The sequence below is a fragment of the Camellia sinensis genome, chromosome 11 (genome assembly GCF_055761805.1).
Source record: "Camellia sinensis isolate YWXY chromosome 11, ASM5576180v1, whole genome shotgun sequence".
Taxonomy (NCBI): domain Eukaryota; kingdom Viridiplantae; phylum Streptophyta; class Magnoliopsida; order Ericales; family Theaceae; genus Camellia; species Camellia sinensis.
The window spans coordinates 120,232,408-120,304,496 of record NC_138971.1 but is presented as its reverse complement, the minus strand read 5'-3'; the positions used below and the strand labels follow the sequence as shown (position 1 = coordinate 120,304,496).

General features: G+C 34.0%; 2 protein-coding genes and 1 non-coding gene across 3 annotated transcripts; 2 read left to right on the top strand and 1 right to left on the bottom strand.

The window, feature by feature from the left end:
• Positions 1–20,014: 20,014 nt before the first annotated feature.
• On the top strand, positions 20,015–34,631 carry LOC114269981 (putative transporter C405.03c). Its single transcript, XM_082894600.1, has 8 exons — positions 20,015–20,586; positions 22,663–23,034; positions 27,887–28,104; positions 28,720–28,790; positions 28,878–28,979; positions 31,874–31,991; positions 32,117–32,252; positions 34,189–34,631. The coding sequence occupies exons 1-8, from the start codon at positions 20,503–20,505 to the stop codon at positions 34,249–34,251; spliced, it is 1,164 nt and encodes a 387-aa protein (XP_082750726.1). The 5' UTR covers positions 20,015–20,502; the 3' UTR covers positions 34,252–34,631.
• Positions 34,632–37,154: 2,523 nt separating this feature from the next.
• On the top strand, positions 37,155–40,178 carry LOC114269966 (uncharacterized). The gene is made up of 3 exons (XM_028211359.2): positions 37,155–37,347; positions 37,638–37,719; positions 39,304–40,178. Exons 1-3 carry the CDS (start codon positions 37,336–37,338, stop codon positions 39,933–39,935), a joined length of 726 nt encoding a protein of 241 aa, XP_028067160.2. The 5' UTR covers positions 37,155–37,335; the 3' UTR covers positions 39,936–40,178.
• A 10,270-nt stretch (positions 40,179–50,448) lies between these two features.
• Positions 50,449–54,635, bottom strand: LOC114318320 (uncharacterized). The gene is made up of 5 exons (XR_014344412.1): positions 54,485–54,635; positions 54,217–54,354; positions 53,159–53,470; positions 51,013–53,061; positions 50,449–50,713 (listed from the first exon to the last, which is right to left on the bottom strand). It is a non-coding gene; the product is annotated as an uncharacterized LOC114318320 (transcript).
• Between the last annotated feature and the right edge of the window lie 17,454 nt (positions 54,636–72,089).

Sequence of the window (72,089 nt, the reverse complement as noted above, 5' to 3'; positions counted from 1 at the left end):
ATTTACTTTGATATAAGACACTTTTTCATAAATCTCTTTTTACTTACTTACGTTCTATTTAATCTACATTATTTTTTATATTTCAATAAATCTTATGAGTGACATAATTATCAAAATACCTCTCGTAATATTCACATTTACAATGTAAATATTCCGTGATGTGAATGTTCACACCGTCAATGTGAATGTTAACATGTCAATGTGAATGTTAACATGCACTATCAATGTAAACATTTACACATCAATGTGAATATTCACATTGCAAAATATGAATGTTCACATCACCAAATTACTAACCATTCAAAAAATATTTGTAAAGGTAGAAATGTCCATAAAATACTTTAAATTATGATTTAGTAGATCAAATGTTCAAATAATAAGACTTATTGGAATACAATAATACTTTCTAGATTAATTAAAATACAAATACTTGAAAAATGATTTGTTGATAAATCTCCCTATTATTAATAATTTTATCAAAAAAATATTAATAAAATTTAATTTTAACAAATTAATCAACGTAGCTCTGGAAAAAATATTATTGAAGTCCTGAGATGTTCCACGATTTTGGATTATGCTGGGGCTGTTAGGAATTCAATAAGGTAGTGTTTGGATCTTATATTTTATAGAGAGTTTTGTGGATAAAAAATAAGGCAAATTAATAGGGGACAGGCACGATGCACTGTCCCCTCCCCTTACCCTGTCCTTTCCATTTCACATCATCACATGGCACGCCCCCTCTTTTCTGAGCCCCGCGCCGTCCTGGTCGGCACGCCTCACGATCGACCCCTCCCGCTCGGCTACCCTGGCGGTCGGCACGCCTAACGGTCGACCCCTCCCGCTCGGCCACCCTTGCAGTCGGCACGCCTAACGGTCGACCCCTCCCGCTCTGCCACCCTTACGGTCGGCACGCCTAACGGTCGACCCCTCCCGCTCGGCCACCCTCACGGTCAGCTCCCTCCGCTCGGCCACCCTTGCGGTCGGCACGCCTAACGATCGACCCCTCCCAGTCGGCCACCCTTGCGATCGGCACGCCTAACGGTCGACCACTCTCGCTCGGCCACCCTTGAGGTCGGCACGCCTCGCGGTCGGCACGCTTTACGGTCGACATTCTCTTCCTTATTACTATTTCCTTCGTTGGACTAAAGCTGCACTCGGAAATGGGGGACTACTGACATGGATAGGCCCATAAGGCTTACAGCCCACAGCAAACAACCCTAAACCCATCGCTTGGGACCCATAGCATAACCCGGTTGGCAAAGCCCAGGACAGCTGGAGGCCATCTGGGCATGGAGGGCCAATGACATTCGGGCACATGGCAGGTGAAACACAGGCCACATCAGCAGACAAAGATCTGCAGAGTTATTGCCACAACACATCACCATTAATGCAGCCCATCACAGCATTTATTACGACAACACCTCCCCGTCGGAACAGAGCCCCCTCACCCTGAACAAGGTAAGCTATGGCACAGGCTTTCGGCGGAAGGGGGCACGTCGCAAGGGACAGTGAAATTATTACCAAAGGATATAAGCAAGAATCGAAGACAAGAGGAAGGTTAAGCTTTTCTATCTCTCTCTCTCTCTCTCTCTCTCTCTCTCTCTCTCTATACTTTTCCTTTTTCCACGACTGACTTGCTCGTCGGAGGGTTCACTGGGGGACTACCCCGTTCCCCTTTGGATTTGCTTGCAGGTCATCTGGTAGAACCATCCGCCTGGATCGGGACTTGAAGAGCTTAGACCAGCCCGACCCATCCATCTAGGACGAACAGCATCATCATAGATTAAAATCTTTTCAAGTGAAACTTTGATACACATGAAATTGTACCAAGTACAGGAATAGACTTGCACCATCATGAAAATATAATTATATTTTCACTGTTCCATTGAAATACAATTTTTCTTACGAAAAAATATAAATAACAAGAGATGGAGAGGATAGATAAATTTAAAGTTAGTTGGTTGCGTTTACGTTATTTATTTTTTATGTTTTTGTTTTTAGGAAAACACAAATTACTACATTTCTATTTTTTCACCTTTTTTTTTGCCATAAATTCTTATCCGAAAATAGTCTAAATGAATTAAACTAAGTTTTAGGAAAAAATATTTTGGCTAGTGATAATTAGAAGAGAAGACCTAAATATTATTGTTAACAATTATCTTTTTAATTATAGATCCAAATTGTTGGTGTTGACATCTCTACCATATTAGTCCAATATGATAAATAATGTTTGAAAAATGGAAGTGGGAAAGGAAAAACAAATGAGATAAACCAAAGGTCTTTTAATAATTAGGTTCAATGTCTATTTAATTAAGGCCTAACAAAGTTAATTGATTGTTGTCTTTATCTAAGCTCAAACATGTAATGTGATCAACCCACCAACCAATATTGTATGACAAAAAATATTAATGCTTAATTCTAAGATTGATAATCAAGAGAGTTAGTTGGTTTGGTCAGTATTTTAGTATTTTATTGGGAGGTCAACATAGTTAATAGAATTTTGATTCGAATAATAAGATTTTACAATTCTATCATTGTCGTTGGGCCAAACAATTCAGATCGCACTAAAATCTTAAGTTTTGTAAGATTTTAATCACCTTATTTTGTTTCAATCTTTGAACTCAAATTTTTTGAGAATTAAGTTTTTTATTTTTCATGTTGTTTAGTTTTTAGTATTTTTTTAATATTTTAAGTAATTTTTTTTTTTTACTTTTTAGATGCACATATAAATGTACCTAAAAAGTAAAATATTTATAAAAAAAATATTTTAAAAATCAATAAAAACACAAGAATACGAAAATATACTGAATTTTTATATTTTTGTTATTTAGTGAATTTTTTAAAGATTTTTTTCATAAATATTGTATTTTCTAAGTGTATTTATATTAGGTGTATTTAAAAAAAATGCTTAAAATATTAAAAACAATCGTGAAAATAAAAAACTATGCAAAAAAAAAACTCAATTTTCAAAAAAGAGATTCAAACCAAACAAGGTGAATGTAACTATAATCCTAGTTATAATGTAAAATCGCACTATGATCCTAATTCTACCAAAATTTTTTTCTTATCATTTACTTTTTATATATATATGTATATGTGTGTATCTATATGGAAATTTTGATTATAAACTCTCTTTAGGTTTCTCCTATAATTTGTGTTAGTATAGAATGCATTATATTAAATTTATGATTTTTTTTAATAATTTTAAAATTATTTAACATACATTATCATTATTAAGAATTTTTAATTTTGTTTTGCACTAAAAGTAAAATCGTACTAACTTTGATCCAATCTGATAGGGTAATTTGTAAACAAATTGGGCCGAGCTAGGAAGAGTCTTCTTTGGGAGTTGGACCGCGTAATGGGCCGAGATAAGGGCTGGTGTAGCTCGGTCTTAGGCCAAGAAGACATCTCATATTTTGGGTTTGGGCCAAACTATGGACCGAGGTATCGGTAGAAAGAGGACCGAGCTAAACGATAGCTCTACAGGGCGTCATCTTGAAGTCAAGACTGATAGTAGTGCTTAAAGTATCACAGAGCCGAAATAACTTGGCTGACCGCAATATTAGCCGAGGTAAAGATGTCAGCCGAAATAAGTGGGCCTGGTGGTTAGTCGAGGTATTGGTGAGAACGGATGTCGGGCTTGGTATAGCTCGGCCGGTCTTGGTATAACTCAGCCGGGCGTCATCTACATCATTACTTAAGCGTGTGACCGAGGTAACTTAGCTCGGTGTGGTTGCAGCAGCTTATTAAAAGGAGGTAGCATCAATGGCGAGGGTCAAGCTGTGTATAGCTCGGCAGGATGGCATCCGTTAGATCGGCTTTCGATCACACGGTCCGAAGGGCAGGGGACTGAGATAAATCAGTTCGGGTAGGAATGTATAACCGAGGTAAAAAGTTCAACCATCTCACTTGGCTTGCAGTGATGAGACTCCTAGTAGGACTCTGCTAAGGAGAGTTAGAGTCCTACTGGGATTGTATAAACCATCTCACTTGGTTGGTAGTGAGTAGGAGTATGACTCATAGGAGGACTAAGGAGAATATAATCCTACTAGGATTGTGCAAAACCATCTCACTTGGTTGGTAGTGAGTAGGGTGTGTGATTCCTAGGAGGACTCTCATAGGGAGAGTTGGAATCCTACTAGGATTGTGCCAAAGTAAAGTCTATAAAAGCTCATGACCAGACCTATGGACAGGTATCCCAATTCTTACTCTAGAATACACAGAGCATATTGTCTATTGTGTAGTTGCTGACTTAGGCATTGGAGGGGTTTCCGGCACATACCCGCCGGTTAGCTTACGTTTGTGTTTTCAAGGAGTAAAGCGACGACGTACGGAGGATCGCAGACTTGATCAACAAGATTATACGAGAAGGTTTATTTCTTTCCTGTACAATTGGCGCCGTCTGTGGGAAATTCACAAAGAGCAAAACCTCTTGATCAAGTTTTCCTCTCTAGTTGAAAGCAATGGCGCACAATGAAGACTTGCCACAATCTACTATAGATGGGCAAACTCCGGAAGGGGGTGGGAGGTACGAAGGTTTACCTTCTATCCCACCCATGGCGGAATTAGATCCTCAGCGACGGAATCCGCGAAGAGAAGCAAGAAGAAGACAGGGCTCAAGTCCACACCGCTCTCGGAGCCTTGATAGACAGAGGCGGAAGATGGATTATCAGGTTCTCGAAGATCGCGGAAGGGAGCAAGACGAAGTAATAAGAAGAATAGCGGCTGACATAAAGTTTATGAAGAGCGAGATAAAAAGCAAAAGGGTGGCAACAAAAGAGGGGAGCAGAGGCAACACACACTCTTGCCACTCAAAAGATCATGACAGACAAGTCACACTATCACAAACTGAAAGTAGAAGCCTCAGGTCGGGTGATACACAATCAAAGACTTCCAGGACACGCTACTCCAGACCTGAGAGAAAGAAGACTGAAAGGGCTCGAAGGAGAGAAGACACTCAGGCTCGTGACCCCCACAGAGTCTCCGCACTACAACGATTGGCTCCTAGAACACATAAGAGTGTCGAGGTTGGAATTCCAGAACCACGCCTCACCTATGAACCAGCAAACAAATCATTAGCGAGGTTGCAGAGCTCACCGTTCATCCCGACAATTGATGACGCACCATTACCCTTAGGCTTCCATTAGCCTAAATTCATAACTTATGAGGGGGAGTCAGACCCCTACATACACTTAAGCCACTTTCGCCAGGTTATGGCCGTGTATCGACGAAACGAGCCCTTAATGTGTATCATGTTTTCCATCCAGCCTTGGCAACATGGGTTTAGCATAGTTTGAAAGGTTACCAGAAGGTAGTATAGCCTCATGGGCGCAACTAACGGAGGCATTTAGAACAAACACCAAGACGCCAATGGAGATTGACCAGCTTCTCTCCATCAGCATGGGCAAGAAGGAAACATTGAAGTCTTACGACAATCGGTATTGGGAGACCTTCAACCAAGTAACAGATTGTCCTACAAACCTAGCTATTGCACAGTATAAGCAAGGTCTGTTAGTGGGTCATAAATTGAGAGATTCAATAACAATGACGCCACCTCTTTCTATGGAAGCCCTAATGGAGCGAGTGCACCAACACATCTTGGTAAAGGAAGATGGGATGCACACCAAGGTAGAGTTCGATACAAACAGTGATATCGGACAAAACACCTTCGAAAAAAGTTAGCACGGTTGGAAAGAAGGACTGACCAAGCGCAACAAGTCTTTGCCCGACTTGGGGGGCAATCAAGAAGTTTGGCAGGAATAACCAAACGTTTAGCTCTATGTTGGCCGGAATAACCAACATTTAGCTCTCCTAAGCCGAGATAAGGATATCTAGGCTGCAGGAAGTTGGTAGGTTTGACCAACAAGTCTTTGCCCAACTTGGGGGGCAATCAAGAAGTTTGGCAGGAATAACCAAACGCTTAGCTCTATGTTGGCCGGAATAACCAACATTTAGCTCTCATAAGCCCAGGATAAGGATCCAGGCTGCAGGACGTTTGGTCGGAATAACCAAATACTTTACTCTAGGTTGGCCGGAATAACCAACTTAGAGGTTGGCTGGAAAAACCAACACCCCTCCTAAGCCCAGGATAAGGATCCAGGCTGCGGGATGTTTGGTCGGAATAACCAAACACTTTACTCTAGGTTGGCCGGAATAACCAACTTAGAGGTTGGCTGGAAAAACCAACACCCCTCCTAAGCCCAGGATAAGGATCCAGGCTGCAGGACGTTTGGTCGGAATAACCAAACACTTTACTCTAGGTTGGCTGGAATAACCAACTTAGAGGTTGGATGGAAAAACCAACACTTGGTACTCTTTAGCTGAAGTAAGGATATCGGCTAAAGAGTGGTTGGCTGGATTAAACCAACTCTTGGTACTCTTTAGCCGAAGTAAAGATATCGGCTAAAGAGTGGTTGGCTGGATTAAACCAACTCTTGGTACTCTTTAGCCGAAGTAAAGACATCGGCTAAAGAGTGGTTGGCTGGATTAAACCAACTATTGGTACTCTTCAGCTGAAGTAAGGACATCGGCTAAAGAGTGGTTGGCTGGATTAAACCAACACTTGGTACTCTTTAGCCAAAGTAAGGATATCGGCTAAAGAGTGATTGACTGAAAAAACCAACACTTACTTCTCCTAAGCTAAGATAAGGATCTAGGCTGCAGGAAGTTGGCAGGTATGTCCAACAAAATTTCTGAAACTCTTTGGCTGGGATGATGGTTACCTCGGCCAAAACAGGTTGGCAAGGTTCGTATAAACCGAGTTAGTCTGTTCGGCAAGACACAAAAAGAACAACTCGACGTATACAAACTCGAAGGATACATGCGTTAAAGGCAAAAAAAACAGGGCTATTCAAATTTTTGGCATGACGATGGTAACAAGGAGAACAAGGATATTGGGGGCACGCCATGTATCTTGGGAATAACGTCGTACCAGATTAGTGGAAGGACATGCTAAGCAACTGACAAGACTTATTGGGACCGAACAAGCCGTGAAACCGAACAACTTCTTAGCTCGGCTGGAGAAAAAATAATCCCAATCATGCTACGCAGATGGAATTAAGGGGTAATTGAGAGGGTAATTTGTAAACAAATTGGGCCGAGCTAGAAAGAGTCTTCTTTGGGAGTTGGACCGCGTAATGGGCCGAGATAAGGGCTGGTGTAGCTCGGTCTTAGGCCAAGAAGACATCTCATATTTTGGGTTTGGGCCGAACTATGGACCGAGGTATCGGTAGAAAGAGGACTGAGCTAAACGATAGCTCTACAGGGCGTCATCTCGAAGTCAAGATTGATAGTAGTGCTTAAAGTATCACAGAGCCGAAATAACTTGGCTGACCGCAATATTAGCCGAGGTAAAGATGTCAGCCGAAATAAGTGGGCCTGGTGGTTAGCCGAGGTATTGGTGAGAAAGGATGTCGGGCTTGGTATAGCTCGGCCGGTCTTGGTATAACTCGGCCGGGCGTCATCTACATCATTACTTAAGCGTATGACAGAGGTAACTTAGCTCGGTGTGGTTGCAGCAGCTTATTAAAAGGAGGTAACATCAATGGCGAGGGCCGAGCTGTGTATAGCTCGGCAGGATGGCATCCGTTAGATCGGCTTTCGATCACACGGTCCGAAGGGCAGGAGACCGAGATAAATCAGTTCGGGCAGGAATGTATAACCGAGGTAAAAAGTTCAGCCATCTCACTTGGCTTGCAGTGATGAGACTCCTAGTAGGACTCTGTTAAGGAGAGTTAGAGTCCTACTGGGTAGTGAGTAGGAGTATGACTCCTAGGAGGACTAAGGAGAGTATAGTCCTACTAGGATTGTGCAAAACCATCTCACTTGGTTGGTAGTGAGTAGGAGTATGACTCCTAGGAGGACTAAGGAGAGTATAGTCCTACTAGGATTGTGCAAAACTATCTCACTTGGTTGGTAGTGAGTAGGGTATGTGATTCCTAGGAGGACTCTCATAGGGAGAGTTGGAATCCTACTAGGATTGTGCCAAAGTAAAGTCTATAAAAGCTCATGACCAGACCTATGGACAGGTATCCTAATTCTTACTCTAGAATACACAGAGCATATTGTCTATTGTCTAGTTGCTGACTTAGGCATCGGAGGGGTTTCTGGCACACACCCGCCGGTTAGCTCACGTTTGTGTTTTCAGGGAGTAAAGCGACGACGTACGGAGGAGCGCAGACTTGAACAACAGGATCATACGAGAAGGTTTATTTCTTTCCTATACACAATCTATGAATTTTTCCCAACAACCCTACATAGAATCTCAATTTTAATAATTTTTGAGATCTGTGATTTGAGTCTCTTTACATATATATATAAATCTTATTTCTCGTATATATGCTGAAATTTCACTCTTACTTTAAAATTTTATATTAATTATGTGTTGTATTTGATCTCTATTATTATAATTATAATTTAGATTTTATTGTAATATTATATATATATATATGAATGAAATAATTAAGATAGATATAGAAGCTTTACATTTTGGTGAGTTACAGGGTTCCACATTAGTGACATTATTTTAATAGGACACAGGAATATTCCATTCTCATGGTGCCATTTCTTGTATGACTTTTTGTCTTTGTTTTTGAACATTTTCTCTCCAGTCATGACTCTATGGATGGTTTTTTAAACGTTGATAAGAGAGGCGCAGCGGATAATTGTATTATATAAGTAACGCGTTTTCATTATTATTCTTAGGGTTAAATATAACTGCAACTGAGTTAAGCTGAGGTGAAATTTACTGAGATTAAACTCGGCTTGTTTGTTTATTAAACTTGTTTATTGAGTTTAAGTTCAGCTTGATAATTAATTGGGTTTGAGTTCGACTCGACTCAATTAGATTTGATAAGATTTTTTTAATTATTATTTATATTATTTAATGCGTAAATAATGTATTTATGTTATTATTTATGTATAATTTAAATAAAGATAAATGAGTCGAGCTTGATGAGCCAAACTTATTCAAACTCGAGCTCGGCTATTTTATTAAGAGTCGATTCTAGCTGAACCCTTGACAAGCCGAATCGAGCCAACTTGCGAACAACTCGATTCATTTGCAGTCCTACGGTTAAATTTAGTTTACCCTTTGTGGTTGGAGGCTGAAATACTGTACCTCTTTATGGTTCAAATATAGTTAGAAAGTCTCCAGGTAATTTTGGACTAAAATACTACCGTTAGCTTTTTTATCCAAACTAATGGAAGGTGTATTACACATACAATTTTTTTGTGTATGTTTGGTTTTCTGAAAGATTAAAGTGAAAATAATACAACAAAAAGTTAATTTTACCCATATTTTCTCTAAAACTAAAACTAGATTAATATGTTAATTAAAATAAAATAAATTAATATAATTAAGAATTGATTTAAAATATAATTAAATAAAAATATAATTAAATTAAAATTATATTAACTTGCTAGAAATTTAATAGATAATTCAGAATTTAAGATTAATTGTGATTTAAAATATTAAATTAAAATTAGATTAAAAAGATAGTAATTATAATAAATAATTAAATATTTAGGATTAATTGTGATATAAAATATAATTAAATTAAAATTAGAATAAAAAGTTAAGATTACAATAAATAATTTATAATTTATAATTAATTATGATCTAATTAAATTAATATTAGAAATTAGAAATTATATGTCTGAAAGAGGAGACAAAGAAAATAACACAAAAAAAAAATATAGGGTAAGAGGGTATTATAGTCATTTGACATATATAACTAACAATGTTAACAATTGTACTTTGGTCCAAAACTGCGATTTTTTTTTTTAATATTCTTTAAAAAAAAACAATTTAGAGTGTTGACCCACTTTTCAAACTATTTGAAAAATTAACCTGTTTTTTGAAATCACATTTTGAAAATGTGATTTCAAAAAGTGAAGTCCATGTCATTATAAATTGCATTTTCAACATGCAATTTTAAAGTGAAATTGCATGTTGAAAATTCAATTTCAATTTAAAATTATATTTTCAACGTGCGATTTTAAAAAGTATATTCAATGTGTTTGGTTTGAGTTTTCTGGATTAAGTTTTTTGAAAATTGACTTTTTTAGTTTTTGTGTTTTTTTGTTTTTAGTGAATATTTTTTAAATTTTAAACATTTTTTTTTACTTTTTTAGATGGACCTTACTTAGATGTATCTAAAAAGTAAAAAATCTGTGAAAAAATATTTTAAAAAATTAATAAATACATAAAAATACAAAAAATGTACTGAATTCTTGTATTTTTTTTGTATTTCTGGTATTTAGTGAATTTTTAAAAGATTTTTTTTGCAATTTTTTTTATTTTTTAAGTGTATTTATGTTAGGTGCGTCTAAAAAGTAAAAAAATTGGTTAAAATATTAAAAAAATTCAGTAAAAACCAAAAAACACAGAAAATAAGAAAGTAGAATTTTCTGAAAAGTGTTTTCAAAAACTGAAAACCAAGCGAGGTAATTAGTTTTCTAAATAATTTGAAAAGTGGGTCAATTCTCTAAATTATTGTTTTTTTTAAGAATATTTTTTTAAAAAAAAAACTCCCAAAACTACCTAGGGCCTTCTAGCTATATTTGAGGGATAAAGGTTACAATGCTTTAGCCTCAAACTGCAAAAGAGTCAAATGAAGAGATTCAATAAATTTAGGCTAAGTTTGGGGACTTCAAAAAAAGTCAAAAAGTCAAAAAGTTACTCAAAAAGTTAAAAAGTTAACACTATTCATCAAAAGTCAACAATTACGGCTGCACAATTCCCAATTCAAAATTTTCCCTACAAATCAATTTTTACAATTTTTTATTATACATTTTTCAATAAAAAGTCAAAAAGTTAACCCAAACATCCATATTTTCAACCTCAATTTTTTAGTCTAAAAAGACAAAAAGTGCACTTTTTTAGTCTTCCCAAACTTGGCCTTGATAAGCATAAGAAAGATTTGTTGAAGCAATATATGAGTAGGGGTTGTTACAACCAATCAGATTATTCGAGTTTGGTTTAGGTTGGTATTATTAAAAATTCGTTCGAAATTAATTCATCACACAACCAAGTCAAGTTTGAACAATCTATTACTCGCCTTGATAAGTTTACATACAATATAAAAAATTAAGTTTCGAGCTTGACTTGTATTCAGTTTGTTAAAAGTTCATTTAAGATCAATTCGTTACGTAAATAAATCAAGTTTGAATATAATTTTAAACTCATTAAGTTATTAAACCAAACTTAAATAACTTACTACTGCCTTAAATAAGACACATAAAAATTGGAATAAAATTTTACCGCTGGTCTATTTAATTTGAGTGAAGTTTCACTTTGATTTTTCTAATTTTAATTTGAATAATTAAAACCTATATTTTCAATTTTGTTTTAATGTGATCCCCTCCATTACGTGTTATTAACATTTTGAATAGGTAAAATTCACGTGCAAAACAAGAGCCAAAGTTGAATTCAAAAAAAAAATATATATATATATATATATATATAATATGGAACCACCGGTATAATTTATTCAATATACTAGTGATCCCTATAATTTATTTTTAATTTTATTTTAGTCTCTCTAATTTTACACATGACCTTTTTCGTTCACAACTCTAACGATAAATGACAAAAAAATTACATCATAACAAAATTTGAAATGTAAAATTAAAATTGCAACTACAAGAACTGAAATAATATTTCATTTAAAATACAAGGACTAACGGTAAAAATACATTTTAATTAAATAGAGTACGCACTGGAACACTTTCAACTAAAAAAAGGAAAATATACATTTTACTTCTAACTAAAAAAGTTAGTCAGATTTGTTTATTTGTATAACATTTTTTAGTGTAAATTATATTGGCCTCTTTTGAGATTTGAAAAAAATACAAGAAGTCTCATAACTTTAATAGAATTACACTAGTTTTTCTTTTAGTAAGGTTAAATGTACTGAAACTAAATCACATAATGCAATAATAATAATAATAATAACAACAACAACGTAAAGTACACATTTTCATGTAAAAGATATGATAACATCATTTTTCATCTATATAACTAACAAATTATACGTGAAAAGAGTTAAGTATTATATGAATTAAAATCTCAAAAGAGTTTAATGTAATTATATCAAAATTATAGAGATTATTATATTTTTCTTTAAATTTCAAGAAATGACAATTAATTTACCCATTTCTTAACATAATCATTTGATAGATATAGAAGAACCACTCCAAAAATATTAGAGAGTGTTTGGAATGATCTACATAAAAATATTTTTTGAGTTTTTATGAAAAAATGTTCAAAAAAATAGAGGTAATGTGATCCAAAAAAGATAAAGAATAAAAAAATGTACTTTCATAGAGGATGCCAAATAGTGTCTTAATTTAATTAAAAACATATATATGGGCAGTGGGTTCCCTCTAATCCCAAATTAAACTGGAGGGTGCTGTACGGGCCTACTACAAGTTATGTTTCGATAATCTGAACCGTTCAATGTGTAGAATTAGTTGATTAATATATGCTTGTAAAAAATCAAGTTGATCGTATATCGATAGTTATCTCATCGGATCAGTTTTTTTATCAACTGTTTATTTTTTCACTCTTCATTTTTTTTATATACAAAACTAATTTGATCACAAAGCTATTGATGTCCAATTAACGTGATTTTTTACAGACATATAATACTCAACGAATTCTACATATTGAACGATTCGGATTATAGAAAAAGAACACTTGGTGGGCCCCCATTGGCCCAACATCACTGGAAGGAAGCCAAGTCCTATATATATATATATATAATAAAAACTATACATTTTAAATTTTGAAATAAAAAAAAGGAATCACCCTGGCAGCTCAGTGTGCCAACCCACATTCTTCAACTTCAATTAAGGGTAATAAAAATAACCACAAAAATCATAACAATTTAATATGAGATTCTTCAACAGCATATTAAACTAATGCTTTTTTTTTTTTTTTGATGCTGATCTTCTTCCTTTTGCTCAACGGTTATAACTGTACCATTGGAAACTAACAAATTTTATTTTTAATTAACAACCCAAGCTCTGTATAAAAGGTGTTGTGAATAAATTCGTGGTATTGAGAAATTTGATTGATGTGTTTAGCAGTATCAAAAACATGTTAATAGTGATAAAAATAACAATAATGATATTATATGGGGACAATTATATAAACTACTAAGTTAACTGCACTGAAGATCTAATTATAAAATATATATATATATATAAATAGATTATTTGACCGACTGCCTTGTTCATTCTCTTGTGTTGTGTTTGATTAAGAAATTTGAAGAAAGATTTGAAAAGGAAAATAAAAAATGTATGTGAAATGTGAATAAAATATACGTACATTTCACCTAATTTTATATACATTTTTTTTTTCCTTTTTAAATCTCTCCCTAAATCCTCCAACCAAAAACAGCATAGGATTCAATAGTTCCTCATATAAGAATATTGTGTTTGGATAAATTATTAATCCAAACCTATATTTTGTTAGATTATGGGTTATTTGACAACTCTTATATTAGTACATTTTTTTAAAAAAAAAAAAATTGGGTCATATCACCTCATTATTATTTATTTATTTTTTTATAAAAAATTAAAAAATATACTTATTTAACATTTTCCAAATGACCACTATATAATACAAATCTCAAGGCCATATCAATTTAAACAAACACATCCATATAACATTCACACATAAGATAATAAACAACATATTATAAAAAACATGATCATCACATTATTATAATGATAAATACTAAAGTTGTCTGTCCACTAAACCTAAGAAAAAAATCTAATATAAAATATATATTAAGAGGTTATTTTTATTTTTAAAATTATTTAATAAAAATAAGTTAAGAGTGTCTCATTCATAATATCACATGATACCATGTAATTAATGAATAATTAACCCTTTAACCTAGATTGTCTTTGTATCTGGAGGGTTTGTTTGAGGAGTGGGTTGACTTTTTAGTTTTTTAAATTTTTTAGTTATTTTTGCATGGAGTTAAAAAGTTTTAGTTTTTTTTTACTTTTTTGTGAAAGGAACAATATAATTGTTAGTATATTATTGTATATTAATATTGTATATTAGTAGTGTTAGTCATCATTGTAGTCTATCATTATGTTTATGCTTTCATAATTGTTGTTCCCTCTTTCCGTTATGCTTTCGGTGCTAAGGCACCCTATGTCTCTTTTCCTCTCTATAAAAGAGAGGTGTACATCTCCTTGTAATTACACATATATACAACAACTGAACAATTCAGTATTTCTCTCTCTCTCTCTCTATTCTCTATCACTCTCTCAAATTATTGTTTCATGGTATCAGAGCCCAGTGTTGCATTTCTGGCAATTTTCGATTTTGGTGTTTAGTCCCGTGCACAGTGGCATACATCAAACCGCTCGGAATTTCCTCACGATTCCAACGGCACCAAGCCCGTCCTCAGAACACCCTCCACGCGCCCTCACGCGCCACCTTTGTCTTCGGCGCGTCACCACCTCCGCCACCACTCTCACACGCGCCCGCACGCGCCATCTGTTGCACCTTGCTTCCGCCACGCGCCTCCACGCGCCCACACAACCGCGGCTGACGTCAGCCCTACCACTCCCGTACGCCGCGCCTGCTACTGTGCGCTTTTCGTGCGCCGCTTCACTAAAGTGCACCCGCGTGCGCCAAAACAGCTACCGTGCGCCGCGCCTGCGCCTGTCCGCTATCGTGCGCTGCCGCTTCCTGCTAACGTGCTCCTTCTTGCAGCCTGCTAACGTGCGCCGCTGACATCATTGCTGACATCATCTCTGTCCAGCATACCTTTCCTGGCTATTTTCGACCTTCCGGACTCACTGGTACACTCTGTTTTACCTAATTTTGCTTCTACAGGTCTATTCCTCTTGCTTTAATCCTACTCAACTCGTATTATGGATCGTCCTGATGCCTCTCATCCCATTTCCGTTATTTTGAATGGTTCCAACTATGTTCTGTGGGCCCAAGCCATGTCTTCCTTCCTCAAAGGCAAGAAGCTCTGGCGAATTGTCACCGGGGATGTGACTAAACCGGTTAAAGACAGTGTCACTACTGAAACTACTGCTCATACTGCTACATATGAAGACCAACTTGAGGAATGGGACAGTAAAAATTACCAAATCATTACCTGGTTTCGTAATACATCTATTACCTCTATCAGTCTTCAGTTTGGTCGCTTTCAGCTTGACTCTGTAAATACTCCTGCAAAGGACATATGGAATTTTTTGAAAGAACGATACCAGACTACTGGTCTTGCCCATCAATATCAACTTCAGAACCAACTTCATCGCATGCGCCAAGAATCCACTCAGTCCATTAATGACTTCCTTTCTCAAATGTACTCTGTTTGGGATCAGCTTGCTCTTTCAGAACCAACTTGGCATAACCACGAAGATGCTGTTTTATTTACTATCTATCGCAACCAGCAAAGATTGGTGCACTTTCTCATGGCTCTTACTTCCTCCTTTGAGCCCGTACGTGCCTCTCTGCTTCATCGCCATCCATTGCCCACTCTTGAACAAGCAATTTCTGAGTTGCTCTCAGAGGAGACTCGTCTTGGTACACTTCAAACTCATCATGTGGACTCTGTTCTTGCCACTCCTCCGTCCCGGCCATCATTTACCCAGCGGCCCACTGCTTGCCTCTATTGTCAGAATCGGGGCCTTTCTTCAACCCATCTCCTGGTCAACTGCCCCGTCAGATCCTGCCGCTACTGCAACAAACTTGGTCCTGGTCATCTACAACAGGATTGTTTTCGCAATCCTTCCCGATCATCCTCCAATAGCCACTCCTCTCGCGGTGGCTCTTCCCGGGGAAACTTTCATCGTTCCGGGAATCAGTCTCATCACACTGCTGCTGCTGCTTCCGGGAATCAGTCTCATCACACTGATGCTTCTGCCTCTGCGGAGTTCTCTGAGTCACCTGCTCCGTCTACCTCTCGCTTTTCTCCGACAGATGTAGAGGCCATGCTCAAACAACTTCTCTCCTCTTCTGGTACACCTCCTCCTACTGCTTTGTCTGTAATCCCAGGTAACTCTTCTTGGTATTTTGACTCTGCCTGTTGTAATCATATGACCTCCAGTTCTACTATCTTTTCTTCCTCCTCCTCATCTCCTCCTTTTCCCTCCATTCATACTGCTGATGGTTCCCTCATGTCTGTCCGTCATGTTGGTACTGTTTCCACCTCTTCTTTATCTCTACCTCAAGTTTATCATATCCCTGCTCTCACTTTAAATCTTATTTCCATTGGTCAATTATGTGAACTTGGTCTAACTGTCACATTTTCTGCTACTGATTGTTTGGTACAGGACCCTCAGACGGGGCAGACTATTGGGATCGGCCGTAAGCGTGGACGTCTCTATGAACTCATTCACCTTCATGTTCCTACCTCTCCTCAGATCGCTGCTCCTACCTCTACTTCCTCATTATCTCCCTTTCATCTTTGGCATTGTCGCTTAGGGCATATTTCTGTTAATCGCTTAAAGTCTTTGGTTTCTAGTGGACAGTTGGGTCATGTAATTCCCGATCATTTCGATTGTATACCCTGTCAACTTGCTAAACAACCTGCTTTATCATTTAATAAAAGTACTTCTGTTTCCCTTGCACCTTTTGATCTTATACATTCGGATATTTGGGGACCCTCCCCTACTCCTACTATGGGGGGATCTCGTTATTTTGTTGTCTTTATTGATGATTTTTCCCGATTTACTTGGCTTTTTCTCATGAAACATCGGTCTGAACTTAAACACATTTATTATCGCTTTGCCCAAATGGTCCACACCCAATTCTCTAAAGTCATCAAAATTTTTCGCTCTGACAATGCTATGGAATATCGGGATTCAGATTTCCTTTCTTTTCTTCAGCATCATGGTACACTGCCTCATCGTTCTTGTGCTGGCACGTCCCAGCAAAATGGCCGCGCTGAACGGAAACATAGGCATATCCTTGACACTACTCGTGCTCTCCTTCTGTCTTCTTCCTGTCCTGAAAACTTTTGGGGGGAAGCTGCCCTCACTGTTGTTTACACTATCAACTGTGCTCCTACCCCTGTCATCCTTAATCAAACTCCCTTTGAACGTCTGCATGGCACTCCTCCTCCTTACGCCAATCTCCGGGTTTTTGGCTCTGCCTGCTTTGTTCTTCTTCAATCTCATGAACACACCAAACTTGAACCTCGTTCTCGTCTTTGTTGCTTTCTTGGATATGGAATTGAACATAAAGGCTTTCGCTGTTGGGATCCTCTCTCTAAATGTCTTCGTATCTCTCGCCATGTCGTTTTCTGGGAACACCAAATGTTTTCCTCGCTCTCCTCATTTCACCTACCCACACTTTCCACTTCTGTACTGTTTACTAATCCTTCCATCGATCTTTTCTCTGCTGATTTTGATACAGGGTCTTCATTCATCGAGACGCCCTTGCTCACTCCTGATGCTGTCCAGCCTGCTCCCTCTGAAGGTCTACCTCTTATTGCCACACCTCCTTCTCCACCGGTTCTTCCTCCCACCGATCCTCCTACGGGTCGACCACGCCGGGTAACTCAACCTCCTCTCCATCTTCGTGATTATATTGTTGGATCTGCTGCCTTCTCTACTTATGAACCTACCTTCTATCGTGAGGCTTGTACTAATCCTCTTTGGCAGCAAGCTATGACTGATGAACTCCAGGCCTTGGACAAAGCTCATACTTGGGATCTTGTTGATCTTCCTCCTGGCAAGACTGCAATTGGCTGCAAATGGGTTTACAAAATCAAAACACATTCTGATGGCTCTATTGAACGCTACAAAGCTCGTCTTGTTGCCAAGGGTTTCAATCAGGAATATGGTATTGATTATGAGGAGACATTCTCTCCTGTTGCTCGGCTTACCTCTGTTCGCAGTTTACTTGCCGTTGCTGCTGCTCGCCACTGGGGGCTCTTTCAGATGGATGTCAAAAATGCTTTCCTCAATGGTCATCTTCTTGAGGAGGTCTACATGCAACCTCCACCTGGGTCCACTTTTCAACCTCATCAGGTTTGCAAACTACATCGTGCTCTCTATGGCCTCAAGCAGGCGCCTCGTGCTTGGTTTGCTACGTTCAGTTCTACCATTCATGACTTCGGGTTCACCTCTAGCTCCTATGACTCAGCTCTTTTTATACGGTCTACTTCTCATGGTACCACTCTTCTTCTTCTATATGTGGATGATATGATTATCACTGGTAATGATGAAGCTGGTATTCTCCGCCTCAAACAGTTTCTCCACCGACAGTTTGAAATGAAGGACCTTGGTACTCTTAACTACTTCTTAGGCCTTGAAGTCTCTCATGACTCTACTGGTTCCTATTTATCCCAGGCCAAATATACATCCGATCTTCTGGCTCGTGCTGGTCTTACTGATTGCAAAACTACCTCTACTCTAGTTGATCCTCAGATTCGTCTCACTCCTCTCGATGGGACTCTTCTCTCTGATGCTACTCTTTATCGCCAGCTCGTCGGCAGTCTTGTCTACCTTACAGTCACTCGTCCTGACATTGCCTATGCTGTTCACATTGTCAGTCAGTACATGTCGGCTCCCCGCACTCCCCACTATACTGCTCTACTCCGCATCCTTCGCTACCTCAAAGGCACTCTGTTCCATGGCCTTCACTTCTCTGCTTCCTCCTCTCTTGAACTGCGTGCCTTTTCCGATGCTGATTGGGCTGGGGATCCTACGGATCGACGCTCTACCACAGGTTTCTGCTTCTTCTTAGGGGATTCTCTTCTTGCTTGGCGTAGCAAAAAACAATCCCTCACTGCCCGCTCTAGCACCGAAGCTGAATACCGAGCTCTTGCTGATACTACTCAGGAACTTCTCTGGCTTCGCTGGCTCCTTACTGATATGGGTGTTTCTTCTTCTGGTCCTACCCCTCTCTATTGTGACAATCAGAGTGCCATTCAGATTGCTCACAATGATGTTTTTCATGATCGCACCAAACATATTGAGATTGATTGTCACTTCATTCGCCAGCATGTTACCTGTGGTACTGTTCATCTTCTCCCTATTGCTTCAGTCGATCAACCCGCTGATATCTTCACTAAAGCTCATCCTCCTGGCCGCTTCCATGATCTTGTTTCCAAACTCAACTTAGTTGATGCTTTCCCTCCTTGAGTTTGCGGGGGGATGTTAGTATATTATTGTATATTAATATTGTATATTAGTAGTGTTAGTCATCATTGTAGTCTATCATTATGTTTATGCTTTCATAATTGTTGTTCCCTCTTTCCGTTATGCTTTCGGTGCTAAGGCACCCTATGTCTCTTTTCCTCTCTATAAAAGAGAGGTGTACATCTCCTTGTAATTACACATATATACAACAACTGAACAATTCAGTATTTCTCTCTCTCTCTCTATTCTCTATCACTCTCTCAAATTATTGTTTCAATAATGATTATGAGTTGAATGTGATATTTTATTTTATTAGATAAAAAGTCTTTTTTATTTTTTATAGCTAAAATAACCAAAAAAAATAAAAAATAAAAAATTCCCAAACTTAGCTTCTTAAACGAAGCCAGAAGCAATTTAAGGAGAAGTTATTTATTGGTCCTAGGGTATAACTGCGTGATATCCTAAATATGTTTTAATTAGTATAATAGGTGAGATTCATAATTTTATATTAAATAATTAAAAAAAATAATATTATATATATCAATTAATGTATTAACTACTATATTAACAGATAACGTAACATAATTTTAGAGATTTTGAGTATTTATAATTTGTATAATAGATGCGATCAATAATAATCACATAACACTAATTAGTACTAATATGTACATTAACAATACTACTGAATTAAAAAATATATAAAGAGTAATAAAGGCCACAAAAGTTTTATCAAAATTTTTATCAAATGTCTTACGAACCCACATCATTTAGGTCTCATATGAGTTCTACACTCATATTAGATATTTAGTAAAAATTTTAATAAAATTTTTAAAATTTCTAATATTTTTTGATATATAAATACATAAAAATTTATGATTGAGTTGAGCCATCACCACGTGACGTCCAATTTTTCCAATTTAAGAGCATGAGAGTGAAAGAAAAGGACACAAAAAAATTATGAAAGTGAGTGTAGCCAGCCTTTAATAAGACAGATAGGAGAGAGGAACGTTAGAGAATGAGAGTTTTTTTTTTTTTTTTTGGTGCAAGAGAGGAGAAGAGAATGAATCAACGAAATTAACCACCAGATTTTAATTTTAATACATTTTTGCTTCCCATTCCCTCTCCTATTCCTCCTAACTTGTCGGTCTTTCCTACTTCCATTCTCTCTCTCTCTCCTCCGCTCTCTAGCCAGAGCGGCAACAATAGCCCAGATCAACCAATTGGGTTTTCTTTTTCCTATTCTTTCTTGGTTTTTGTGTCGGTGACAAAGTGAAAGATCGTGAATTTACTCAAATATCGGAGAGAAAAACACAGATCTTTGTTAGTTTTGATTAAATTTGCAAATTTAATTTCTGGGTCTTTGGTGGATTCATGACGAGTTGGAGATATAAAGCTGGTTTGTTCCTAATTGCAGCTGTTGTTATCATCTGGGTATCCTCTGCCGAAGTAACCCAGGTCACACAGTTCTTCCTCTAATTGCTTTTGCTACCCTTGGTTTTAATTTTGCATTTTAGCATACAAATTTGTATATAAAAACATGTTTGAATGAATATGTTTTGTGTATTCAGATTTAAATGGGGAATTTTTTATTTGTGTAAATTGATGACTTATTTGTGTTTGATGAATTGTGAATTGTTCTTCTTGTTGATCGATTTTGATTCTACAGAAGTAAAGGATTTGATTGGTAAAAAAATAAAAATAAAAATAAAAATTGATCATACCGGGTTACTGTTTGGTAGCTGGGAAAACTGGACGAAAATTAAGTAAAATAGAAGCAAAACCTTTAATACTACTTTTTAATGTCTTGCTTTCAGGGAAAAGCAAAAAATAAGCCTGGTTATATGACTTGGCTGCAAATTCTTTAGCTCCATTTAGTTTTCTTGGCAACCAAACAGTGGGCTAGTTTGGTCAATGGATTCTTTCTGACAGAAATTTCCCTTTAAACCTTGTTTGGTTGGAGTTAACTAGCATGTTATTTACATTCTGGAGAAGGCTGATGTGTCAAGTGGCTTCAGACACTTGTTAGTTAATGTTTTGAAAATTTAATTGTTAAAAATTTTGTTTATGCTGTCAATTTCCTTTTTGCTGCGTTTGGCAGCACTTAGAGGCTAAGTTGCCTGAAAAAGATCAGATTGAGTATGTGACTGATCAGTGACTTCTCCAGATTGTGTCATTCTGATCTTTAAGGTAGTAGGCAATCGGCTTACAACCTGAGCTTCCTGCTTTTTCAGGAACTTTAAAGCTATATTTGGATCATGGATTTTGATAGGGATTTGTAAAGGGAAAGGAAAATGTGAGAAAAATGTGAATGCAATAGAAGCTAAATCCTACCCAAATCCGTGATCCACACGTTTTCCTCACCTTTTTATTTCCCTATCCAAAATTCTACTCACATACATGATCCGAACACATCCTAAGTGTGTTTTATGCCTTTGTTTGTGTTTTATAAACAGACAACTATCAAATTTAATGGTACCGTCCTTGCAGAAGGGGGCAAACAAATCATGTGATGTGTAGTCTGTAAAATTAGTCTGTAGAATTGCATCATACATAAGAGAATTTATTGGTTTCTCTGTTTTGGTCCTTTTGGAGATCTTCTCTGACCAGTGAGCATGAGCAGTTTATATAAAATTGAAGAGAATTTTGTCAAGGTTGCAAAATTTGAAGTGTTTTTTGTCACTTTGTGGTGGTATCTATTTACTTTCCAGGATGTTTGGGAACGTCAAAATATGCCTCTTTTTTTTGAACATTTTTGTCTTTAATGATCTTTTTTCAAAATTAAGTCAATTTTTTTACTTTTTCAGTCAATCTTGTATAGGGTGAATCTACAAAGTAGAATATTTTTTTAAATTATAAAAAAAAAAAAAACAAAAAGACTAATTATTTTTAGCTTCTTTTTTTTTTGTCTTTTATGGAATTTTTTTTCAGATTTTTTATACTTTTTTTCTTTTTTAAAATTTTTTCCAGTCCATCTAGTTGAGCAAAACCCAAAAGCCTAAAGTTTTTTGAATTTTTTTAGACGTTCACAAGACGGAAAAAAAACCAATAGAAAACCACCAAAAAAGAAAATCCCAGACATTGCGATGTCTAGATGACATGTTTTCATAGCAAAAGCAATCCTCATTTCACTACTCTCTGTTCCAAGAATATTTCCTGATTGTTTGTTAGTTTGTTCGAAGCATCAACGAGAGATTGGAAAATATATCCATATATTGGCCAAGGCGTGTGCAGTTTTAAGAACTTAGATATTCTTTACTTTAGTTTTTTTAGAGCTGGTGTTATTTGGGATCAGGGTTCAGGACCTCAAAAAATTCTAAAAGTCTTGTGCAAATCTGTGTTTCTTGTGTTATCAATTGATTGTAGGATTTGTCTTTTTTCCTTGTGAAGTATTTGTTTAGCTAATGTTTTGCTAATCTTTTCTCATGATTAACTTTTGCTCTTACTCATACTTGCAATCATTGTATCGTACTATTACTATGCATAATTTGTATCCACTAGCCTGATCTTAACTCGTATATGTCCTTTTAACAGGGAATTTATACGGACTACAAGCAGCCATTTGCAGTGACCTATCTTGGAGCTTCTCTGATGGTGGTTTATCTCCCAATAGCATTCATTAAGGATTGGATATATAATATGATAAGAAAACGCTCTTGTGAAAATGGTAAAGGTGCAGCAATTAGTAATGAGTCCTCTGCTGAAAGCAATATGTTTGAAATGGAACTTCAAGGGACTTTGAATAGAAAAGACAGTGAAGCTGACCTTCCTGCTCAGGAAGAAGGAAGGCCATTAGTTCCTAAACACAAAGATGACGTCGACACATTAAAACAACACAAACAGCTTACAGCCAGGGAGATTGCTGCTTATGGATTTTGTATTGCCCCTCTTTGGTTTATTACAGAAGTAAGTGACTGCTCTGTCTAGTTTCTTCACGATCTTTGTTTATTCAAGTTAGGTTTTCGGAGTGTTTGAATTGATCTTGTGCATAAAAACCACTAATTGTAAGAAATGAAACACTGATGCCAAACAGCTGTCAAGAAATCCGTTCAACTATCTAATTGATTCAAAACTAAAAGATCTGGACAAATGATCCAAAGGATATATCGAAAGTTTCAAGAAGAATAATAATAATATTTGAAGAAACACAAGGGCCACAACTTCTGTTATCAGAATCTTACGATTTGTAATTTGATTCGCGCTTCGATTTGTAATTTTTGCAAAATCGATATGAATTTATGCGTGAATCTATTTTGGAAGTGAATTTCTAGTGAATCGCACGATATCGATTCATGATTCGATTCACTTTTTACGATTCATGCAAATTTTGAAATTATTGTGTCCAACATATTTTCGATTCAGTCAGACCCAACATATTTTTAACCTTTCTTCTCATTTTTTTTCCCTTTAAAAAATCATAATATATCTTCTGAAGATGTTTAAGATTAAAGTTATACTATAAATTATCTATTGCTATTTTATTAAATTGAATATAATTGAATATTACATGTGTGGGGTCAGTTATATCTTTTAAAATACTTTAGGCTTTGAAATAAAAGATTCTAAATAATCCTTTCTTATTATTTGTTCACTGTTACTTAGAAAAATATGTATGCTTATTGTCCAAATATCAATATCGTTGTTAATTATTGTTATTTTAGAAATTGATAGTTTGTCTATTTGGTTATTATATTTATTAAGAATGCTAGATAAGAAATATCTCAAAAAGAAAAAAGATAAGATGGTGATCTTACACAATAACCTTTGTTAACTTATTACCTATTAAATTACGTGATTATCATTCAAAATAACATTTTCATTGATTTAAGTCTAAATATTTCATATTCATCAGATATATTTAGCATCTAAATGTGTAAATATATGTTTTTAAGTAATTTAGAAAAAGTGGCCGAATCTTTACGATTCACGATTCGATTTGTGATTCGGTATGAAACCATTTCAATTCACGATACAAATACCGATTTGACAACTATGGCCACAACCCTAAACAAAAGGACACTGCCTTAAACTCACAATTATGTTAATCAACTCTCCATAAACATATTACATAATAGTCTATTTATTAACATTCAAGAAACCCTAACTAAAAAGTTACCAAAAATAAAGTAAATCCCCAAACATAAAATATTATCAAAACTAAACCCTATTTCTTCAACCAATTCCTTTCTATTCCCCATCAAAGGTAAAAAATCTAAAAACCCCCGATATATTGATTTGTGATTATGATTCAATTTTAAATAATGAATAGCAATCCCAATCAAACTATCAACAACAAATCAGCACAACGATTTAACGTGGAAAAAATCACAATTGAACTCCTCCAACTGTGATAAAAAATCACAAGTCAAAGCCACAAAACAATCCACTAAGAAAACAAAAAAAAAATTACACACGAGAACCCTCAATTACCTAGCGAATCTACGCCCGAATTGAATTAAACCTGATGTGCCTCTTCCACCATTGTCTTCACCTTAAAATTGCTTTGCCCAATGTCGAATCCATGACGCCAATGTCGAATCCACGCTGATAAGCTATTCTAGAATCCACCAAAACTTCAGGCCTAAGTTTCCTGGAATCCCCCGATGAACACCTCTCTTTTTGTGAATAAAAGTACAAAATAAACCTTGATGATAGTCAATATGAAGCTCGTTGATCAATCGATCACCCTCAAATCATCAAGGCAAACAATACATAAACATCCTCCGATATAGAACACTTTGTTTTTTACTCCTCACTAAGAATCTAGACGAGTTGAATCCTAAAAATAGCAAACAACGCACTTTATACTAAACAGGGTCGTGAAAACCGATTGAGTGTTCACTTTACTACTCGAGCGGTGTGACTAAAACAGTGCTTACATATAGGCCAACCGCTCGAGCAATAAAACATGTTTCCCAGAAGTTTAGAATGCAGGCAGAGATACTAGATAAACCACTTCACCGCTTGAGTGCACGAAAGACCGCTCGAACGGTTAATCAACTTTGACTTGTTGGCTTTAGGGGCACTGCCCCGCAATCCCTTAGTTGGCGAAGTGGGAAACAAGGAATGCTTAAGTCAAGATATGGAATGTCAGTACAAACTCCTCTACATAAGCACAACTCGGGTTGGATTCACATCTAAACTCTCATAACTCACAGATACAATAGAGCGAATAAAAATACTAATGAATGGAGTTTTGTCCAATGGGATTACCAATAACTAAAAGCCCTTACTCTAAATTTTCTTCCCTCCTAGCTTTATGGATGCCCTTCTTTTGATATCATAGTTTGTCGCAAAAATGTCGGTCGCTCTAAAATGTCATGCTCACATAATTACATGTATTAATCTTGTCATGTGCACCTACCACCAGAGTTCTCAGCATAAAACCTGCCAATCTTTTGAACATAGTTCATTTTTTGAAGTTAGTTAGGATAGTTCACTGTATTTGTGTGCATTCATGTAAGGAATGGCTTGCCATGTAGGGCTAATTTCCTGTGCTTGATCACTTTGGTTCCAGATGACAGTTGTATAGCCAAAGTTTTTAAAGGCGAATGCGTAATGTGAGGCATTTTACCTCTCATGAGACGAAGCGTAAGCCTTAAGGCTTTGAGGCGTAAGCATTTCAAATTCTAAATATTTATATTTAGTAAATGTTTTAAAACAATAAACAAATACATCAAAATTAAATATAAAGGTGTAAATATTTTTATGCTCAAGGTTCAGTGCAAGAAGGAAGTTTTGCTTTATTGAAAGTGAAAAAGGTTCAGTGCAAGAAGGAAGTTTTGCTTTATTGAAAGTGAAATTGGTATTCTTAGTTTTAGTGATTGAACTTCTCACTGAGCATTAATTTTGTGTTTTTTCTTGATTGGTCATTTACTTAATTTTTCCTATATAATATAGTTGTAAAAAGGGGTTCTTTTTTCTTTTTTCTTTTTAAACCATCTACTAGAGTAAATTTAACAAGACCCTAAGACAAACTCTTTATATGCGTACTCCTCATATGCTTATGCATAAAAGGCGTACAAGACGCACCTAAGGCGCATGTGACTATGTGTGCAAGCCTCTGGGAAGTAAAGCCTAAAAATCAAAGCCTTGAGGCGTTTTGCCTTAGCCTTGCCTTGAGGTGAGCCTCAGTAAAGTCTTTTAAAACTTTGTGTATAGCGTATGCTTGGATGTCAGGATAGCAATGCTGTAGGGTTTAGGTGTTCAGTACATTATCTGATCGATTCCTTAAGAGCATCTCCAATGGGCTCTTAATAGATCCCATTAGTGTCATATATGGCAGTTAATTTAACACAAACATTGAACCTCCTCCAATGGTACTGTTATATGTTCATACGCACTTAAGTGGACCCCGCACTTACATAACACACTTTAACTACACCATTGGAGCATCCACACCAGGGCCGGCCCTGGCCTAAGGCCAGTAAGGCCTGTGCCTTGCACCTTAGGCCCCAAAATTTTGGCCCAAAAATAGGGCCCCAAATTTAGTAAAATGTTATAGGCCCTTTTTTTTTTTAGGATCAATTTAAAGGGCTCCAAACTATTTTATTGAGTCATGTATGGTTTAGACCATATTTATTTATAAGTGTAGTTTGGCCCATATTTATTGAAATGAAAATATATATTAAAAAAAAAGTGTTTGGGTCCAAGAAAAACAATACATACCATATATGGGCCCTAATTTTTTTTTTACCTTCTTTATCTATTAGATTTTATTAGAATAAATAATTTTGCCCTAATTTTTTTACCTAGGTCTTTATCAGTTTTAATTGAATAATTTTTTCCTAATTTGCCCTAATTTTGTTTCATTGAATTGTTTTGTTTATAATTTTAATGATTATATGTGCAAGTAAATTTTTTTTTATGGCTACAAACAAATAAAAAAATAACTTATCGTTTTATCCATAATTTTTTTCTTTTTTAATGTAAGAGAGGCCCCCATTTCCGAAATTCGCCTTAGGCCCCCTAAATCTCAAGGCTGGCCTTGATCCACACACTCTTTTAACTAACAAACTCTTAACATACAAAATTGGGCCCCACTTTTATCACTTTTTGTCATGTAACACATTGAGTAATGCTAGAGTCCCACATTTAAGACCCCCAAATACACCTCTAATGATGTGGCAAGAAAGTAGAGACCCACATAATTGAGTATGTGATAAATCAAAAGTTGACACCTTACATTCTACATCATTGTGGGTGAAAACGCGGGGGTTTTATTGGGGGTCTCAAACATTTTCCTAACACATTTTTAGCCATTCCATTGGAGATGCTCTAATGTCATGACTTGGAAATCCATGTCTAACTGATTTTGCATTGGTTCCTAGAGGCGGAGGGGAGCTAGGTAATAAGTCAACTGGGTTTGTACAGTCAGCTGGTAGTTTGAAGTGGTATCTCCTCCCAATCCAAAAAGAGGAGGTGAAGGGGTCAAGTCTCAATTAGCAAGAGGGTCTGTAACGTGGACATTTAAGGCATTCAAGTTTTACCTATGACTCACCGACATGAAGCTGGTCCTATCCATATACATGCAACCATGATACATTATAAATGTAAAAAAATCATCTTGTTATTTAATGACTTTTTTTTCAGCATTGTTGATATTTTATCTTTTGACACATGCGGTGTCTTAATGCTTCTTTGCTGTTTTGCAGTATTTATCAAATGCTGCACTTGCACGTACAAGTGTTGCGAGTACAACAGTATTATCCTCAACTTGACACATGCGGTGTCTTAATGCTTCTTTGCTGTTTTGCAGTATTTATCAAATGCTGCACTTGCACGTACAAGTGTTGCGAGTACAACAGTATTATCCTCAACTTCAGGACTATTTACACTTTTCATTGGTGTATTTCTTGGCCAAGATTCCTTAAACATAGCAAAGGTGGTTGCTGTATTTGTCAGCATGGCTGGTGTTGCCATGACAACTCTAGGGAAAACTTGGGCCGCAGATGAGTCACCAGTAAATGCCTCTTTGTAAGTCCTTCCATTTATTTTGATTTTGATTTAGGTTTTGTTTATAGTGTCATTCTGTTCTTATTTAAGTCTGTTCATTTATCCAAGTTATTGGACGTGGAATGTGCATTATTGAATTGATTGTAGAGATGTGCTCAACTCAACTCAACAAGCCTTAGTTCCATTGAATTCTTTGGAGAGATGCGATGCCTAGATATAGAGAATTCGTGTAAAGCTTCATCTATGGAAAAGTAATCTGTCTTGTAGTATTATATGATCTATAATCATCATGTACAGAGCTATTTGTGTTTGCCAGTACTTTTGTAGCAAGATGTTTTCAGAAAGTTTTTCCACATATTCTTTTCATTAGTATTGGACACAGCTTCAGTACTGTTTTTTTTCAGAGGACTAAATTGTTAATGATGGTGATGTTTTATCATCTATGATGTGTTGCTGACATAAATTTTAACTTCTGGTCACAGTGAAAAAATAATACTTGCATTGCACAAAATACTTGCTATGTTTTCATAACTGAACACTGCATTGTTAGTTATTTTGGCACATCTTCTTCATCAATTTGTGTATTGCATGTTTCAGGGCATTGACTGACAGTTGAACTTTTTGTTTCTTTTAAAGAAATGGAAACCGCTCTCTTGTTGGAGATCTTTTTGGTCTTCTCTCAGCTGTGACATACGGGCTATTTACTGGTCAGGCATCATTTTTTTTTCTTTACCAAGTAATGAGGTATGGTTGATGATATTATGCTAATATTCATTTTTCAAATAATTGTGCAGTACTACTCAAAAAGTTTTCTGGTGAGGAAGGAGAAAGAGTTGACGTGCAAAAGTTGTTTGGTTATATTGGATTGTTTACACTTGTAGCACTGTGGTGGCTTGGTGAGAATTGTTTTATTACTTATGATTTTTACCTAATTCATCAAAGTTAATTATATGATTCATATAAACAATTATAATTCTATGTTATGCTTTCCGGTTTCTGTGGCTTCATTTTGCTTGGTTCTGTTGCTTTATTTTGAACTAATCTCTTTCTTACCATAGTACAGATACACTTTTAGAAGAAACTTATTATCAATTTTTTGATAGGTTGGTTATTGTCATTTTTTGGGGCTCCTGTAGGGATTTTGTAGTGTTGCTGGGGATAAGGGAGAAGAAATAACGGATCTTCTCTTTTCATGCACTCACTGATTAGCCATATTCTTCTGAATTAGACTGTCATGTGTCTTTATCTTCTCAATAATGAGTCTAGAAGTAATTTTTTTCAAAAGCAATTATCATACTAGGATAAAAATGAAGGCAGCATACTTGAGTTTTGCAAAAACCCCATGCCTATTCATGATCAGTTTGTTGATCAACTTTAAAAGGTACTTTTGGGCTTGGCTTGATGTTTGTTTCACCACAACATAAAAGATTTCTTTTGGCACCATTATACACCTCAACTTCTTAGGTGGAGGCTCACGCCATAATTCATTTTCCTCGTATAATTTGATTATATTAAAGGCATTTAACCATGTTTTTAATTTCATTTTGTTATATTAATCATACTATTTTTACTGAATGGTGCCTGTATTACTCTCATGCTTATGTCTTACTATGATTGTGTATGATAGATATCGTGATAATGAGTGGAGATTACTTTCCTACAAGAAGGATCTATGTAGCTTCCCTAAGTAGTTAGAACTCAGGGAACTCAGGAAGCAGGCCTTGTTAATGATTGTACAGTAAAATTGAAGAAATATGGTGATGTAGGATGAGTGGAGATTACTTTCCTACAAGTAGTGAGCTTGGGTTAAGTATACTGGCTGCAGCAACAAAAGACTTATAGGGTTAGATTTGGTGGGAGTTTGTGGCTGCAAAAGTATTTAAAAAATAGGAGTTTAAGGGTATGTAAAAGGGTAAGATTTTGAGAATAAAAACACATGTGTTCAGGGCTGTTGGATGGCTGTTATAAGCACTGTGAACAATGATATAAACAGTAACCTTGCCACAGAGAGAGAGAGAGAGAGGCGCTTCACCCTCACCACGGATAGGCCAATCATAAACACAATCTCAGATTTTCATAATATTAACTGTTTTCCTCAATCATTGAGATTACACGTATATTTATAGGCTAAAGACTCTCCTAATTCTGTAAGGACTATAACTCAAATTTAGAAACTATAAATATTTAGCAACTACTAATATTCTAGACCAACCATGACTTCCAATTCTACTTCAATCATAATAAGAAACTTTAATGATTTCTAATTCTACTTCAATATCAAAATAAGAAACTTGGACTTTTGACCATTAAAATTATTTTAGACATAATTAAACCCATATATAATGACCCATTTAATAACTTGACCCAAAATAAAACCCATGGGTGACCCCAACAATCCATATCCAACAATTATTGAAATTACCATTATACCCTTAATTACTAAAACATAGTATAATGACATGAAGACTTAAAAGCATTCCAAATATTTAATTTTTGATGCCCTAAATGTGTTTCTTGTGAAATTCCAAATGGATACACTATGTAAGAATCAAATTTGAAGAAAGAGAAAATGAGAGGTTAAAATCTGACTCAACTCAACAAAGTCTTGTCCCAAATTATTTTGGGGTAATAACTTCATAATAACAAAGTTCCAAAAACCTTTGAAGTTTGTTGAAGAACTTAGATGTGAAGAAAACAAAGAAAAATTACAAATACCATTTTGGCTTATGCCTTATTCTATTGAGAGAAAATGATTACCTTAAGGAAATTTTAACAATGGAAAATTTGTGCTTCTTAATTGACACAAACTTGAATGTTGATCATATGTGTTTTAATCACACGTGGTGTTGTTGTGTCTCAAAAATTATGTGGGTGAAGGGAAAAAACTATGAAGCACGGACACGGTGATTTCAAAAAAATAGGGACACAAACACGACTGGGGACATGGCATTTTTTTTTAAATTTTATATATTTGCTATGTAGATTAATATTATGTTACTACACAATCAGAATTAATAAAAACTAACATTAATTCTTTATATATATATAAACCACTATATTTAAACAAAATAATAGATCATCCATCCACAAAAAAGACATAATAAATGATAAGAGCTAAGATGGTGAGGGAAAAACATTCAACATCCAACAATATTCTTTTTTTACTTTTTTAATTTTGCACTTTTGACTCCAAATGACATTTACAAAACTTAATAAAAAATACCCCCGTTGTGTCCCCTGATGTGTCTATATTTGGACATCCCCTGCAAAAAAATAAAAAAAAATAACGGCCCATTCGTGTCCCAGGCGTGCCCCCATGTCGGCGTGTCTAACACCGCTATGGCGCCTATTTTGAAGTGTCCCTGCTTCAAAAAAAATGTCTAGATCATGGGCCTCTTTGCGGAAGTTAATCACCGTTGCTGTTTTCTTGGTTAACCTGTGGTAGGGATTCTGATTTGTAATTATTGCATTGTCCAACTAAGAAGTATTAAAAAAGGGTCTTTTAGAGATTCACAAATTTGTTTTTGTGTTTTTTTTCCCCCTTTCTATATATATATATTTGTTTTCCATTTTGCATCCCTTCACTAAGAATTAATGATGGAAATCCTTTCATTGATTCATATTGTTGCTGTGTATGTTGTGTTTTTTTTCTCCTAGTTTTTTCTGTTCCAAATTCATACAATGTCTGTTATATCTATAAATTTTTAATATCATTTGTTTGACAGTAATATTAGTATCTTCTCTTATTGCATTGAATTCACTTCTAATTTATCTTTATTTTGCCTTTCAGTCTGGCCATTAACAGCCTTAGGGATTGAACCCAAGTTTATGATTCCTCATTCTGCTAAAATGGATGAAGTTGTTATTGCCAATGGATTTATTGGGAGTGTTCTTTCTGACTACTTCTGGTATGAAGCAGCAGCTATTTCCGACCTAAATTCTATACATTAAATTGTTCTTCCCTTATCTTTTTTTCATTTTTCCAGAAAATAAATTGTTCGTTCCTTATCTAAATCTGCTCTTTTTCACGTAGGGCATTATGTGTTGTTTGGACAACTCCACTTGTGGCCACCTTGGGCATGTCTCTCACCATCCCACTTGCTATGGTGGCTGATATGATAATTCATGGCCGTCATTATTCAGCCATATATATTCTTGGTTCAGTTCAGGTAATGAGTTTGTTTTAAATGAAATCCAGATTACAATGCACTAAGTTTTAAACCTAAAAGTTGAGTCGTCAAGCACCAGAGTTAGTTGTGTGGTGTGTTAATGGGATGTTATTAACATAAAAAATCATACTGATCTGATCATTTTGGTTCATCTAGATCTAAGACTCAAAGAACAAAAAATAAAAACCTTCTAGAATCTAATATCTTGGTTAAATCATATTATCCTAAAGCAAATGATAATCCTAATTTTTATTTGGCTTGTTGAAATTAGTTATTGGTTTGTAGTTTTACACTCTACTAACCCCAAGGGTTTGGCCTGGTGGATGAGGCTTAGGACTTGGGGGGTTTACTCCCTCCACTCCACAGTCTCAGATTCGACTCCCCTCACCCCCAAAAACTCTTGGGGCCACAGACCACAAGGCAGAAACCCTGTTTCGGAAGTTAGGGCCACGGACCGCAAGGCATAAACCCTGTTTTGGAAGTCTTGTTTGGATTGTAGGGACTTAGTCTGATGCGAGCAAGTTGACCCAGGATACCCTACATATCAAAAAGAGGAAAGAGAAAAAAATGTTTTACAGTCTACTGAAGATGAAAAAAACAGCACTTTTATATGAACTTGGATAAATCTTTCTTTTTTCCTCCATTTTTCTTTAAAAGAGACTATTTAGATATTGGGGGTTGTATATGTGTCTCCTATGCCTGTTCTTTTGCTGGGCTGCTCTCCACTGCATCAAATTGTAGTGCATAATATTTTTGTCTCTACTAATGTTGTGGTGGCTTGACACCTGTGATGTTTGAGATCCTTCTTTGGGCTTTATTTAATTGAAAAAGTCTGGGAACCCAGACAAAACCACCTAGATTTTTTTGGGTGGGTGATTGTGTGGTAGAGATTAATTTGCGTAGTGTGGGGTCCATTAATCATAACCACAAAATGATAATTCTAGGTAGTCGAGTCTGAGTTCATAGTATTGTTGTATTTAATTTAAGAAATTCTTTTTGATGATTGGAAATTTTTAACTATATGTTTGCCTTGGAAGGCAACCAGCTTTCCACAATTACAATTGAAACTTTCCTTAATAAGTTCAGTTGTCAAGAATTTCAAGAAAAAGTATGAATTCTTCTTAAAAATATTTAGAAAGCAAGTTGTTCAAAATGACAAGCATTATATTTTCTGAGTTGGGTAAATAAATAAATAAATATATAAAAGAGACTTCTCACCCCTTCATTTTATCATAAATCACTAGGTACCTGTGCACATCAAAATGTGAAAGCTCTATGTTGTGACTTTGCCCCAAAAAGAACAATTAAATGTTTAGATGCCTTCACCTGTTAAAGTGTGTTTGGCAGGGAGAATTTTGGCCAGAAAGGAAAGGAAAGGAAAGGAAAGGAAAAGAAATGATTAAAAAAAATAATTATAAGGAAAGGAAAAGGATTAAAAATCATCTCCTTTCCGTTCGTTTGGCAGTGACTTGTTTAATAAAATCTTGTGTGTTTGACTCAATACAAGAATGGAAAAGGGAATAATTACTTCTCATAACTAACTTTGTTAATTGTTAACTACAGCTCTCTCTTTTTTTTCTTAAATTTTTTGAATTATTTGAATTTTGACGCACATAGAAAGCTGTTGCTTTCTTCTCATTTGGATATAAGGGGAATTTAACTGCCCCTTTATTGAGTGATATTCCAATCACATTGTATACAAAAATCAATGCCATTTAGCATTTTTTGAGTAACCAACTTCTTTTTTACCTAGAAATTGTATTGATTATTGACATTCTGTTAAATTCCTCTTTTATGAATTCAGTAAAAAGATAGTTGATTTGAAAGCAATTGTTTTTTGTTGTTTGTTTGATATGCTTATCTTTGAATGCATTATTATTACAAAAAAATTTGAAAAAAATTCCCTCCTATGTTTCTTTGATGGTGTACATGACAGGTATTTGCGGGATTTGTAATAGCTAACCTTGCCGATTGGTTCTCAAAAATGTTGGGATTGTAGCATTTCATGAAACCTTCTTGCTTTTTGACAATCATAATTTTTTGGGGGGGGCCATCGTCCGCTTTGGTGATTTGGAAGTCCAACAGTGTGAAGTGAAGTAATGTGAAGAAGCTCTTAGAGCATCTACAACGAGAGAAGGTAACGAATGCTTACTTGTACAACTAATTGTTCAAATGGGATTTACAGTGACACTTTCTCATCATGGTCTTGTGTATTGTGCCCAAAATGTAATAAATATATTTTTCTCAAACTGTTCTCATTTTTTATTTTTTTTTTATTTTTTTTATTTTGGTGCTTCTTGTTCCATGTCTTTGGAACTGTGACTTCCATGGATGTTTGTACAAATATTTTCAATGGATCAATATCAACATTTGTGCTAATGGTCCTTGTTGATGGGAGGGTAGGTCTAAAGTGTTTTTTTGGGGGTATCCAAATGAATTTTGTTCTATGAGTAATTTTACTCAAGGGTACATTTGTAATAAATAAAAAAAGGTCATAATTTGATGGGTGTGCATTAAAATAAAAATGTGGTATGCATAGAAATAAGGGGAAATTGCATTTGAGTTTAAGACTGGGAAAATAGTCTCATTTTTATGATGGTACAAGTCTTTTGTGTGTGAGATTTGCACAAAAAAAGATTTTACATGTAGTGTAATTATTTTAAGATTGTTTCACTTATTTACAATTTCCTCTAGAAAATTGCCTATTCATCATGTTTTGCAATTAGGGGTGGACATTGTGTCGTATTAATCTTGTTTGCGTTGTGTCATTTCAGATTTGTGTCAAAATTATTTCAATACTAATTCAACTCATTTATTTTTAAGTATTATTATGTCATGTCATTTTCGGTTCGTATTTAATTTATGTTATGTTAGCATATCATAGTTTAAAATACCAAGAATATTGTAGATTTTTTTATTTTTTTTTCACAAATTAAATTTGGGGTATCCAAAGACATCCTTTTCTAATTAGATTTATGTAAGAATTTTTGAACTACTGAATACTTTGTTAAGAATTTTGGCTCTCATAGTAGATTTCGATCTTGAATTAGTGGTTACTTGTCTCAGTCGAGATGGTTTATTTATGGATTCCAGTTCTTAAGACTCCGTTTGGAATGTAAGCTTTTTGGTTAAAATAGTTAAAAAATCAGAACACATAATTATATTGCACTTTTTTTTTATTCTTTTTTTTTTTTTTTTTGTATATTTTTTCATAAAAAATCAAAAATCAATTAAAATAGTTACTTTCCAAACACCTCCTAAAATTTTGGGAATTGATTTTTTTTAGTTTATTAACTTTTTACAAAATATATATATATAAAGGGTAAATTATACTGACACCTCCTGAGATTTATGTTTATTACAATTCCTCCCCTCACATTTTTGAAATTATATCTCCCCCTGAGATTTAAAGTTTCATTACAGATTCCCCCTTCAACAATTTAATTTTTTTAAATACCAATTTTACCTTTATTGGGTAAATTATATTGACACCCCTCATAGGTTTAAAGTAGCATTACCAATTGCCCCCTCGGTTAGTATTAGTTGGAAAAAAAAATCATTGAAAAAAAATTTAATTGAAAAAAATTTTGTTAGTAAAGTTTTTAAATATCTGTTTAAAAACCAACGCAAGCTCATTTTTTGAATTTACATTTTTCCCTCAAATTTACAAACTGAGACAACCATTTATAAACCAAAAAAATTATTAAACAAGTTTTTATGACAGTTTTTTAAATTTTTGTAAATATAAATTAAAAACTGAAAACGAAATGGTTACCAAACAGGCTTGATGGTAAAAATGTCGTAAAATTAACAAATAATTAAATAAGTTACCAACGTAAGAAATGACTTATCAAAAGATTCTTAAGCTTTGTATGGTTTGATTTTTTGAAATTTTTTAAAAAAATTAAAAATTAATTTGGTTAAGAAATAAAAAATAAAAAATAATTATCATTTTTATATAATTTTTATCTTTCGAGCGGTTAGAAATAATTTTTTACAAATTAAATTGAAACAGCCATACGTATGTATATAATCTGCCTAAAAGTTAAAATGATAATTATTTTTTACCCTTAAATGATAATTATTTTTTATTTTTTATTTTTTAACCAAATTAATTTTTAATTTTTTTAAAAAAAAATTCTAAAAATCAAATCATACATAGCCTAAGAATCTTTTGATAAGTCATTTCTTACGTTGGTAACTTATTTAATTATTTGTTAATTTTACGACCTTTTTACCATCAAACCTGTTTGATAACCATTTCATTTTCAGTTTTCAATTTATATTTACAAAAATTTAACAAACTGTCATAAAAACTTGTTTGATAATTTTTTTGGTTTATAAATAGCTGTCTCAATTTGTAAATTTAAGGAAAAAAGGTAAATTCAAAAAATGAGCTTACGTTGGTTTTTAAACAGAAATTTTAAAACTTTACTAACAAAATTTTTTTTTAATTAATTTTTTTTTCAAATAATTTTTTTTCTAATTAATTTTTTTTTCAACGAATTTTTTTCCAACTAATACTAACCGAGGGGGTAATTGGTAATGCTACTTTAAACCTTAGGAAGGGGATTGTAATTTCTAAAATGTGAGGGGTGTCAATGTAATTTACCTAATGAGGGCAAAATTGGTATTTAAAAAAATTAAATTGTTAAAAGAGGAATCTGTAATGAAACTTTAAATCTCAAGACGGATATGTAATTTTCAAAAAAAAAAAAAAAAAAACTGTAATAAATATAAATCTTAAGAAGTGCCAGTGTAATTTACCCATTGATATATATATGGACTTAAAAATTGAGAGGATCAAATGATTAGAAGCTATAGTCATTTTCAAAATAATAAAACAAATAAATACTTGATGAATGCGTATAACTAAACAGACCCACCATGCGTCACCCACCTCATAGTTTAGACTTCTCAATCACAACCCATTTCGATTAACATACACAAGTAAGGCCTTTTACTCTCTTTCTCTTTCTTTGCCTCTCTCTCTCTTTCGGTCTCTCTCAATATAGTTGTCAATACATCACAACAATTCATTCATCGCTGAGTTCAGATCTGATCAATCCCAAGTCTCTCCACTATGGCTGAGAAGGTTTGTGAATTATGATCATCTTCCACTATCTCAAAAAACCCATTTAATTTTTATCCATTTTTTGTGATATTGTGGTTTGAGATTTGTTTTCTTTAACATTGATATCTTGTGGATTTGGATTTATTTTCTTCATCATCTACTCCGCCAAATCTTGCATGGCAGGACCCAATTCTACTTCTTTCTTTGTCCCTCTCTAATTCAACAGCAAATTTTCTCATCTCCCAAACAGGGTTGTTCTTGTACTTTCTTGATTCCTTAACAATTGTAGTCTTCCGTCATCATGTAAACAGGTCACAACAATGGTGTTGAAGGTTGACCTTCAGTGCTCTAGCTGCTACAAGAAGATCAAGAAAATTCTTTGCAAATTTCCTCGTGAGTCCCCCCCAACCTTTTTGTATTCATTATTAAACATTTTCACCTGTACATAATACATACATATTTCATGTACGTACGGATTATATATATATATACAAGAGAGACTTTTTTTTTTTTTTTTTTTTTTTTTTTTTTTTTTGGACCCCACGACTTTTTGGATCTCAATCATTAGTAATGTGAATTATCTTCAATACTATTATAAAGTGAGCATCTCTTATGGTGTCTTGAAACTTTACTCTCTTCATGCTATGTGGCAGTATTTTTTATTTTTTAAAAAAAAGTTAAACAAAGAGATGGGCAAAGCTTTAACCCATGACCATGGGTTTAAGTACGAAGACTCATACCACTTAAGTTAAGTACACATTATAATATTAATTTCATTATTATTTTTTTTTATTCCTACTTATTTAAATTGCACACACATCATGTGTGCCACCCACTAGTATATATATATATATATATGGAGTCCAAAAAAAAAAAAAATCCCAAGCATTTTATATATATATATATATATATATATATGAATTTGTCATTTCTCTAGTGGATTGGATAATCGAACAGAGAATCACGACCTTATGTATAATATAACAATTGCAATAGAGACTCATATATATATATATATATATATATGACCCCTATAACTACCACTCTCATCTCAATCACTCATAACATGGGGTCTATACATACATAAGTGGACCTTACACACATCAAAGGTCAAGATCAAATTGGGGGTCATGAAACCCCCAAAAAATGGTCCCAAACATTTCTCATAATATAAATAGGGTATTGGATTCTCTCGAGCAGACAATTCAATCAACCTATTGGGCTTTTTAATATATTTTGTTCATAAAAATATCCAATTGATCTCATAAATGTTGCAATATATATAAAGGAAACACTATCAAAATGCTGTTTTATAATTAGGGAATAAATTGTTATAATTTAATATTTTCTAAGTCATAATTAAAAAAAATTGTTATAACTAAACTACATAATTAAAAAACTCATGAATTATAACTAAAATAATATCATAACTAAAGAAGAAAATTAATCATAATTAAAGAAAGAGTATATATGATACATCTTTTTAAGAGTGTGTATATTAGAATTTCTCCATATATAATTTATCATTTTTATCTTTGAAAAAATAAACAGTAAATATGTTTTTAAAAAATAAACTATTCATTTTTTTATTTTTATTTTTTGCTACTGAAATAATAAAATCATGAATTTATGGTTCTCGAGTCGATCTAATTTTTTTAAGAATAATTTACATACTAAGACGTTATAAATAAACAAGATGAATCATTAAACAAAGCCATAATGGACCGAATGGGCTAAATTAGATCATCCAATGGAGTCCACAAACAGGAGAAAATTCATTTCCTCTATATATAACAAAAAATAACTTCGTGAATGAATTTTTGCTAAAGCGGAATTTAAAAAGGATAAGATGCTCGCATCGTGGATTACTTTATTTTTAAAATACCATTTTCATTACTATGAATTTATTATATATATATATACACATAATATTGTTTAATTTTGATATTTTATGTGTGAACATTTGGGGATAATTAGAAATACGAGATCAGATTTATGATGAAAAGCAAAATACGGTGACGATCGTCGTAGTATGCTGCAGCCCTGAGAAGGTTCGTGACAAATTGTATTATAAGGGTGGGAAGACAATCAAGTGCATTAAGATGAAAGAGCCCTCGAAGCCCCCCAAGGAGCCCGTGAAGCCCCCTAAGGAGCCCGTGAAGCCCCCCAAAGAGCCCGAAAAGCCTCCCAAGGAGCCTGCAAAGCCCCCTAAGGAGCCCGTGAAGCCCCCCAAAGAGCCCGAAAAGCCTCCTAAGGAGCCCACAAAGCCGCCTAAGGAGCCCGTGAAGCCCCCCAAAGAGCCCGAAAAGCCTCCCAAGGAGCCCGTGAAGCCCCCCAAAGAGCCCGAAAAGCCCCCACCATGCCCCCCTGCTTTTGTACCAGCTTTTGTACCAGTTTGCTACCCACCAATGTATCCGGTTGGGATATGTTGTGGGCAATGTTATGAGGGCCGTACTGATGGGCCATGTTATCATGGGCATGGAAGGCCAGTGCCACCCTATGATAATTATGGATATGGGCCTTCTGGTTATGTTGGGCATAGGGATTATTATACTAGTCGGTGTGATTACTTTAGTGAAGAAAACACCTCAGGATGCACAATAATGTAATGCTAGTGCTTTGTCATGTCCAGGATTTTTTATTCCCTTGCTTAAAAAATGTTCAATTAGTTTTGGGTGTATGTGGTTTTTTATATAAAGGTTTTTACATATATATAGGTACAAAAAAGGATCAACAATGAGGTTGGTAGTCTAATGTTTGTGGCCAAATGGTTGTTGACATTGAGGTCACATACGATGTATGATTTGTCATTATAATAAAAAAAAAAAGGGTCCTCATTAATCATTTCCCACAATAAGTTTACTGTGTTTGTTTTGCTTTTGCTTTTAATATTTTTTCAGTTAGGTGTTGTGGCACTTCTTCTTCTTTTTTTTTTTTTTTTTTCATTCACCTTCTAGACAAAGGTGAAAAGCTGTACCACACAAATTATTTGGGAGGGTGCAAGGAACTTGAGAAAGTAGGGCACTTGGGATTTGCTTAACATAAAGGGAAACATATTATTAGCAGCCTCTGGCAACCAATGGAGACCGGATCAACATGATCACAATAATTTTGATACTTTCTCTTTTCATTTTCTTTAGCTCTGCAATTTTTTTTTTTTTTTTTTTTAATTTAAGATTTAAACATAACTCTAGAGCCTTTTATGTTCTATCAAAATATAAGTCAACACATACAACTAGAAATAGATAAGGTCAAACTAACAAATATTGGGAGATACAGTCTGAATCATGTATGGAGTATTGCAAGTAGGACCTGGATATTGAACGTTTAAGGTCTCGTTTGATAACGTTTGTATTTTATTTTTGTTTAAAAAAAATACTTGATTATACAATTTTAAAATTTTTTGGGAAAAAAAGTATTTTTACTTATTTTCGAAACAAAGTTTCCCTTTCCTCTCCCTTCTCTACCACCCACAGTCAACGACCCTCCAATCATCTCCAATCATCTTCTAGTCCATGCTACTCTTACTGTCGACCGTTACATTTTTCTACCCTCTACTGCTAACCGTCATTTTCGATAACAATTCACCAAACATGTTCTTTTATATTAATTTTTTGGGTAAATTATAAACACACTTCTTGAGATTTACTTAAATCACAAATTACTCTCTGTGGTTCTATAAATTATATTATTCCCCCTAAAGTTTCTAATTTCATAACAAATAGGTTGTTTTATTAATAAATGATCAAGTTAGTTAACAGTTTTTAATAATTTTAAAATTTTATTTCAATTAATAATTCAGATAATTTTATTATTATATAGATGAATAGTTAGAAATTTCACTTTTTCAATTAATTTTATTAAATAAAAAATTCTGACAGAGAGGTATTTATAATTTTCCAAACTAGAAGGGACAATTCGTATTTTAAGCAAAACTCAGAGGGTGTGTTTGTAATTTATCATAATTTTTTATTTCTCAAAACTTTTATGTAAATCAAATAAGTTTTTTTTTAATTTTTTTTTTTTTTTTTTGGTTAATTTCTTCAATTAAGGTCTTCAACTTCAATTATGTAGCACTATTTTGTGATGTGAGAATATAGGTTCAACTTCTATAAAAATGAATTTAATATTATTTGTAATATTTATTTTATGAGTTTAATATTATTTGTGATATTTATTAGTGGGATATCTATCCGCCAGTCCCATTAAATGAAATTAATTACTCATAAGTCCTGTTGACATTTTAAATACATCATTAAGTCCTCAACTGTTCATATTACCCTCACTACACCTACCAACACCATTAAGTCCTTCTCTGTTGTCATCAATGGTGCTCGCATCAACCACCATCCTTGTCATCCTCCCTCGCTGCCATCATTGCTTACCCCATACCACTATCATCCTCCTCCGTTGATTGCCATCGACATCACCTCTGTTGCCACAATCCTCCATTACCAATCTATTGTCTTTGATGACGAACTTCGTCGATGGCTTCAGATCTAGGTATTTTCAATGTAGATCTATTATATTCAGCTTCCAATCTGGTACTGTACATGGTTTCCAGTGAGATCAAGACTTTTTAAAGACCACCATCGCCTCCACTGTTGTCATTGCCGGTGATTCAACCGGCATTTTCTTCCACTTTCACCATTGCTTCCATTGCTCTTTGCTGCTGGGTCTTCTCTCTCTCTCTCTCTCTCTCTGTATATTGGGAAAGATTCTAGTGATAAATTTGTTTAAACCAATGATAAATTTGTTTAAACTAGAGATAAATCAGTGATAAATTTGTTTAAACCAGTGATAAATTTGTAGTGTTGAGTTTAGGGGTAAATATGAAAAATACTGTTTAATTTTTTTTTAATAAGACTTGTTAGGTAATAAGAACAGTTAATAGGACTAGCTTGTAACTCCCCTTTTATTTTTCCACCTCTATTGAAATTGTTAAAGTTGTTGGGTTTCTTATTAGTTTTAGTGTCGGTTGGACTTTAATTATTCAATTTGATATGTAATATTTTTTTTTTTTTTAATTATTTTCATAGGATCACTGTCAGCTTTTGGGCCTAGCAACCTTAGTTGTCTCATTTTTTTTTCATAGGATCCCTTTCACTTTCAGCTTTTGGGCTTAGCAACCTTAGTTGCCGCCCAGGACTTCTTCTACAATGCAATAAGGCTACATTTATTTGATGAATTAGGTTAGATGTAATTATAAATTTGATAAGATTTAGTGAGAAAATTAATAATGTAATAATATTAAGTTAAAAATATAAAATAAAGTATGTTTGTTTGTTTGTGTAGTAGTCTGAAAATATTAATTAATTAGAATTAAACTTGTGAAATTACAGTAGAATTATTGAAACTAAGGGACAAAATAGTCCTTTACCATCAATCTCATAATCCACCTATAGTGGTGGACCACTATTCCAATCGAAATGTTAATCCCCTTACAATTTTTTTAACCAAACATGCCATGAGTGGAATCTATTTCCCTCGTAATCCAATCCTCATGTTCATATAGGCAAATAAGAGAGCGGGGTCACTGCTGTGTCCCCTCCCTGCTGTGTTCTGCTGTGCCGGGAAACGGCACCGTTTCATCCCCTTTTTTTTTTTTTTTTTTTTTTTTTTTTTTTTTTTTTTTTTTTTTTCATGCTCTCACACAGTTTCATCTTTTTCTTTTTTTTAATTTTTTTTTTATTTTAGAGTTTAGAGTTCAGAATTTAGGGTTTAATTTTAATTTTTTTTTTATTTTAGAGTTTAGGGATATTTTTTTATTTTTATTTTAGGGTTTAGGGTTTAATTCTTAAATTTTTTTTATAATTTTTTTTATTTTAGGGTTTAAGGTTTAGCATTTAATTCTTAAAATTTGTTTTTTTTATTTTAGGATTTAGGATTTAGGATTTAATTTTTAAAATTTAATTTTTTTATTTTAGGGTTTAGGGTTTAGGGTTTAGGTTTAATTCTTAAATTTTTTTATTTTTTTATTTTACGGTTTAGGGTTTAATTCTTAAATTTTGTTTTTTATTTTATTTTAGGGTGTAAGGTTTAGGGTTTAATTCTTAAAATTTATTTATTTTTATTTTAGGATTTAGGGTTTAATTTTTTAATTTTTTATTTTATTTTAGGGTTTGGGGTTTAGATTTAATTCATAGTGAGAACATGAAGAAAAAAAAAAAAAAAGTGAAATTAAACTCTAAATTCTAAACTCTAAACTCTAAAATAAAATTTAAAAATTTTTTTTTAAAAAAAAAAGAAGATGAAACTGTGTGAGAGCATGACAAAAAAAAAAAAAAAAAAAAAAAAAAAAAAAAAAAGGGAGGGGCCACAACAGTTAAAATAAAAATAAAAATTTAAGAATTAAACCCTAAACCCTAAAATAAAATAAAAAACAAAATTTAAGAATTAAACCCTAAACCCTAAACCGTAAAATAAAAAAAAAATAAGGATTAAACCTAAATCCTAAATCATAAACCCTAAAATAAAAAAAATAAAAAAAAATTATCCCTAAACTCTAAAATAAAAAAATAAATTTTAAAAATTAAAACCTAAATCCTAAATTCTAAACTCTAAAATAAAAAAATAAAAAAAAATAAAAAGAAGAAGATGAAACTGTGTGGGAAAAAAAAAAAAAAGGGATGAAACAGTGCCGTTTCACGGCACAGCAGAATACAGCAGGGAGGGGGCACAGTAGTGACCGGCTACATGCTCTTAAAAAATAGGAAAGTAATGCTTGTCTCTTATGTATTTTTGTTTTCAACTTGTGCATTGATTCAAATGATAAATTATAAGAGGTGAACAAGTTTTTTGAAATATATTTCAAGATATTAATTAATATATAAGAAATTTTGAATGGAAATTTTTTTTTTCCCCTTAAAAAAGGCTTTGTTGACTGGCCATGTTCTTATTGTGTAATAAGCTGGCGGTTTCTATTTATAACCAAAAAAATCATTCAGTATTCTCAATTTCTAAATACATCTTATTTAATTATTTAAAATTTTATTTTACTCTCATTACATCCTATTATTTTTTTCAAATTACTCTCAAGGTAAACCCAAATAATAAATAATAAACAAACTAAAAAAACTAAATTATTTCAAAGACTTTTCAATACATAAAATAATTCTCAAATACAAAAAAAATAAAAAAATAAAAAATAAATAAAAAAACCCCAAACTTATAAGCACATAAGCATTATAAATACAGAAAAAAACAAATCTTTACATAAGCATTATAAAACTTTTCAATACAAAAAAATAATAATAATAATCTTTTACGCTATAAATTATCCACAAGAATGCTCGTGGAAATGTAAAAACTAAACTTATAAGCACATAAGCATCATATATTAACAAGAAAGAGTAATTCTCAGATAATATACTATTTAAATGACAAAATAAGAACAACTCCAATAATATGTTATTGTTAATCTAACTACTGGGCCCTTTAATTTTTGTCAAAAAAAATGATATAAAAAATAATTGATGATACTCTACAAAAATTGTAAAATCCCTTTATGTGAATACTTACCTCTTTTTTGATGGGTTGCTTCAAAAAATTATTTTGATTATTATTCTCATCTATTATGTAATTTTGTTCAAACTTTTTTCTAAGGTTTAGGGTTTTAAAATAATAAAAAATGACGATTTTGATGATGAGGGTGAATTTTGGTAAAGTGAATTGGAGTTTTGGAGGGAGGAAGGAGAAGAAGAAGAAGAAATAATTTTGATCTCTTAAAGAAGAAGATACAAAGATTTACATAGGAATAACTGATTAGGGTATATTATGAGAAAAAAAATTATTTTAAAATTTAATATGTATTATTTTTATTAATAAATTCATAGGACGATATAATAAGAATTAAAATTTATGAATTTTAATTGAGCGTATTGAATTATATTTCAGATTCAAATAGGATCCCCTGAACTTGGGGCTTTTAAGTGAAAAGTGGGCCCATAAAATACTTTCTGAAGGCCCAAGCTGATTAGAATTTTTGTTTGATATATACCAGGAGGAATCCGAGGCTTGGGAAGACCCGGACAATCTGAGCATAATATCACCGAACTTTATTATGCTTTCCGTAAATTATGATTCTTCTTTCGATAATGATGAAGCTTGTAAGAACTGTTTATACTAATTTTTATTTGGGTGAAGTATCTATAAATTTTAAATTGTAATTTTGTGAATTGTTTGACATATATATATATTTTTTTCTTATGAATCTAAAGGTCTTATTTTAGTGTGAATTATATAAGGGCTAATAAATGCTTGTGTTATGTGCTGAGAGATACATATGGATTTTTTTATAATGTTAAAATTACTAAACGTAACACTTTAAAAAAACTATTTAGTGTACTTTTTTTAAATATAATACTCCAATATAATACTAAAAAAACGTAACACTCTAATGTAATATCAAAAAAAAAACTATATTTTTTTCAAATGTAATAACGTAACATTTCAAAAAAAAAAAAAACTCCTTAATTTACTTTTATCACATGTAACATTCCAATCAGTGTAACACACAAAAACTCATTATATATTTTTCAAACGTAGCACTCTAATGAAACATATTAAAAAACTCTTTAGTATAATTTTCTCAAATTTAATAATGTAACATTTAAAAAAAAAAAATCCTTAATGCACTTTTTCCAAACGTAACATTTCAATATAACACACCAGAAAACTTTTTAGTATATTTTTCTCAAATATAACAATGTAATATTCTAAAAGAACTCCTTAGTGTATATATATATATATATATATATATTTTCCAAATGTAATATTCGTATTAATGTAACACGCAAAAACTCTTTAATATGTTTTTTTTTTTCAAACACAGTATTGTAATGTAATACTCCAGTGTAACACCAAAAAATCATACTAACAAAAATGTAAATTTCAATATTCGACAACTAACACTTCAACTATCAATCCCCCCAAAAAAGAATCTTTTAGCCTCACCTTTTCCTTCCCATCCCAAAAACGCATCAAAAATTAAAAAAATAAATCACAAAAAAGCATTTACTCAAACTCAAATAATACCAAATCAAATAAATATAACTTTTTAAAATAAAAAGAACTAGTTGATTTATAAAAAAAAACTCTTAAAACTAAATGTATCAATATTCTCTCCTATAGAATTTATGGATAAATTTTCTTTTTTATTTTAGAAGTTTGTATTATAGTATTTGGTGTAATTTCATGATGATAATAATTTGGGGGAAAAAAAAGGGTTAATTATTGACAAGTAGGCAGGATAGTACTTTTAACCTTTATTAGTTTTATTATAAACTTTTATAAATAGCAATTGACCGATGGACAGACGGATTAATTTTTTTAAAATAATATTTTATAAAATTAAGTTAAATTATTTCTATATGTCTATATAAAAATTATTTTTAGAAATATTTTACAATCTATACATTACAAAAGAATAATATTAATTTTATCATAATATAAAATATAACAATAATAAATATAAAATAATTTTAGTACAATTATTTATGTATATCTATGTGTACATATGTAAATTATTTTTAAAATAAAAAAAATTACCCAAAAATTTCATTTGGGAAAATGTTGCTCTATTTAGTCCTGAAAGTTTTCTTTCAAATCAATTAGTCCTTTTATTTATGGTATATTCTGGAGTTTACTTGTTTACCCTTGAGTATGATTTTGGTTGTGATTTTTGGATGGGTTGGTTATGGTATAGTGTTAATTTTTGAAATTTTTGTGGAGGATTATGTGAAGTGATTTGTGGGGTTAGTGATGTTTAGCTATTTGATGTGGGGAGACTGATGTGGAATCGTGGTGTTGTTGTTGGTTGTTATTTTATTTTATTTTTTGTTTGATTTCAACACTACCACCCACACAAGACCCACTACATGCACTTTCAGTAAGTAACATGTACATGATTCTGGGTTGGTGTGTTTAACGGGGGTTGGATAGTGTTGCCCACTTGATTTTTTTTCCTAATGTGGAATCTTTTTGTTATATATAGATTTGAATGTGTGTCAATTGTTTGTGTTGCTGATTCTAGGTTGGTGTGTTTAACGGGATTTGCGACTTGTTCGAGGTTGTTGTTTATTGAGTTTATTTTTTGATGTTTTCATTCTACTGTAGATATTTGGATTTTTGATTTCGTGGGGTCATCATAATAGGAAAATATGCAAGAAACCAATGTAGCGCCATCAACACTTACGGTCATTCGCTTCATCACCGATTTACCGCAAAATGTCACCTATTTACAATAAGCCATCCTCATGCACACTCCTATTTATGGTTGTCTGATTGCAGTTTAATGGAAGTTTATGACAATTTACATGTTTCATGATGTTTTCCATCAATTCATGAATTGCATGTTACCGCAGAAATAATATTTATTTTCAAATTTTCAATGTATTCTATGAATTTATGATGTTTTCAGCATGTCAGTATGTCATTCGTTGCGCCGTTTATCTGAACCAACAGGAAGAAAAATATAGCGATCCCGATTTTCCCTTTCTGTATCTGTTGTATTCCGGACTTTGGTTCCGTGGAGCTGGTAGTTGTATCTACCTTGTTATCGTCCTTTGATTCCATTTGTTTGAGTTATAGGTTGTGTTGGGCTTGGTCGTTTCAGGTTGGTAGAACTTTGGCTCCCATTGTTGTTGCCCAGTTTTTGTATGGTCCGCTCGAGCGGGTCATTCTACGCTCGAGCGTGGTTTACACCCTTCCAGTATTTCGTGTCCCTGCAAAACTTCTGCAGGTGTGTTTTCTACACTTGAGCGGATTTACTGCGCTCTAGCGGGTTGCGCTCGAGCGGGCTTGTTGGAGCTCGAGCGGGTAGTTCTTTTTCTGAAAAGTTCTGGGAGATAAAAATCTACGCTCGAGCGGACTGGTTTTCGCGCTCAAGCGGATGTACTTTATTCTTGTGTCTTGGCGCTCGAGCGGGCCTTCTTGCGCTAGAGTAGACCTAGTTTTTGTTCTTGACGCTCAAGCGCTATGTTTTTCGCTCGAGCGGAAATGTCGTATAACAGAGGGCAGCTGGGCATTTTTGAATCATTTTTCTACACTTCCTTTCTCTCTTTTACTTTTCCAAAACGCCATTTGAGAGCTTCTCTCTTTAGAACCTTGCCTTCTCTCTAGGGTTTGATCTAGCTAGGGTGTTCTCCTTTCCTTTGGCCTTTACAAAAAGGTTGTTGATCGTCGAGGGCTATCTTTTGATCCAAGAATCTCGGGATTTGGAGCATTTCCGTTTCCTTCATCTTCTTCGTTGGGTTCCATCATTTGAGGTAGGGATTCCTACTCACTACTATGGGTTTTAACCTAGATTTTTGGGCATTTTGTTAAATGGTTGATTTTGGAAAGTTAGGGTTTGAAAATGTTGAAAGGGGATTTTGCTATTTTGATTCTAAAATGTGTGTTTTGAGTTTCAAAATAACGAAATTGTTGTTGGTTGTTGATATATAGACCATTGGGTCAATATTGGGAAATGGGGTAGAAAACCCTAATTGGTTGTATAAATTAATTGGTATAATTAATTTGGAAAAATTGTGGCTATATGGAATTGAGTCGGAAATAATGAAATTGGCTCATTATATAATAGAATGGTGGATTTGGATTTATTAATCGCTCACTTTTGAAAACATTGATATTTTATCTGTTGGAACTTTTATTATCCGTTTAGAAATAATTGCTTGGGCTACCGGTGGAAGGTAGTTTTGATTGTTGTAGACAATGCATGGTGATTAGGCAAATTAAAACTAATCGATTGGATATGTCATAGAATATGACGGTTAATAGAATACATTAATGTTATGTATTGATTGATTGTGTATATGACCTAAGTGTATATACGTTGTGTGTGTGGGAGGAGATAGGGGATGTACTCCACGGTTTAGGGGAAGATAGGGGATGGACCTCTAAACTGGATGTTGTTTGGGAGGAGATAGGGGATGGACTCCGCTGATACAGCTCATATGCTTATCAGTTAATGTGTTGATATAGCTCATATGCTTATCTATGGAAGTGTTGATATAGCTCATATGCTTATCTGTTGAAATGTTGTTATAGCTGGTGTGCTCATCTAATGTGAAATGGCAGAAGTTTATTATGAGTCTCTATCTCATGTAAATGGTTAGCCAGGTTCTGAGCCGTTGATGTAAATTGTGAAATTGATAAGAAATGGAAAATGAAATGAAACATGGACATAGTGGTCACGTAATGGAAATGGGTTATGAATTGATTTATGGAAATAGAACATTTATCAATTGCTAATGTCTTAGTTACTGCTCATACTGTGTTTAGCATATCTCTATTGGGTGTTGGCTCACCCTATATGGGACATTATTCTCAGGTACAGGTAACATGCCACCTCCAAGGACATAGCTTGGATGATGATGAGAGTTGAAGACTCTTTTTGTCTATTTTGTTTGTATTACATGTATATCAAGCCAAGGGCTTATTTTGTATAGAGTTAGTACTCTTCTTTTGTGTAACCAGGTGTTGACTTGGAAAGCTGTAAGCCCATAGCGAATTTATTTTTGTTGTTAACATGTAATACTGTTGTAAGAACTACTCTGATGAATAGAAATGGTTGGTTTCTTTTATATCAATGCATGTCTAAAGTGATGGGTTTTATATATTATTTTGAGGGCGTTACAAAAAAAAAAATTTAATTCGATCTTCAATGTATTTTGACAACTCACTATTTTTTTGGGACACTATATGGTGAATGTGTAGGTATGATGTGAGTGTATGTCGCATTGTGGGTTCCACTAGGTGTTTATTACAAACCATACATGTGATTACACACACTACTAAAAAAATCACTTTTTGCGACCGCTATAAACCGTCGCAAATAATAAAAAACAGTCGCAAAAGACTTTTTGCGACGACCCATGCGACAGCAAATGGGGGTTGCGAATATGGGGGTGGCAAATACTTTTTGTGACGGCAAAACAACGGTCGCAAATTATTTGCGACCACCTAAACTACTTATGGCGACCGCTATTTTGCCGTCGCAAAAAACAAAGAAAAGCACTAACATGATCTTTGGCGACCATTTTGTTACCGTCGCAAAAAATTAAAAATAAAAACAAAAATAAATAAATGAAAGTGTAGCGTTAAGCACTCTAGGAATAACAATGACAAGAATTCAGACAGTATAGCATTATAGTTTTATTGAACATTCTATTTGAGTCTCAAAATTTGAGCTACATGTAAAAGTTATTACAACTAAAAACTTGAAAAAACTTCTTTTATGAAAAAAATACAATCCAGAACTGGCCAATCTTCTCATCAATTTTCTTGCTCGGGTGTTTCTCCACTCTATCAATGAACTGGCATAACACCTTGCACCCATATTCATCAAGATCTTTTCAGCAAACACTTCCACTAATGCTTTGGCAACCTATAATTGATGCCAACCAAAATGTCACAAGCAACAAAGATGAATTATTTCACTATAAAGGTGAGAGCAGAAGTCCTTCCAGATTCATGGGGTTAATTTTTGGAGCGCATGTGCATGTGCATGTGTAAGCAAGCACACACATAATTATTCTATGTCAGATGAACATAAGAAAGACTAGAAAATATAACCAAAATTCTGGTTATCAGAACAAAAACAAGTGAAACAAGAGGAATTGCGGGAACTATAATATGTATAATAGAACTACTAGTGTAATCTAGTGCCAAATTAAAAAAACCAACCTTTATTGGGTTGATCCTCATTTCCCTCAGAAATTCCAAGTTATCAACCTGAAAGCTAAGGAACTTCCTGTCAATATAGCACGTAAGAGTAGAATCTCAAATGCATACTATAACTAAAATTACATAAGCTAATGTGCAGCTGTCAAGGTATGTATATAGCTTCGCTAGAATGTATAAATATCTAGCTAATCTAAAATTTGTCTATAGAATTTTACTAGCACGTGACAGGTACTAGTGGAGTTGTCAAAAAATAAAAATAAATAAACAAAAGGGAAAAAAAAATTAAATAACTACTGGTATGACCATCATCAAGACAATCATTCTTGAATTTGACCCGCTTCTAGTAATTGATCAATAAGGGAATTTGAATTTTGCTACTTAGATGGATCGAAAAAATTTAATGTTAAATTTGATAATAGCTAAGCTGTAAAATCTATGAAGTCCAAATGTGGAACAAGTGTTAGTATAGTAAATGATGGTCATGAATCACCACAGCTGAACTCAATCTGCAAGTGGCAATTAAACAAAGACTTATAGATGCAACCAAGTTTAAAAAGCAACAAATTCAAAAGGCTTTGATTTCATGTTAGGCAAGAAGTCTGTGTTACCATTGATGGGGATAAAGGCAGCTGCACTAAAATATTGTATAGACTAACAATAGTGCCTATTGCTATCACTTTTGGAATCAAATTTTCAGTAAACATGGCCACTATTTTTTGGGTCAATCAGCATACAGAACTTGGCTCTCTCTTGGTATTCGGTTCATAGGCCTGCAGCCCAATCAAATTTTCAAGGCCTCTTGAGGTGTCATTTAGATGAGCCAAGCCCCTAAAAAATGAAGGATTATAACTCCAGTCTTATCTCATTCGTATTTTGAATAAGATTCTAGCATAACAAAGAAAAAAATTGTGATATAAATTAAAATTCCATTGTGTGACAACCTATACTCAGATAATTATAACTACTCATTAAAATGTATGGATCAAGACAATGATTGTCTGAACTCATTCCACAGCAAATGATATACCCTTTATGCATATGCATGTTACTTGCTTTCTAGGTAAATGATGTCCCTGAAGAAAACCCATTTGCAATTGAATCAGATTACAGTCTGAAGAAAGCCCATTTGCAGTACCAGATTTGGTCCATATGATATGCTCTAGGGATAAATTTCAGACCTAATACGACATAATACATGGGGAAATATAGTGATATCCTTCAAGAACTTCATACACAGCAAATATCATAAATACATGCAGAAATATAGTAGAGTGGCATACCTATTCATTTTCTTTTGAAGCTTGCTACCCACTAGATGCATCTGACACCTACAATATGTTAGTATAATGTGTTAATAATTTCCATATGTATATATGCAAATTGATAAAACGTAAAATTCGTCAATTTGTAAGTATTGCACCTCTCTCAAGCTCATACTCCCAGCCATACCCTATGACTCTAAGAACAAAACACGTGCCGTTAGGTTCTTGATCATCGTAGTGAACCTAGACTCAACGTCTTGTGTCACACGCTGTGTGATCTCATCAATAAATCACATTTGTCAAATACATACTATCAACTGACTATGTTGCAATATTCTTTTGACAAAGCAATTGGGAATTTCCAAAGTAAAACATTTTATTGTTCGCCACATCATTTTGGGTTTTGGGTTGGGGGGGGGGGATGGGTATGGAGCATTTTTCTATTTTCAAACACATAATATCACCTGAATATGTTCTTGTGCATAGTAATTAATATTTCCAAAATAAAATAGTGCAAAATCACTTTTCTTGACACACATTTCCTATGCACTGAACATTCCCGTGTTCGTAACTGATATTTCAAAAGTAAAAGAATGCAAAAATCACATTGTTTGAACAGTATCATATTATATTTAAAGTTCCAGATTTATTTTTTTAATAAAGCTACCAAAAACTAATCCTTAAGAACCTGGAATATAAGACCATCTGCTGCATGTGAAAGTCTTGGAATAAATTCCTTTAAAAGCTTAGTAACTGTAGACAGCAAATAAAAATCCTTCCTCCTCACCTGACAAAGCAAAATAAATAATCAATAAAAGAAAAGAATGCAATGATTGAAAATAGAATTGAGGGCAGTTAATGATCTCTTGTTCCCCCTTTCATACCCTGAATGACTCCAAGTCGTATCTGTAGTATGGATTTATGCTCTTGTACAAAAAGTCACGCTCACTGTTTCGAGGTTTGATCATGATAAGATTCCATCTGTAACTGCCTCTGTAACTGACTCTGCATTTCCACAGTTCCCTCAGTCCAAGCTTCATCAGTTCACTTAGTCCAAGCCTCATCAGTCACAGCAGTAGCTCAACTGCATCTCAATAGTTTACTCATCAGTCACAGCAGCTCCCTACTGCATCAGAATCAGCATTGATATGTTGTCTATCACAGTCCTGTATTGATAGCAGTCCTCATTATAATATCTGTAACAGTTGTAAAGTTTGTTAATTAGTTAGAAGTGTTTGTTAGTGAATTAGTTAGTTAGTGTGTGTTAGTTATAAATATCATCTCTACTGTAATGTAATCATTGAGTGCAGAAAGTAATGAAATAAATCTTCATCTTCCACAGATCACTTCATTTTCAAGTATAATCCACCGTTCACTGAATGGTCGCTGTAATGATGTTCAAAGACCAAATTATTCACCACCAGACAATTTAGAACCAAATAAGAAAAGAAGGGGGAAAAAAGAAGAAAAAAGAAAACAGGAACATACAACCACACATTAACCTACTATGAGATTCTGCGGAGTTTAGAGAGAAGTTATCAAGGAAATAATACTAAAGGACCAACTGTTAAGTCTTTATAGCCTATAGACACCTGACATTGTTTAAAAACTTCAATGCGTACTTTTACATTTCAGAGAAGGCTAACTATTCTAAGATAAGCAGCAGTGAGGTGAAAACTGCTCTTACGAAAAGACTTATGGAAAAAAACAAACAAAACAAAAAAAAAAAAAGTCAAAAAGACTAACTGAACTACTCTTTGAGAAGGAATGATGGATCCACCTGTTGCAGACCACATGCCTATGTTCTAGCATGGAGTAGAACTCCACATCAACATGTAATCAACAGATACTTGCAATTTAATAATATATGGGAGTAAAACTACATTATACAAGTAGAATAGCCTTTTCAATTGGTATAGCCACCATATATGATATGTCTAACCTCCATAATAAACACTTGGTTAATTGCTATCAGATCATAAATAAGGTATCTTCTCTCCTGCTTTTGCGTCTTTGGCTCAATGTCAATTACCATCTCTCCATCAAGTAATGTATAGTGATGCGTCTTCTCAAATATACCCTGACAACAAACAACATACATGAAAAAGGCCATCTAATAATTTTTTTAATTTAATGAATTAATTGATTTATTTGGAAACCAAAAACATTCTTAGGATAGAGAATATGAATATGGTATATTGCATGATTACCTTATTTGTGCTTTTGCAAGGAAACCGCAACTCAACCTTTTGGAAACAAAAATTTCTATCAATCACGTAACACCCATCCCAAGTAATTAGCATCATATATCGTGTTCCATCAGCTTTCCATGTGGCATAGTAATATCGATGCCTTAAAAGTTGTAAATTGTCCCTGAAAATTGAAAAACTAGTATGCAAACTTAAAAGTTGTAAATTGTCCCGGGACAAGAATAATGTGATTCCAAAAGCAAACTTATGTTAAGTTTTCAACCCTCTGGGCAACCAAACATAATTTATTATTTCAAAATCCTCATTAATTACTAAATTCATAAAGCATCAATTACACATTTTGTTCCTCCTTTTTCACTCTAACTGACTAATAAAGCAAATCTTCTTTCACGAATTAATACAGCATCAATCAGTCCTAAGTTGTCAACTGCACATTTCTCTTTTTTCTTTTACATTTCTACTATTATTTAGCATAACTTTCTTGTGAGCAACTTCTAACCATTTACTAATAATCATGGAGTCTAATGCCATAAAGTGAGAACTTGTTCATTTACTTAGAGAGTATGAGGCATAACTGCGATTTTTCTTTGTATGAATTTGAAAATGGTGAAATGAATTTTGAGATCATGCAGCTTACTTCATTTATTTTTTGGGGTTGGGGGTCTGAGAGATGTTGGAGGAGTTGTGCAAAACTTGTATCTAGGAACATCAACAAATCATAGGACTGGATGAGGAATAACCTCATGAGAGGAATAACCTCTCATCATCTTTATTAGCAGGTCTATTCTATCTTAGTGTCCACACGTCCCAACATCTATACAATGGATTGCATAGGGGCAATATTGAAAAAGTTCTTTCTAGTATATTGTTGCTGCCTTTCTTGCAACTTTCATTCTTTTAGAACTATGTGGTATGGTTCAGCTACCTACCCGATTGAATTATTTGGCCCACTCATTATCAATGAGATCAGGGTACTTTCAGCAAGAAACATATCGAATAGTCGGAGCTCGGTTAGCTGAAAATCAAAATTTAGAACTACCAGCAATCATAAAGGACCTACATCTTAAGGAGTAGATGAAGTGAAGAAGTGCCAAAGTACAGCCAATCAAATTCATCAAGCCAAAATTCAAATTGTTTGCATAAACTTTTATTAGTAATCTTAACAACCATCCATTAGAAAACATGAAGAAAAAAGATAGATGCATATATATAAAACTATTGTCACATAAATTTTATCCCGATTGAAGTCACTTATAATGAGAAGAAGCTCTATTTCATACACAGTCTAAGTACAATCTAAGTGCCTCCAAGCCATGTAACATTTTAAAATCATCAAAGGGAGGGGGGAAAAAAAACAAACAAACAAAAAATAGCCTTTCAAATTACCTAATTCAGAGAATTCTTGATTCCATCCTATTTACTATTTTTTATTTTTGACAAGTAACTCAAATTACCAGACCAATTTTCTTCAATGCACAATTAAGTCAAGACTTGAGAGTTCAATCACAAAGACAATTCACATTGTAGTCGAAGAATTTACAAAACATGATGATTGAATCGTGGAAGAATGGACGATAACAAGTAAAATCACAAAACTCATGTTAATCACGTGATTCAAAAAATTCACAATCATCGAGATTGCTTAGTCAAGCATACAAAGAGAGATTTCTCGCAGTTAAAAAAAGCTTGCTCGATACCGATTGTACAGTAGATAATACTGTACTCGTCGTCTCAGAGTAATCTGATTCGTTTGATGGACATAGAAATGGAATGTATGTATGTATATAGTTATACATTACATGGATATATATATATATATATATAGAGAGAGAGAGAGAGAGAGAGAGAAAGAGAGAGTACCGAAGAGCAGAGAAAAGAGCTGGATTACAGAGACATCAGATGGATTATAGATATCAGTGAGTCTAAAAGTTTGATAACATCAAATGGATTTAATAGTGAGATTGAATTTGCAATCACCTGCAAGAAAAACCATAGATAACTTCATTTGACTAACGCTAGATAAAATTACAAAGAACTGCAATCGTAAGATTGTCATATCAATTTGATGAGCAAAAGATAACTAAATTAATCACAATAAACCAAAGAAATCTGATCTACAAAACCAGATCAAACACAATTTCAAACTCAAATGAGAACAAACCAACAAAAAAATGTATTATTATAGTGCAAAAAATAAAAACAAAGGAACTCTCAGATACAAAACCAGATCAAGTACAAATATGAAACAAATCAAAACAAAAAACAGAGGAAATTTGAAGAGAGTTGGTACCTAATTTGTACACAATGCGTGATAGGTGAGCTTACTCTGCTGCATTTGAGAACTCCAAGAGACCTTTTCAATGCGGTCTACTAGTAGAGATAGGGTTTCTCTGCGATGAATCAAGCAAATTGCAGCGAGATATGTACACAGATACAGAGAGAGCAAGATTGTGCGAAAGAGAGATTGAGAGTTCAAGAGAGAAAGAGAGATCGAGACAGAAATAGAGAGATTGAGAGATCGAGGGAGAGATTCATACTGATGGAGTCCTTCAGACAACGATGGGTACGTGAGCGAGAGAGAGAGCGAGAGCAAGAGCGAGATAGAAAGCAAGAACGAGAGAGAGAGTCGAGTGAGCCTGCAAGGGCAAAACCAAAGGGCGCAAATAAATGAAAAATAGGGACCTTTTACTACCTACTTGCGTTTCATCATGCTGTCGCGTTTTTTTTTTTTTTTTTTTTTTTTGCCACGGCTAATCAAACAGTCGCAAAAAACTAGACACAAAAAGTCAATTTTCTAGTAGTGACAACAGTTGTTAATAATACTACAACATTGCTTCAACATCCACGTTAGATGTGGTGGAACCATGTCTTACCGTCTATTTCGAAATAAGTTCTTGTGATGTAACTACGACCGACAAACTCGTATTGGAGGGACTACACGTAGGTCGTTGCCGTTACTCTATGTTTCATGTTCCAATTTGGTTGCTCACATTACACCACGGAATCAATTCCTGTCATTCGAAAACCAGTATGAGGAAGCATTACAATTCCATAACAAGGACGATGTTTGCGAGATAATCATTACCACAAGGCGTTGAAAATGGTAAGCACGTGACTGTTATTCAACATTTTGAAATTGTATTAATTTTTCTTGCTCAGGTGACAAAAGGTGGCTACTATCGCCGGACTTTTGTGTCACAACGTCCACTTTATGTGCATGTCATTCTCAGTGCACATTCGTGTAGTTCAATTACAATAACATCACAAAACCAGCTACAACATCATCGTCTGATAATGGACAAAAAAATATTGACCTAACTAAATTTCAGACATACTGAAATTAGAGGACAATACATCATACCAACATCAGGACAATACAGCATACCACATGACTAGCAATGTTCTTTTCCCACGTAAACATATCGACTGCATCATTATTTGGACACCCTGTTTACATAAGTCCACTGGTAGACTACTACTACTACTACAAAAAAAAAAAAAAAAAAAAAAAAAAATCCCTTCCTCGCATGCAATAACAACATATGCAACAATCAGTAGAATTCCGGCATCAGACACATTCTTAAAAAACCAAACACATAACGTAGCCAACAACAACGTGATGGGCTTTGCTTCCCATGGCTCATGCTTACGTGAATTCATTAACACACATAACAACCGTAACATCATTCGTCAACCGCAATAACAATGTAGGTGACAATAAATGCTCCGGCCATTTCACGGGCTAAGGCGCCCATGGCCTACTGGCCTGCTGGTTCGGCCACATTGGCCTGACCAACCCTTCCTCTTGCGCCGGAATCTCATCCGGTATAGGCACCTCGTGCCTCCTAGGCCTACCACGCCTACCTCCACGACCATGTCCTAACATCCTAATAAAGGTAACATAAGAAATTAGCACATTCACAAATGTACCGAAGCTAATTCACTCTCGTCCTAATACATTGGACAATAGTAATTCACTCCGCATAAGCATGTAATCACGTAAATACATACAAATTTCATCTTCGGATAATGATCGTCCCGCGGCGTTGCTAGAGTTCCAATTAGAAATCGCAGTGATCAAGTGCCTTTCTAACAGGACTCCTAGAAACCCCGTAGACCCAATTGACATCCAAGAAATTTAATCACATATCCAAATAATCACATAAGCATGTTGTCATATAAGCACATATCGTTCACACTTGAGTCTTTAGCAAGCGAGACAAATCCATTGTGGTACTAACCACTTCCCACATACCCATAGTATTCAAACCCGATACGCTCTGATACCAAGTTGTAACGCCCTCAAAATAAGGCAAATAACCCAACTCATAAGAGGAATGAATATAACATAATTGGTAGATTTTCTCATAACAGAATTCGTATTACAAAAGGCGTCACATGCATTATACATTCATAAACGTTCATTCAGAATCTACAGCAAATTAACGTTTATGAATGCAAATTAATACCAACAATTTAAATGCCCTATGGGCTTGCATCTTTCCAAGACATATCTTAGTTGCAATCAAAAGTGAGCTTCACTCATTACGTCTTAAGTCCTTGGCTTTACAAAAAATATACAATCAAAATGAGAAACCCTTGCTTCCAAAAGTTTCTCCAACGCTATTGCCTTGGTGGAGGCATGCCATAATTACCTGAAAATGTTATTCCCAAGTAGGGTGAGCCACAGCCCAGTAGAGACCATCTAACACAGTATATGAAATTTAGCAAAGGTATAAGTACACTATGCATATACAACGTCAAAGATAACGGCATCCACATTAGGTATAGTCTTAAATTACCAAACTCAATCATTAAGCCATTTCCCTTCGTTTCATTTAATTACATAAGCCAATTTCATCATTTCTCAACAACCCAAATGAGATTACAACTCATTAGTTCTAGAACCACATTATCAAAATGTAAGCACTTCAAACTTTTCTTTCACGGATATTTCGTCCGCAGGCAACCGCCAAACGGGACCCATATATTCTTTCATGGATATTTCGTCCGCGGGCAGCCGTCAAACGGGACCCATGTAAACATAGGCTATACAAGTATTACAATTGCTATTTTATGGATATTTCGTCCGCGGGCTAGGCACCCATGTATAATTTCGGGACTTTCACCCAGGACACTCCGGCCAACTTAATTATAATGGAGTTCATCCCCTTTCTCCTTCCAAACAATCATTCATACATATGCAATGTATTTAATCACAAACTCAAACAATGAAGTATATCCTCTTTCCACTCCCAAATAACTATACATATACAATGTATACAAATATAGTCATATTTAATGACAAACACTAGTGATTAGTTTAGTTCACCTAATCCGCATAGAATTTCTACAACAATCATAGCTATCCTCCACCGATAGCCCCATACAGTTATTTCTAAACAGATATAAAATCTCATAACAGATAGTCTATCCGAAACTACCAAAGAATGGAATAACACATAACCAATCCCACCATTCCTATTAATACCCTTTCAATTTCTCATTTTTAATGTCAATTTCCATTATTTATACAAAATAATAATTTGATTCAATTTGGGCAAATCCCCCTTTTCCCCAAATACTAGCCAAGTCCCAAAATCATCAAATCATACACAATACAACATCATTTTCAAACCCCTCAAACATTTATTTCACCTTCACCCAAAAACTCCTCTTTTCATTTTGTGCCCAAACTCTAGGTTTGCCTTAAACACCCCCAAATTGCATCATTGTTACACAAGATACAAATAACTAAGCTAAATATCATATGGAAGTGTAAAAAAGATCCCTACCTCAAGCTTAGATGAGAGAGAAGAGAGAAAAGCTCAAAAATCGACGGTGACAAAACAACGATTTGCCCAGATCAAAACGTAGCCCTTGACAATCTCTACACTTAATCTCAACGGAGCAAGGTGAAAAGATCACTCTAGGTGAGTAGATCTAGAGATTTAAGTGAAAAAGTTTGAGTTTTAGAGAGAGAGAAGAGAACTCACGGTTTGAAAGGAAAGAGGGGAGGAAAATAATGAAAGAAAAGTGATTTGGGCCTATTTATATAGTAGCAAATAGCCCTAAAGTCAAACAAAATAATAGGCCGAAAAACCCCCCAAAGGTAGGGCCTATTCAAACTCCAAAATTCTGAAAAAAAACACGCAAGGGTCGACCCTTTGGGCAGAGGGGTCGACCCTTTAGGTAGAAAAGACAATCTGAAAACAATCAAGGGGGTTGACCCTTAAACAGGAGGGGGTCGACCCTAATTTCTAGCAACTAATACACAGATTCTGCAATATAAGAGGGTCGACCCTATATTCCAGCAACACTTCTAGAAACTTCACCAACAGGTAAGGGTCGACCCTTAGGAAGGCTGGTGTCGACCCTAGAATAGAATTTCTAAGTCTCCAAGGAACTTTTGACAAGAACAAGTGCGAACAAACAAACCCAGCGAGTTTAAATTAAATTATACTCCTCCAAAATCAACATACAACAACACCAAAGATTTCTAAAATAAAATAAAGGATTCAAATACACTTCCCGAAAGCTTCGAAGGATACAGGTGCTACAATGTGCATGTCATTCTCAGTGCACATTCGCATAGTTCAATTACAATAACATCACAAAACCAGCTACAATACCATCGTCTGATAATGCACAAAAAAATATTGACCCAACTAAATTTCAGACATACTGAAATTAGAGGACAATACATCATACCAACATCAGGACAATACAGCATACCACATGAGTAGCAATGCTCTTTTCCCACGTAAACATATCGACTACATCATTATTTGGACACCCTGTTTACGTAAGTCCACTAGCAGAAGAGAAAAAAAAAAAAGGTTCCTCACATGCAATAACAACATATGCAACAATCAATAGAATTTCGGCATCAGACACATTCTTAAAAAACCAAACACATAACGTAGCCAACAACAACGTGATGGGCTCCGCTTCCCATGGCTCATGCTTACGTGAATTCATTAACACACATAACAACCGTAACATCATTCGTCAACCGCAATAACAACGTAGGTGACAACAAATGTAATACCACCATCAGACACATTCAAAAAAAAGACTTCAACTTGCCAAACTATCAAAAACATTCCAAAAAATCCCACCACAATTTGTGCAATATTATAATACTATCCCTAACACAAGATTGATTGATGTTCGACATTCACCCATAATCAAAACCAAAAAATAATAATAATAATAATAATAATAATAATATTATCCTGCAAGAACCAGGCACCCATATTGGAAATCAAGGGGGATTTGGTGAGACAAAGATTTAACACCGTCCTTGCACAGAGTCCTCTTACCAGGTCGTTGAGGAATATTTTAACCATCGTCAGGGGTAGAACTATTGGTGTCAGACCGTCCATTGTATTGTCAATTTCGATTTCGTGCACGTATTGGCTGATGATGAAACATACCAAAACACATAATCCGACCTTAATATAGGGGATTACAGCCAACATAATGTCAAATTACATTACATATTACAAACTAGTACCAGCACATATCACATATTACACATTACACACAAATTACCCACCAAACCCCATTACACATTACACACTAGTACTAGTATCTTCAACATCAACAATAAAAAAAAAAAATTAAAAATCCAAACATTCACACACACAAAAAACAGGGGACACCCTCTCTCCACAGTGACACCACCATACCAACCAACAAAAACAAAAGTACTCGATACCATTATTAGATCAACACAGTTACAAACCCTCAATGCCTTTAACATTCAACACCATGCAATCTAGTATACACCATTACAAAAATCGAAGTTGAAACCAAATATGTAGGTAAATTTGACTTCTAACAACCCAATGTTCATACAGTAAACAAAAAAACACAAACACATCATAAACCACATACGTGTTGCCATGAAACCACAAAACTAACACCAACGCAGACTACAGAACAATGAGAACTCACCAACAACACGACGTCACCGTAAACCACGGTTCATAATGTTCCAATGTCCGCACCCGCATGACGACGGCAATGTTTCTGCAAAATGGGGGTTTCAAATTTCTAGGGTTTGGGAGGGGGGCTCGAATGTTAATTTTGGGAATGTTATTCGAGTGATTAATGTTGCCAACAACTGATTTCAAAGGAATGAAATGATTATCATCCCCCTAACATCAGATGGTAGTCTAGAACTGTCCATTTTCCTCTTTTATGTTCTGATCGAGCAAGAAAGAAGCCAAAAAAAACACTATAGTACACTCTATGGACAATTTGGTAACTTTAACATCAACACAAACCCACAATTACCCCCCCCCAACTTGCAAGACACGGGTTAATACCATGGGCTCCAACGTCTTTACCATTTTAATAGGACCTATCAGTTTATAAAATAAACTGCAGGACTAAATCGTGTAACAAACATTGATTTGAGATTTAATGGTGCTTTATCCAAAAAAATATATTACGAAATATGCAGTGTAATTTTCTCACAGTTGAATTATGAAACCGTATTTTAAATATATATATATATATATATATATGATAATAAAATAAGTATTAATTTTAATATTAAAAATAGTAATTAATTAGAGAAACAAAGTCATTTAAAATTAAAAAATGATTTTAATTATTTATTTTGATAATTTAAACCATGTCGTTCTATAAAATTGTTACTTAAATATATATAATTTTATTTAATTATTTATATGTATGTTAATAATTTTAATCCTATCGTGCTATACAATTGCAATAAATATATATAATGAGTTTATTTGATATTAAATTATAACATAATGAAATAAGCACTCATTTTAAAATTATTAATAATAGTTAAATTGGAAGAAAAATTAATAGCATAAAATGAAAAGTGATTCTAATTTTTTAATTTTTTTTGTTCATTTGGAAATAAAAATATGTCAAAATAGAAATGATATCAAATTTATTTTAAAAAATTAAATATAAGTACATTGTGGTTGAATTAAAATTAAATAATTAATTAATTAACTAATTATGTTGTGCATCGATTTTTCTTTAATATTATTTTTGTACTGTTTCTACATATTGTATAAAATTTAAATTAAATATAGATCTTTAAATACAAATATTTCCTAATAAACAACGTCATGTTAAATATGAAACTCAATATAAATTAATAATAAAATATGAAAAAGCTAGACAAAAGAAATAAGAAATATATTTAATTTTAATACAAAATTTGAATAATTGAATAAAAGTGAGAAAAATAGAAGAAAATTAATTCATAAAATATTTTTTTTGTGCATATAATTCTATTAACTTTTATCTATGGGTAATTTAGATAAATTAGAAGTCTTTTAAATATTAGATTTTAGAAATAATTAGTATATGTGTACGTTACATGGCATTTTTTTAAAAAAGAAGATGAAAAGAGAGATGCGCCACATGGGAGATAGAGAAAAAATTTAAAAGTAAACACTACTTTTATATATATAATAGTAGTTGACCGGGGTTAAGTTTTTCAATAATATTTTATAAAATTAAATTAAATTATCTATATATGTATGCAAAAACTATCTTTAGAAATATGTTGCAATGTATTCATTAATATTAAAAATAATGATTAAATTAGAGAGAAAAAAAGTCATTTAAAATTAAATAATGATTCTAATTATTTATTTTGATAATCTTAACCTTATCGTTCTATAAAAGTGTTATTTACACAAATATACATAATAATTTTATTTTAATTATTTATGTGCATTTTGATAATCTTAGTCCTATCGTGCTATAAAAGTGTAACTGAAATAAATATATAATTATTTTATATTATATTAAATTATAACATAGTAAAATAAACACTCAATTTGACATTAATAATAATAGTTAAATTAGAAAGAAAAATAGTAACATACAATTAAAAGTGATTCTAATTATTTAATTTTTTTTATTCATTTGAAAATAAAAATAAGTAGGAATGGAGGTTATAAAAAAAATTATGTTAAAAAATTAAATATAAGTATGTAATGATTAAAAATGTTGAGCATTAATTTTTCTTTAATATCTATTTTAAAAATATTTATACATATTATATATATATATATATGTATATAAAGTTTAAATTAAATATAAATTTTTCCTAATAAACAACTTCATATTAAATACGAAACTCAATATAAATTAATAATAAAATATAAATAAGATAGACAAAAAAATAAGAAATATATTTAATTTTAATATAAAAATTGAATATTTGAATAAAAGTGAAAAACAATAGAAGAAAATTAATTCGCAAAGTATTTTTTAGTACATATAATTATATTAAATTTTATTTATGGATAGTTGAGATTAAGTAGAAAATTTTAAATATTAGATTTTAAAAATAATTAGGTATATGGGTATGTTACATGGCACTTTTGAAAAGAAAAAAGAAAAGAACAGAGATATGCCATAGAAGAGAGAAAAATTTTGAGAGTAAATAAAAAAAATAGAAATAAGAATTTCACAAATAATACTGAATAATTACGTTAAATTTGTGAAAGTTATTATATATATTTTTAAATCTCAAGAAAAGTAATATAATTTATGCTAAGATACTGAATAATTTTTGCATGATCACATAAAGATCTAAACATCTACATGCGGGCGTGGCAGTTGATAGAATTTGCAAGTTCAAGAGGACTCGGATCCAACAAAGTGAACTCAAGTAGCTCTAGATCACTCTCAAACACATCCATTTCTTCCTCACTCAGGCTAACCCATGCTTCAATTCCATCACCCGACCCAGTATCCATAAAAAAAAATGAGATTCATTACCAGTGGATCCTCTGCACCACCTAGGCTCACCCAAACGGGCCTTCCCCACCCGAAATTAGCTTCATATATGCCCTCATTGCACACACTTGTACATGAAAAGTAATCAACTCCTTCATTTGCGTACACTTCACCCAACTCCTTGAGGCATTTTGTAACCTTGTGAAACTCTGTTAAAATTAATTTAGAGTTTAGTAAATAAACTAGATACATCCAAAGGTTCAAATCATGTATCAAAGTAACTCCCAAGACTCATGAAACACTGATATTTTTAAAACAAAATTGTATTCTTATGGTATTTGTATTAGATATTCATATATACTTGTTCATATAAATCGATATTTCTTACGCATTTGATTTTTTATTTTAATTTTGAAAAGAAAAATGCTACATATAATCTTATTTCTTATCTAGAGGTGACTCAACCATTAGGTCACTCCGCTCGTCGCTAAGGCCTATCAGGAAAATCCGAAAAATATCCTTATTGCTAAAGGCCTCATTGCTTGAAAAGACCGATATAAGTAAGCCTCATTTTAATGTTTAAATTATTTCTTTAGCCTGAGATCTCAAAAATCGTTGAGCGGTTACGTTTCTTATCTTATTTTATCACTCCAAGATACAAGTGAATGTACATCAGCATTTATGAATGTGGGTCACGTTACTTTGTATCTAAAAGTAAGAAAATAATATAAGAAATAAGATTGTATATAGCATTGTTCTTTTGAAAAATATAACATTCAAAGTCACGCATCTAAATTATTATGAAATTAAAATTGTGATGTATTTCACAAATGACAAGCTAGTTGCTTTGGCCTTGATCCTAGCTAAAGCCGAGGCATCGAATACAAACTTTTTTGTGATGTATTTGATTTGATTGAACATTTTGGGCCATGGAATCAATGTTGAATTTTTTTTGAGGGAAGAGTGAAGAGGCAATGAAACTGGGATGTGCCAGTGAAGATCCTTGGGCAGTTCTTGCCCAAGCTTTCATGAATGTGGTGCACGTGTGGCCATCAATGATCTTGTGTGAACTGCAGATGCTCAGGGCAATTCCACCACATTCAAAGAAATTAACTTGAATCATTACCTCTCAGAATATTTTTTTTAAAAAAGTAAAATTATTATTTTGTTCTTTTAATTTCTTCAAAGATAAAAATAAGTAAAAATTGCCACTTTCCTCTAGATGAGGTAAATAAATTGAGTTTTATCTTATTGCACTCTATTGTTTATAGAGTTAGATAATTGTAGCAAGTTCGCCAATGCAATTCCATTGATTTGAATTTATTGATTGATAGAGTTAAATAACTAATGCAAGCCGATACTAATCCATTGACTCGAGCTAGTGACCTCACTTCACAAGTACTTAAGTATCCCTCACCATCACTTAGGCTTGGGTCCCATTAAGAACTTCATTAAAAATGGGTAAAATCAATTTTTATATAATAACAATGTGACTTTCAGATTTTGACAAATTATTATTCTAAATTCTAATTTAAATTATGTTTATATGATAATATTGGGTAAATTACAAATACGCTCTCTGAGGTTTGCTTAAAATACAGATTGCCCATGTGGTTTGAAAAATTACAAATACCCCCTTATTAGAACTTTTCATTTAACAGAATTAACTAAAAAAATAAAATTTATAATTTTTCTCCTATACAATAATAACATTACGTAAATTATTAATTGAAACATATTTTAACATCATTAAAAATTGCTAATTGGCTTGATGATTTATTAATAAAATGGGCGATTTGTTATGAAATTAGAAATCTCAGGGGGTAGAATGTAATTTTCAAAATCACAGGGGATGATTCGTATTTTAATCAAATCTCAAGAGATGTATTTGAAATTTACCTGATAATATTTATACTTAATATTTTATTTTGTAACAACCATCGATTTTGTTTCCTCACTTTTGTCACTAGGATGGTAAGATGTTAATAAGTTAATAAAGTTGAATTACTATAATAAGCCGACACCATTATTTTGACTCGAACTTAAAACCTCATTTCACTAGCACGTAAGTGTCCCTCGTGACTACTTGGATCTAATTAACAACTTTACAAGAGGAGTAAAAACAATTTTAAAATAGTAATAACGTAACTTCCAAATTCTAATGAGCTACTGATTATTATTTTGCAATGTCAACACTACCACGTTCATTCTTGCAGTTGCGAAAGTTGGATCTTGAGGAAGAAGCCGATGCGTCGACCGTGTATCGGGTTGACTTAGAATTTTCAACAAATGACAATTCACCCGAGCTTCAACATAATAGATCCCGTTGTCATTACAGTCGACGTAAAGATCATGTTTGATCTTTCCAGCAAATCAATCACATGAATTTCATCAATCACCCCTAATAAGGCTAAGATTCAATCAGAATATAGCTCGAACTTTCTTTCAAAGACAACCTTAATGACCACATGAATTTCAACACCCTCTTCTCGTGTTCTCACTTCATTGGATCCATTGTGTACTAGATTAAAATTCTTTTTCTTATTTAAGTTAAAGTTGTCCCATGATACCATAATAATAATACCATAATACCAAGTGAAACAATAATGTTAGGTATTATGAAAGGGATAACATAATTTTTTTTTTTTATAAAGATTCTTTATTTTGAATTAATTTATAGTATTTTATTATATATTATCCAATCACTCTTAAATTAATTTTATAAATTCTTTTATAATATTTTTTTTCATAATGTGTCATAAAAAAAAGTTTATATTTTATAATGAGCAAAGTTTTTGGTCACAAAGATGGATTGAACTATTTAGCCTTCATTTGACATGTTAGATTTTTTGACTTTTTGGCTATTAGTCACAAAAAGACAAAATAGATTTTTTAACCCAATAATACAAAACATCATATTCAAATCATAATCATTTCATTTTTTTCTCTTACAAAAGTCAAAAAAACTAAAAAGCCTATCCCAAATGAAACTTTTTAACCACAGGCTAAAATAATCAAAAAATCAACTCACATCCCAAATGAACCCTTAGTTGGCCTGCAACGTCATCACATGCCTCATTTTACTAATTCAATTTACTCTATGAATTGATTGTCTATGAAAAAAATTTAGATAAATTTGATAATTGTAATTAAGAATAATTTTTAAAATAAATCATTATTTTTTAAAAAATAAATGTTATAAAATAACATACCTATAATTGTTACATGTACAGGATTAAAAATTGAGAGGATCAAATTATTAGTATAGCGACCCCGGTCTTTTCCCATATGATTATTGTATCCGGACTTAGGTTCCGTAGCTCCTGCCATTGTAATATGATTGTTACCGTCCTTTAATTTCCTATTTCTGAGTTGGAGGATGCAATGGGCATGTTTGTAGCAGGTTGGTTGAGCTTGGGAGAAATGGGTTGCTGCCCAGAATTTTGACTCTTCGCTCGAGCGAGCATTTATTCGCTCGAGCGAGCTCTTTGTTTTGGTCCGTCGCTCGAGCCAGGGTTTCCTCGATCGAGCGAGGATTGCGTTTTGTAGTTAGACCTGAGAGTAGAGGGTTTTGGCTCGAGCGAGATTTTCTTCGCTCGAGCGAGTTAGTTCGTTCTTCGCTCGAGCGATAGTTCCTTCGCTCGAGCGTGTGTCTGGTTACAGACCTGAGGGTTTGAGTTCTTCGCTCGATCGAGTTTTCTTTCGCTCGAGCGAGCTTTTGGGTTGTTGGCTCGAGCAAGGATTCCTTGGCTCGAGCGTAGCTTCTCTGTGTCTGGTCGCTCGAGCGACCAAGTCTTCGCTCGAGCGAGCCTGTCCAGTTTATATACGCAGCAGCGGGTTTTGATCAGTCTTTTTCATTTTCTTTTTGATTCCAAACCCTAGGTCCGACTTCTCTTTCTCCCTACTCACCTTCTTTCTTAGGTTTGATCTATTTAGAGTGTGTTTCTACCCTAGTTGCTTTATTAAAAAGATAGAGGGAGTCGAGGGCTTTCATTTAATCTGAACATTTGGCGATTTGGAGCACATTGGTATTTGGGCACTCATCTCTGTCTTCACCATTTGGGTTGTTTTCTTCGAGGTAGGGATTTCCTACTCCATTTTATAGGTTTTGTTCTAAGTTTTGGTATATTGATATGTTGGGGTTACTTTGGTAATTTTGGGAAAAACCCTAGTTGTATTAATTAATTAATTTGTATAATTAATTTAAGGGAATTGGGGAATTTGGTTAAATTCATGAAATTGAGGAATTCATTGATTAAATGGTGTAGTTGGATAATTTAAATCACTCACCTATTGAATTGTTGATATATTTATTTCCAAATCTAGAAATAACTGTTTTGGGCTATCGGTGGAGGATAGTCGTGATTGTTGTAGACATTGCATGTGGATTAGGGATAACTGAAACTAATCACATTGGTTGAGTCATTCATTTTGACTGCTGAATTAATACAGACATTATGTGTATTGATTGTATGTTATATGTTATGTGTTTACATACATTGTTTTGTGTGGGAGGAGATAGGGGATGTACTCCACGGTTTAGGGGAAGATAGGGGATGGACCTCTAAACCGGATTTTGTTTGGGAGGAGATAGGGGATGGACTCCATTAGCATCACTTTTATGTGTGCTTATTTATATAGAAGTGTTTTTATTGATACAGCATTAAAATGTGTATCAATCTGGAAGTATGAAGTGTTTTGATTTGAGCTTGAGTCTCATTTGTTTGTTGACATTGGAAGAATGTGAATATGATATATATAATTCACTGTTGTAAGTTTGGCCAGGTTCTGAGCCATATTGATAAAGTTGAAAAGTAAAACGTGTCTTAGACAATAGTGTTATGAGACTGTAAAATGAAGTAATTGATTATCTTGGTTAACCATCTATTGAATGCTATTGCTTTATTCATTGCCTATATTTGGTTTAGTATATTTCTACTGGGCTGTGGCTCACCCTTTATGGGAACATCATTTTCAGGCTCAGGGGATAAGCTACCTCCAAGGACTTAGCTTGGAAGGACTTGGATTTTGAAGACTATTTTTTTTAGTTATTTGTTTTTCATTGTTAGTACATGTAAACACTCAAGCCTAGGGCTTTATTTATATTTGAGTTAGAACTCATACTTTTGTGTCCAAGTGTTGGCTTGGAAAGATGTAAGCCGGTAGGGCATTTACTTTGATGTTACATGTAATGCTTCGTTTAGTAAGACTCTGATGGATATTATAATGAATTATTAAAGTGTTTTCTTTAAATAATGCATGTCAATGATATATATATATATATATATATATAATGGGTTAATTCTGAGGGCGTTACAACTTGGTATCAGAGCGTACCGAGGTTTGAATACTTTGGGTACGTAGGAAGTGATTAGTATCACATTAGGTTCGTCTCGTTTGATAGAGACTTAGTGTAATGTTATATGCTTATGTGATAACATGTTTATGTGATTATGTGGGTATGGAATGTAGTTTCTAGGATGTTGATTGGACCCTTGAGTTTTTAGTAGTCTTGTTGGAAAGGCACTTGATCACTGCTGCTTCCAACCGGAACTATAGTAACGCATTGGGACTATCATTATCCGGGAATGAAATTCGTAGGTGCTTATGTGATTATGTGCTTACGTGGAATGAATTATTGTTGTCCAATGCATTAGGACGCGAGTGTTTAGCTTCGGCACATTTATTAATGTGCTAATGTCTTTGTTTCCTTTATTAGGATGTCAGGACGAGGACGAGGACGCGGTAGGCGTGGTAGGCCGGGTAGGCAGGAGATGCCTGTGCCAGAGGAGATTCCGGCAGTTCAGGAGGGTATTGGCCAGGCCAATGTGGCCGAGCCAGTAGGCCAGCAGGCTATGGGCGCTTTAGCTCGAGAGATAGCAGGGGCATTCAGGGAGTCAGTAGGCATTCTCAGAGCTGAGAATCAAGCTCGGGATGTTACTGCAGATGCAGGACCTTCCTTTCTGAAAAGGGAGTTCTTCCGGTCTAATCCGGATGAATTTGTGGGTGATCCTAAAGAGCCGCTTAAGGCAGATGAATGGCTCGAACAGACAACGAAGACGTTTGAGATGCTTGGCATCGAAGACGAGGGGTTGAAAGTGACCTTGGCATCTTTCCAGTTGAAGGGGGATGCGGGTCAGTGGTGGAAGTTTACTAAGGGTCGTATAGGAGGTACGTGGGAGGCTTTTGTGAATGCTTTCCAGGAGAAGTTCTTATCTCCAGCAGTCAGGGAGAAGCTGCGAGACTAGTTTTGTCAGCTTAAGTAGTCAAGTTCTTCAGTGGCCGAGTTTGAGGCTGCATTTACTAGCTTGTCCAGGTTTGCACCTGAGTTGGTGGCGTCTGATGAACGCCGTTGTATTGAGTTTGAGAAGAAGTTGAGGCGTGGCCTCAAGCTGAGAGTTGGGGGAACTATGATTCGGGATTATGGGCGTATGGTTGATGCTGCAACCCACATGGAAATCATGATGCAGGAGGAGGAGGAAGGACAAAAGGGCTCCAAGAGGAGTCAGGATGGTCAGAGTGATGGTAGGAGACAGAAGGGTTTTAATCCTCAGCAGTCTCAAGGTAGCTTTTTTAGATCGACTTTTCCTGTGCCGAATGTTAGTTCGGGGAAAGGCAGTCAGGGAGACATTACCTGTTTCAAGTGTGGCCAGCTGGGCCACAAGTCTCCAGTTTGTCCTCAGAGGGGAGGAGTGCAGAGGGTAGCATCATCTTCGGCTCGATCTCAGAGCCAGAGTCAGGGTAGAGGCCAGCCACTCTCGTGTTATCAGTGTGGTCAGCCAGGGCATATGAAGAGGTATTGCCCGCAGTTGGGTGGCACATCTGGTGCATCTGGTTTGAGGCCGATTCAGGGTCAGCA

Coding starts and splice junctions, on each gene's coding strand:
- LOC114269981 (XM_082894600.1), top strand. CDS start 20,503: ATGACGAGTTGGAGATATAAAGCTGGTTTGTTCCTAATTGCAGCTGTT. Junction 20,587..22,662: donor CCTCTGCCGAAGTAACCCAG/GTCACACAGTTC, acceptor TCCTTTTAACAG/GGAATTTATACGGACTACAA. Junction 31,992..32,116: donor GTTCTTTCTGACTACTTCTG/GTATGAAGCAGC, acceptor TTTTTCACGTAG/GGCATTATGTGTTGTTTGGA.
- LOC114269966 (XM_028211359.2), top strand. Junction 37,720..39,303: donor AATTCTTTGCAAATTTCCTC/GTGAGTCCCCCC, acceptor GGGGATAATTAG/AAATACGAGATCAGATTTAT.